At 47.4% G+C, this 71,292-nt stretch overlaps 1 protein-coding gene across 1 annotated transcript; it reads left to right on the forward strand.

The window, feature by feature from the left end:
* On the forward strand, positions 46,226–57,039 carry LOC102177758 (chloride intracellular channel protein 6). The gene is made up of 4 exons (XM_013966520.2): positions 46,226–46,317; positions 46,930–47,033; positions 48,485–48,666; positions 56,711–57,039. The coding sequence occupies exons 1-4, from the start codon at positions 46,241–46,243 to the stop codon at positions 56,870–56,872; spliced, it is 525 nt and encodes a 174-aa protein (XP_013821974.1). The 5' UTR covers positions 46,226–46,240; the 3' UTR covers positions 56,873–57,039.

Consider the following 71,292-nt stretch of genomic DNA (forward strand, 5'->3'; position numbering starts at 1 on the left):
CCTCCTGAGGGCTGAGAGTCACACACAGCTCAAAGTGCTGGCTTGGAGGTCATTTTTCAGTGGCAATGGCCCCAGTGGGAGGGCTCCCAGTGTCCCAGGGAAAGTTAAAGCAAGGTCCAAATGGCTATTCCGTCACCTTTCCTCTGCGGGAGAGAGCTCGTGAACCTGGGTCTGTCTGGAATGTTCTCAGATCCTGCAGGGGAAACACCCTGTGCGCCCACTTGGATACTGGGTCTAGGGGCCAAATTTTTCTTCCGAGGAGCCTGAACACAAGGCGACCCAGCAACTGCTTGAAATGCATCCTGTTGGTGTTTTCTTCCTTCTGACAGAGAGAGCTTTGCTCCCCTCCATGGATTTCTGAAGCCAGGGGGCAGCCCACCACTCTTTGCCTGGGGCCTATTGGAGGTGCAAGGTGCCCTCGACCAGGTGACTCCAGCATGGCACCGGCACCCTCAGACACTCCAGCAGCCTGCATCCCCTTGGGCAGGACTGCACTGTCCTAGGAATATGTTCGCAAAGCTCAGAAAGTGCAGGGAAACACATGGCCGTGACTCCAGATTTGAGGTCCTCAGAGGAGACCTAGAGGTCTGACGTCTGAGAAGCCAAATGCTTGCTGCAAGATAGAGGCCTGAAAACACACTCTCTGGGTCTGCGTTTCCTTGCTCCAAGGAAGATAACTTTTCCAGACCTCTGCGTGAGGAGAGTCACACACGGCTTGCCAGTGCTTGCTTGGAAGTCATTTTTCAGTGGCAATGGACCTGAGGTCCTGAGCCCAGGAAGGGCTCCCATACTCCCAGAGAAAGTCAAAGCAACCTCCAAATGGCTGTTCCATCACGTTTCCTCTGCAGGAGAGAGCTAGTGAGCTTAAGTCTATCTGGAATGTTCTCGGATCCTGCGGGGAACACCCTGTGCGCCCACCTGGATATCGGGCCTAGGGGCCAAAATTTGTGTTTTTCTCCTGGGGAGCACGAACATGGTACAGCCCCAAAACTGCTTGAAAATCCATCCCATGGCTGTTTTCTTCCTTCTGACAGAGCTAGCTTTGCTCCCTAATTGGCATTTCTGAAGCAAGGGGGTGGCCCCCCACTCCTTGCCTGGGGCCCATTGGTGGTGCAAGGTGCCCTTGACCATGTGACCCCGAGCGGGGCACCCGGCCCCCTCAGACACACTCCCGCAGCCTGCTTCCTCATGGGCAGGAATGCGCTGACCTAGGAATATGTTTACAAGGCTCGGATAGTGCAGGGAGACACATGGCCCTGACTGGAATTTAGACCCTTGGAGCATGCCTGGAGGTCTCTCATCTTAGAAGCGAAACAGTTTCTTCAAGATAGAGGCCTGAAAACACACTCTTTGTGCGTGTCTTTCCCTCCTCATAGGAAGATAGTTTTCCCAGCTTTCTGCGTGCTGTGAGTCACACACTTCTTGAAAGTGCTTGCTTGGATGTCATTTTTCAGTGGCAAGGTCCCGAGGTCCTGAAAGTTGGGAGGGTTCCCACATTCACAGGGAAAGTCAAAGCATCTGTTGCATCACGTTTTCTCTGTAGGAGAGATATAGTGAGCCTAGGTCTGTCTGTAACATTCTTGCATCCTGCGGGGACACACTCTGTGTATCAACCTGGATAATGGGCCTTGGCAGCAAAATTCATTTTACGCTCATGGGGCTCTAAAGCCGTGTGGTCTAGCAACTGCTTGAAAATCCTTCCAGTTGCGTTTTTCTTACCTCTGACATAGCTTGCTTTACTCCACCCTTTGGGATTTATGAAGCAAGCAGGCAGATCGCATCTCCTCTCCTCGGGCCCATTTACAGTGGAATGTCACCTCAAAGAGGTGATCACAGTATGGCACCCAGCACTCTTATACACACTCTGGCAGCCTGCTTCCTCATGGGCAGTACCGCTATAACCCAGGAATGTGTGTGTAAGGCTCAGAAAGTGCAGGGAGATAAAAGGCCCTGACTCTGGAATTTAGGCTCTTGGAGTAGGCAAAGAATTGATGCTTTTGAACTGTGGTGTTGGAGAAGACTCTTGAGAGTCCCTTGGACTGCGAGGAGATCTAACCAGTCCATTCTGAAGGAGATCAGCCCTGGGATTTCTTTGGAAGGAATGATGCTAAAGCTGAAACTCCAGTACTTTGGCCACCTCATGCAAAGAGTTGACTCATTGGAAAAGACTCTGATGCTGGGAGGGATTGGGGGCAGGAGGAGAAGGGGACGACAGAGGATGAGATGGCTGGATGGCATCACTGACTCAATGGAAGTAAGTTTGAGTGAACTCCGGGAGATGGTGATGGATAGGGAGGCCTGGTGTGCTGCAATTCATGGGGTCGCAAAGAGTCGGACACGACTGAGTGACTGAACTGAATTGAACTGAGCAGGTCTGGATGTCTCACGTCTTAGAAGAAAACATTTCCTGCAAGATAGAGGCCTGAAAACACACTCTATGAGGATGGCTTTTCTTCCTCAAAGGAAGATAGCTTTCCCAGCATCCTGAGTGCTGAGAGTCATTACACTGATTGAAAGTGCTTGCTTGGAGGTCATTTTTCAGTGGCAAGTTCCCCTGAGTCTGGGACCTTCGGGAGGGGTCCCACACACACAGGGAAAGTCAAAACAACATGTAAAAGTCTATCCATCACATTTTCTCTGTAGGAGAGATCTAGTGAACTTAGGCTTGTTTGGAACATTCTTGGATCCTGTGGGGACACACCTTGTGTGTCAACCTGGATACCGGGCCTGTCAACCAGATACCTGGCCATAAACTGGTGTGGCCGGGCAACTTCTTGAATATCCATCCAATTGCTATTTTCTTACTCCTGAAAGAGTTACATTTGCTCCAACCTTTGGGATTTCTGAAGCAAGCAGGCAGCTCTGAACTCCTTGCATCGAGCCTATTTGCTGTGTAATGTCACTTCGATGAGTGGACCACAGTATGGCACCCAGCACTCTCAGACACACTCTTGCAGCCTGCTTCCTCATGGGCAGTATGACTATGACATAGGAATGTGTTTGTAAGGCTTGGAAAGTGCCCAGAGACACAGGGCCCTGACTCTGAAATTTGGCCCTTGAAGCAGTCCTGGAGGTCTCACATCTTAGAAGTGAAACAATTCCTGTAAGAAAGAGGCCTGAAGACACATTTTCTGTGGATGCCTTTCCTTCCTCGAAGGAAGATAGCTTTCCCAGCATCCTGCACGCTAATATTTACACGCTGCTTGAAATCTCTTACTTGTAGGTCATTTTACAGTGGCAAGGTCCCCTCAGGCCATGAATAACGAGAGGGTGTGCCACACTCACAGGGAAAGTCAAAGCAACATGCAAACATCTGTTCCATCATGTTTTATCTGTAGGAGAGATCTGTGAGCCTAGGACTGTCTGGAATGGTCCTTGATCATGCGGGAACACATGTCAACCTGGATAACGATCCTTGGGGGCAACATTTGAATTTTTCTCTCAGGGGACCCCAAAGAGGAACAGCCTAGTAAGTGCTTGAAAACCCATCCAATTACTATTTTCTTACTTCTGACAGCTAGATTTTCTCCACCCTTTGAGATTTCTGAAGCAAGCGGGGGGCTTGCAACTCCTCGCCTCAGGCCCATTTGCAGTGGGATGTCACCTCATTGAGGTGACCACGGTATAGCACCCAGCACCCTCAGACACACTCCTGCAGCCTGCTTCTCATGGGCAGTGCTTGTATGGCTTAGAAATGTGTTCCCAAGACTTAGAAAGTGCTGGGAGACACACGGCACTGACTGGAATCTGCACCCTCGGAACAGGCCTGGAGGTCTCACGGTTCAGAAACAAAAGATTTCCTGCAAGATAGAGGACTGAAATCACACTCTCTGTGGATGCCTTTCCTTCCTCGAATGAAGATAGCTTCCCCAGCATCCTGTGTGCTGAGAGTCACACACTGCTTGAAAGTGCTTCCTTGGAGGTCATTTTTCAGTGGTAAGGTCACCTGAGGCCATGGACTTTGGGAAGGGCCTCACACTCACAGAGAAAGTCAAAGCAACATCCGAAAGCCTGTTCCATCACGTTTTCTCTGCAGGGGAGATCAGTGAGCCTAGGACTGTCTGAAACATTCCCGGATCCTGTGGGGACACAACCTGTGTGTTAACCTGGACGACGATACTAGGCTCAAAATTCAAAATTTTCTGTCAGAGTACCCAAACGCAGTACAGCCTAGGAAGTGCTTGAAAACCCGTCCAATTACTCTTTTCTTACTTCTGACAGAAATAGATTTCTCCACTCTTTGATATTTCTGAAGTAAGCGGGTGGTTTGCAACTCCTCCCCTCGGGACAATTTGCAGTGAAAGATCACTTCAACGAGGTGACCACAGCATGGTACTCAGAACTCTCTGCCACACTCCCCGATCCTTCTTCCTAACAGGCAGTCCTGTGTGACCTAGGAACGCGTTTGCAGGGCTTATCAAGTGCAGGGAGACACACAGCCTTGACTCTGGAATTTAGGCCCTCAGAACTGGCCTGGCGTTCTCACGTCTTAGAAATGAAACATTTCCTGCAAGATAGAGTCCTGAAAACACACTCTATGTGGATGCCTTTCCTTCCTAGGATGAAGATAGCTTTCCCTGCGTGCTGAGTGTCACGCACTGCTTGAACGCTGTTCCTTGGAGGTCATTTTTCAGTGGCAAGTTCCCCTGAGGCGGTGACCATGGTCCGATTTCCCACACTCACAGGGAAATTAAAAGCAGCATCCAAACGTCTGTTCCATCATGTTTCCTCTGTAGGAGAGATCAAGTGAGCCTAAGTCTGTCTGGAGTATTCTTGGATCCTTCAGGGACAAATCCTGTATATCAACCTGGATGCCAGGCCTAGGGAGCAAAATTCGTAATTTTCTCTCAGGGATTCCTAAAGCTGTTCAGCAAGCAACTGCTTGAAAATCCATTCAATCTCCGTTTTCTTACTTGTGATAGAGCTAGCTTTGCTCCATCCTTTGTGATTTTTGAGGCAAGCAGTCAGCTCGCAACTCCTTGCCTTAGGCCCATTTGCAGTGGAATGTCACCTCGAAAGGCTGACCACAGTATGGCACCCAACACTCTCAGACACACTCCCATAGCCTGCTTCATCATGGGTAGTGGCAGTATGACCTAGGAATGTGTTTGCAAGGCTCAGAAAGTGCAGGGAGACACACGGCAATGACTCTGGTGATTAGGCCCTCAGAACAGAACAGACCAGGCATCTCACCTCTTAGAAGCAAAACAGTTCCTTCAAGATAGAGGCTTGAAAACACACTCTGAGTGTATGCTTTTCCTTCCTGAGAGGAAGTTAGCTTTCTCAGCATCCTGCATGATGAGTCACAGACTGCTTAAAAATCTATCCAATTTCTGTTTTCTTCTGACCCAGCTAGCTTTGTTCCACCCTTTGGGATTTCTGAAGTAAGCAGGCGGCTCACAACTCCTTGTTTTGGGCCCATTTGCACTGAAATGTCACATTAACGAGGTGACCACACAATGGCACCCAGCACTCTCAGACACACTCCTGCGCAGCCTACTTCCTCTGGGGCATTACTGGTAGGAACAAAGAATGTATTTGAAAGTCTCAGAAAGTGCAGGGAGTCACACGAACCTGACTCTGGAATTTAGGCCCTTGGAGCAGGCCTAGAAGTTTCACGTTTTTTAAGCGATACAGTTCCTGCAAGATAGAGGCCTAAAAACATATTCTCACTGGATGTCTTTCCTTCCACAATGGAAGATAGCTTTCCAGGCATCCTACATGCTTAGAGTCACACACTGCTTGAAAGTGCTTGCTTGTAGGTCATTTTTCAGTGGCAAGTTCCCTTGAGTCCATGACCATCGGGAGGGTTCCCACACTCACAGGCAAATTCAAAGCAGCATCCAAACATCTGTTCCATCATGTTTTCTCTGTAGGAGAGATCTAGTGATCCTAGGTCTGTCTGGAACATTCTTGGATCCTGGGGGACACATCTTGTGTGTCAACCTGCATACTGAGACTAGGGGGCAAAATTCACATTTTTCTCTTGGAGGGCCCTAAGTTGGTGTGGCCTAGCAACTGCTTGAAAATCCTTCCAATTGCTGTTTGTTTTTTTTTTTTTTTTTTCTTCTGACAGAGCTAGATTTGTCCTACCCTTTAGGATTCCTGAGGCAAGTGGGCAGATCGCAAATCCTCACCTTGAGCCCATAAAAAGTTTAATGTCATCTCAAGATGTGACCACAGTATGGCACCCAGAACTCTCAGACACTCTCCTGCAGCCTGAATCTTCATGAGTAGTACTGGTATGATCTTGGAATGTGTTTGAAAGGCTCAGAAAGTGCAGAGAGACACACAGCCCTGACTCTGGAATTTAGGCCCTCAGTCCAGCCCTGGTGTTCTCACATCTTAGAACTGAAACAATTCCTGCAAGTAGGGGCCTGAAAACACACTCCTCATGTCCTTTCCTTTCTCAAAGGAAGATATCTTTCCTAGTGTTCTGCATGCTGAGAGTCACACACTGCTTGAAAGCACTTGCTTTGAGGTCATCTTTCAGGAGCAATGTCCCCTGAGGCTATGAACCATGGTAGGGATCCCACACTCAGATGGATAATCAAAGCAACATCCAAATGTCTGTTCCATCACGTTTTCTTTGTAGGAGAGATCTAGTGAGGTCTGTCTGGAACATTCTTGGATCCTGCAGGGACACAAACTGTGTGTCAACCTGGATACTGTACCTAAGGGGCAAAATTTGCGTTTTTCTTTCTGGGGGCCCTAAAGCAGTGTGGCCTAGCAATTGCTTGAAAATACATCCAGTTGCTGATGTCTTACTTCTGACAGAGTTATCTTTCCTCCACCCTTTGGTAATTCTGAAGCAAGCAGGCAGATCACAACACCTCGTCATGGGCACATTAGCAGGAAATGTCACGTCGATGCAGTGACCACACAATGGTGCCCAACACTCTCAGACACACTCCCGTGGCCTGCTTCCTCTTGAGCAGTACCGGTATGATCAAGAAATGTGTTTGCAAGTCTCGGAAAGTGCAGGGAGTCACACAAACCTGACTCTGGAATTTAGGCCTTTGGAGCAGGCCTGGAAGTTTCACATCTTTTAAGTGAAACAGTTCCTGCAAGATAGAGGCCTGAAAACATACTCTCTCTGAATGCATTTCCATCCTTGAAGGAAGATAGCTTTACCAGCCTCCTGTGTGCTGAGTCACACACTGTTTGAAAGCGCCTGCTTGGATGCCATTTTTCAGTGGCAAGGTCCTATGACTCCGTGACCATCAGGAGGATTCCCACATTCACAGGTAAATTCAAAGTAGCATATAGACACCTATTCTATCATGTTTTCTTTTTAGGACAGATCTAGTGAACCTATGTCTGTCTGGAACATTCTTGGATTCCGGGGAGACACACCCTGTGTGTCAACCTGGATACCAGGCCTAGGGGGCAAAATTCACATTTGTCTTTCGGGGGGCACAAAAGCGGTGTGGCCTAGCAACTGCTTGAAAATCCATCCAATTGCTGTTTTCTTACTTCTGAAAGAACTGCTTTGCTCCACCCTTTGGGATTTCTGAAGCAACCTGGTGACTAGCAACTCCTCACCTTGATCCCATAAGAAGTTTAATGTGACTTCGATGAGGTGACAACAGTATGCCACCCAGCACTCTCAGACACATTCCGCAGCCTAAATCTTTGTGGGCAGTACCGGTATGAACAAGGAATGTGTTTGGAAGGACAGAAAGTGAAGGGAGACATATATGACCCTGATTCTGGATTTTAGGACCTCGGTGCCGGCCTGGTGGTCTTACGTCTTAGAATTGAAACAGTTCCTGCAAGTAGAGGTCTGAAAACACACTCAGTCTGGATGCCTTTCCTTCCTCAAGGGAAGATATCTTTCCCAGCATCCTGCGGGCTGAGAGTCACACACAGGTTCAAAACACTGGCTTGAAGGTCATTTTTCAGGAGCAAAGTCCCCAGAGCCCGTGACCGTAGGGACAGGTCCCACACTCACAGGCAGAGTCAAAGCAACATCCAAACATTTGTTCCATCACATTTCCTCTGTTGGAGAGGTCTAGTGGACCTAGGTCTGTCTGGAGCATTCTTGGGTCCTGTGGTGATACTCCCTGTGTGTGAACCTGAATACCGGAACTAGAGGGAAAATATCAAATTTTACTCTGGGGACCAAGCACAATACAGCCTAGCAACTGCTTGAAAACCCATCCAGTTGCTGTTTTCTTACTTCTGACAGAGCTAGCTTTGCTCCACCCTATGCGATTTCTGAAGCAAGTGGGTGGCTCTCACCTCCTCACCTCAGGCCCATTCGCCGTAGAATATCACCTCAATGAGGTGACCGCAGTGTGGCACCCAGCACTCTCAGACATACTCCCGCACCTGCTTCCTCATGGGAAGTACCGGTATGACCTAGGAATGTCTTTGCAAGGATCAGAAAGTGCAGGGAGACACAGGGCCCTGACTCTGGAATTTAGTTGTCATATGGGGCTTCCTCTTTTGTTCTGGTAGAGGTCTCCTCTCGAATTGTGGTGGCGTATGCTCCCCTTGGGAATCCTGTGGAGTTGCATCAGGGGAATTTGGCCGCCTCCTGAGTTGCAGTGGGGAACTATGTGTTCCTCTCGAGTTGTGACAGGAGACTCGGCATTCCTCTCGAGTTGTGATGGGAAACTTGCTATTCATCTAATGTTGCTGTAGGGGAATCGGGCCTTATCTAGAGTGGAGGCAGGTAACTCAGGGTTCCTCTTGTGTTGTGGTGGGAAATTCTGTGTTCCTCTTGAGGTGCGATGGGGATCTAGGCTTTCCTCTTGAGTTGCAACAGGTTAGTCCAGTCCCCTCTCTAGTTGAGTTGGGAACTCAGGTATCCTCTAGAGTTGCCACAGGGCAGGCAAACCTCCTCTTGAGTTGATGTGGGGAACTTGTGTTTCTTCTCGCGTTATCACAGAGGAGTCAGGCTTCCCCCCAACTTGCAGGTGGGAACTTGGCCTACCTCTTGAGTTGCAGCAGGGGAGTCTGGCCCCTTCTCAAGTTGCAGCAGGGAACTCGGGGTTCCTCTCGAGTGGTGGTGGGAAATCAGTCTTCCACTCACGTTGAGATGGGGATCTCGGGCTTTACCATGAGTTACAACAATGGAGAAGGGCCTCCTCTCAAACTGCGAGATTGAATTCCATATTCCTCCCGAGTTGCAACAGGAGAGTCTGGCCTCCACTGGAGTTGCAGTGGGAAACTTGGGGTTCCTCTCTAGTTGTGGTGGGAAACTCAGGGTTCTCTTCGAATTTCAAGAGGGGACTCAGAGCTCCTCTTGAATTTCAGTGGAATCTCAGTATTCCCTTCGAGTTGTAGGACAGGACTCAGGGTTTGACTCTAGACGTGGTGGGGAACTCAGGGTTCCTCTTGAGGTGGGAAACTTGAGGTTCCTCTCGAGTTGCAAGGGGTCCTCTGGGTTCCTCTAGAGTGACCTCAGGTGAATTGGGCCTCATATAGAGTAGAGAAGGGAAACTTGGTCTTCCTCTCAAGAGGCGACAGGGATCTCGGGTTTCCTCTACAGTTGCAAGAGGGGAGTCAGGCCTCTTCTCGGGTTGAGGCAGAGAACGTGGTGTTCTTCTTGAGTTGCAGAGGGAAAGTTGCTGTTCCTCTCCAGTTGCAACAGGGAACTCAGGTTTCCTCTCGAGTTGCCCCAGGGGAGTAGGGTCTTCTCTGAAGTTGCAGGTGGGAACTCGGGGCTCCTCTGGCATTGCAACAGGGCAGTCAGGCCTCCTCTCAAGCTGTGGCGGGAACCTCGGGCTTCCTCTCAAGAGGCAATGGGGATCTAGTGGATCCTCTCAAGTTGCAACAGGGGTGTCGGGCCTTGTCTTGAGTTTTCTTGGGACGACTCATCTCTAGCAGAGATGTGCATAGTAGCTCCTGTCTTGTTGCAATGTCTGGAGGCTACTTACTAGTTTTGGCATGTGATTTCTCTAACGCTATGGTAGGATTCAACACTGTAGTTGTGGGGTGTTTGTTTCTCTCTAGTGGTGGTATGCAATCTCCTTTCTACTTGTCATGTGAGGTTCATCTCTAAAGCAGCAGAGGGGCTCTTCTTAATGTTTGATGTCTGGTGGGCTCCTCTGGAGTTGAGGTGGAGGGCTACTCTCGAAGGGCAGGGCCGCATCCTCTCTGGTTGGGGTATGAGTGGCTTTATGGGGGAGGTCCTTTCTACTTTTGGCACTAGCAGTTCCTCACTAAAATTTGTGGTATTGCTTCTCTCTAGTAATGAGGGACTCCACTCGACTTACTGCAGGGAGACTGTCTCTGTGTGTGGCAGAAGGGCTCCTCTCTAGTGATATCCTAGGGGCCTCCACTCTAGTTGTGCCTGGGGAATCCGTTTCAGTTTTGGCTGGCATGCCACTCTGTCATTTTGGCCAGTGGTGCCTTTTCTTCTTACAGCCTAGGGCTCCTGTCAGATTGCAGCGGTGAGCTCAGGGTGCCTCTTAACTTGCAGCAGGTAACAGGGTTTCTTTAGAGTTGTTATGGAGCCTCCTCTCAAGCTGTAATTGGGCAGACCCTCTGTAGTGGCGATCTGCAGGTTGCCCCTGTCTAGTTGCAATGTGCAGGAGGCTACTCTCTAGTTGCAGCATGGGGCTCCACTCTAATTGCAGTGAGGGTCCACTCTTTATTTTTCGTGCGTTGGCTCCCCTCTAGTTGTCATTTGCAGACTCCTCTCTAGCTGTGGCAATGGTGCTCCTCTTTACTTGTGGTAGATCGGTTCCTCTCCAGTTGGGTTAGGTTGCTCTTCTCAAATTGTGATGGTGTGTCTGGTTGTGATGAGAAGGGGTGCTTTTTCTAGTGGTGATGTGCAGGAGGACACTCTCTAGTTGTGGAATGGGGGCCTCCTCTTTAGTTGTGGTATGGGGTTTCTTCTTTTGTTGTGGTAGAGTTCTCTCAGATTGTGCTAGGGGAGTCTCCTCTTGGGAATCCTCTTTAGTTGCATCAGAGGGCTTGTGGCTCACCTCTTGTTTCAGTGGGGAACTTGGAGTTCTCGAATTGCAGCGGGAAATCTGGTCTTCCTCTCTAATTAAAACAGGGGAGTCAGGCCTCCTCTCCAGTTGCATTGGGAAACTTGGGGGTCCTCTTGAGATGCTACAGGGGAATCGTGTCTCATTTGGTGTTGCAGCGTGGAACTCGGTGTTTCATGATGTGGCAGAAAACACAGACTTTCTTTCAAGCTGTGGTGGGAACCTCTGGGTTCCTCTTGAGTTGCAACAGGGAAGTCAGGATTCATCTCATGTTGCTGCAGGGGAATCAAGCCTCATCCAAACGGAGGTGGGAAAATCGGGGTTATTCTTGAGCTGTGGCGGGAAACTCAGAGTTTCTCTGCTGTTGCGACGGGGACCTAGGTGTTCCTCTCAAGTTGCAACAGGGTCGTCAGGCCTCCTCTCAAGTTGAGGTAGGGAACTTGGGTTTCCTCTCTGTTTGCCACAGGGGAGTTGGGCCTCCTTCTAGTTGCAGGGAGTAAATTGAGGTTCCTCTCGAGTAGCAGCAGGGGAATCGGGCCTCCTCTCAAGTTGCAGCAGGGAAGTCAAAGTTCCTCTAGAGTTGGGGCAGGAAACTGGGACCCTCTCAAGTTGCCACAGGGATATCTGTCTTTCTCTCAATTTGCAACAGGAGAGTCAGGCCTCCTCTCTAGTTGCGGACGGAAACTTGGCTTTCCTCTCAAGAGGTGACAGGTATCTTGGGTCTCTGACTGACTTGCAACAGATGAGTTGAGCCTCCTCTCAAGTTTCGAGGGGGACCTTGATGTTTCTCTTGAGTGGCTGCAGGGGGATCGGGCCTCATCTCGAAATGAGGTGGAGACACCGTGTTTTTCTCAAATTGGGGCGGGAAGCTCAGGATTCCTCTCGAGTTGCGACTTGGAACTCGGGATTCATCTCATGTTGCTCGAGGGGAATCAGGCCTCATCTAGAGTTAAGGAGGGAAACTCAGGGTTCTTTTCGTGTTGCGACGGGAAGCTTAGTGTGTCTCTCAAGTTGCGATGGGGATCTAGGGTTTCCTCTCGAGTTGCAACAGAGTAGTTGGGCCTCTTATTGATTTGAGTTGGGGAACTTGGGTTTCCTCTCGATTTGCAACAGGGGAGTCGGGCCTCCTCTCAAGATACAGGTGGGAACTCGGGGTTCCTCTCGAGTTGCAGCAGGTAAGTCGGGCTTCCTCTTGAGTTGCAGTGGGGAACTTAGGATTCTTCTCGAGTTGTGGCTGGAAACTCGGGCTTCCACACTAGTTGCCATGGGGATTTCAGGGTTCCTCTCGAGTTGGGGTGGTACCCAGTGTTCTTCTGGACTTGTGGTGGGGCCTCCTCTTGAGTTGTCTTGGGGCGACTCGTCTCTAGCAGGGATGTGCAGGGTGTCTCCTGTCTTGTTGCAATGTTGCGAGGCTACTCACTCCTTTGGGCAAGGGGCTTCTCTATCTTTTGGTCGGATTCAACTCTGTAGTTGTGGTGGGTTCGATTCTCTCTAGTGGTGGTGTGCAATCTAGTCTGTCCTTGTGATGTGAGGTTCATCTCTGTTAGCAGCAGAGCATCTTCTCTCTATGTGTGATGTCTAGTGGGGTCCTCTCAAGTTGTGGTGGAGAATTCTTCTCGAAGTGCAGGGTGTTGGAGATTACGAGTGAAATGACATAAAACAAGACACACACAAAAGACAGACACACACTCCGGCCGGAGGAACAGAACTGGGCAAAAAACCAATTGCCGTTTATTACAAAAGCCCCCTAGGCAGAATTCCAGACTGCATGAATAAGCCTTTTCAGCACAGCACAGGTGCATACATGTTATCGTATAGCAAAGGGGAGTGAAATCCCTGTCTACTGCAGAGTCTGCCCAAAGCCCTCATCTCCTTCTTATCTCAAGAAGGAAATGCTCCCTTGTTTGCAAGGGACCATTAAACTCAAGGCTGTGTCCAGACTCTTTGGCAGAACGCCTCGTTTGCAAGAATGCTCAGCCCGAGCAGAGAGACCCGTTTGCAGGCACATCTCTGCTACCCTATTAACCCTTCACAGGGCTGTGTCCTCTCAGGTTGGGGTGTGGGTGGTTCTATGGCAGAGGTCCTCTCTACTTTTGGCGCTAAGAGTTCCTCACTAATATCAGAGGGATTGCTTCTCTCTAGTTGTGAGGGCCTCCACATGACTTACTTCAGGGAGCTCGTCTCTATTTGTGGGTGAAGGGCTTTTCTCTAGGTGTAATATCTTGGGGGCCTCCACTTTCACTGTGCCTGGGGAATCCATTTCAGTTTTGGCTGAAGAACCTCTCTGTCATTTTGTCCACTGAAGCCTAGTGCTCCTGTCAAATTGTAGTGGCAAACTCATGGTGCCTCTTGAGTTGCAGCAGGTGAGTTGGGGTTTCTTTAGAACTGTTGTGGAGCCTCCTCTCTAGCTGCAGTGGGGAAGATCCTCTATAGTAGCGACCTGCAGGCTGACCCTGTCTTGTTGCAATGTGCGAGAGGCTTCTCTCTAGTTGCAGCATGGGGCTCCACTCTAATTGCACTGAGGGACCACTCTTTATTTGCTGTAGGTGTGCTCCCAGCTAGTTGTCCTTTGCAGACTCCTCTCTAGATGTGGTAGTGGGGCTCCACTTTACTTGTGCTCATGGCCTCCTCTTTAGTTGTGGTAGATTGCTCTTCTCAAATTGTGATGGGCATGATGCCTCTCTGGTTTTGATGAGAATGCACACTTTTCCTAGCTGTGACATGCAGGAGAATACTCTCCAGTTGTGGAAAGCAGGGCCTCCTCTTTAGTTATGGTATGGGACTTCCACTCTTGTTGTGGTAGAGTTCTCTCGAATTGTTGTGAGGTATGCATTGGAGAAGGAAATGGCAACCCACTTCAGTGTTCTTGCCTGGAGAATCCCAGGGATGGGGGAGCCTGGTGGGCTGCCGTCTAGGGGGATCACACAGAGTCAGACATGACTGAAGCGACTTAGCAGCAGCAGCAGCATGCTTCTCCTGGGAATCCTTTGGAATTGCATCAGGGGGCTTGGGGCTCTTCTTGACTTTCAACGGGGTTCCTCTCGAATCACTGCATGTGAATCAGACCTCATCCCTAGTTGAGGCAGGGAACCTGGGGGTGCTTCTAGAGTTTTGGTGGGGAACTCATGGTTCATCTCAAGTTGCGACAGGGATCTTGGTGTTCCTCTCTAGTTGTAACAGGGGAGTCAGGCCTTCTCTCAAGTTGTGATGGGTAACTCGGGCTTCCTCTCAGGAGATGAGGATCTTGGGTTCCCTCTCGAGTTGCGACAGGGGAATCGGCCTTCCTTTCATGTTGTGAGTGGGACCTTGGGGCTCCTCTCAACTGGCTGCAGGGGAAACAGGCATCATCTTGAGTTGAGGCAGAGAACTCCGTGTTTCTCTCAAGTTGCAGCAGGGAACTTGGGGTTCCTCTCGAGTTGTGACAGGGAACTCAGGATACCTCTCAATTTTCTGCAGGCAAATTGCACCTCATGTATAGTTGAGACAGGGATTTAGGGTTTCCTCTTGAGTTTCCACAGGGGAGTCGGGCCTCCTCTTGAGTTGCAGGTGGGAACTCATAGTTCCTCTTGAGTTGCAGCGGGAAACACAGAATTTCTCTTGATTTGCGGCAGGGGACTCAAAGCTCCTATTGAATTGCAGCAGAAACTCAGTGTTCTCCTCGAGATGCAGTGTGGGACTCAGGGTTACACTCGAGCCATAGTGGGAAACTTGGGGTTCCTGTAGAGTTGTGACAGGGAACTCAAGGGTCCTCTCAAGTCGCTGCATGCAAATAGGGCCTCATCTCGAGTTGAGGCAGGAAACCTGGGTTTATTCTAAAGTTGCAGTGGGAAACTTGGGGCTCCTCTCGAGTTGCACCAGTAATCTCAGTGTTCCTCTTGAGTTGCTACAGGGTAGTAGGGCCTCCTCTGATGGTGCGAGGGGGAACTTGGAGTGCTTCTCAAGTTACAGCTGATGAGTTATATCTCCTCCCGACTTGCAGCAGGCAACTCAGGGTTCCTCTCGAGTTATGACAGGGATTACGGGGTTCCTCTCGAGTTGAAAGAGGTGAGTCAGGCCTTCTATCATGTAGTGGCAGGGGTTCCTCTCGAATGCATTGGGGATATTGGGGTTCCTCTTGAGTTGAAACAAGGGAATTGGGCCTCCTCTAGAGTTGTGAGGGGGAACTCGGGGGTCCTCCCAAGACACTACAGGGGAATTGGGCCTCTTCTCGAGTTGCAGCATGAAACTCGGGGTTTCTCTCATGATGCAGCAGGAAACGGGTCTCTTTCAAGATGCGATGGGAAACCTAGTGTTCCTCTTGAATTGCGATGGGTAACTCAGAGTTCCTCTTGAGTTGTGATGGGGAACTCTGGATTCATCTCATGTTGCTGCAGGGGAATCAGGCCATTCTAGAATGGAGGCAGGAAAATCGAGATTTTCTCTAGTTGTGTTGGGAAAATCAGTGTTCCTCTTGAGTTGCGACAGGGGTCTAGGTATTCCTCTCAAGTTGCAACAGGGTTGTCAGGCCTCCTCTTGAGTTGAGATAGGGAATTCGGGTTTCCTCTGGAGTTGCCAAAGGGGAGTTGGGCCTCCTTTGAGTCGAAGAGGGTAAATCGGGTCCCTCTAGAGTTGTGGTGGGAAACTCGGTGTTCCTGTCAAGTTTAGGTGGGAAACTCAGGTTTCCTCTCGAGTTGCAACAGGGGAGGAGGGCTTCCTCTGATGTTCCAAGGGGGAACTTGGGGTTCCTCTCGATTTGCAACAGGGAAGCTGGGCCACCTCTCTAGTTTCAGCAGGCAACTTGTGGTTCCTCTAGAGTACCAACGGGAATCTCAATGTTCCTCTTGAGTTGCAACAGGGGAGTCAGTCCTCCTCTCAAGTTGAGGTGGGGAACTCGGATTTCCTCCTTGGTTTCAACAGGGGAGTCAAGCCTCCTCTCGAGTTGGGAGGTTACACTCTGAGTTCCTGTCGAGTTGCAACAGGAGAGTCAGGCCTCAGCTCGAGTTGCAGTGGGGAACTTGGGGTTCTTCTTGAGTTGAGATGTGGAACTCCCAGTTCTTCTCGAGTTGTGGCAGGAAAGTCGGGGTTCCTCTCAATTTGCAATGGGAACTCAGGATACATCTCAAATCTCTGTAGGCAAAATGGGCCTCATCTAGAGTTGAGATGGGATATCCAGGGATTGCTCTTGAGCTGCAACAGGGGAGTTAGGACTCCTCTCTAGTTGAGGTGGGGAACTTGTGTTTCCTGTCGGGTAGCAACAGGGGAGTCAGGCCTCCTCTCTAGTTGTAGGTGGGAACTTGGGGTTCACCTTGAGTTGCAGTGGGAAACACAGGAATACTTTTGATTTGCAGCAGGGGACTCAGAGTTCTTATCAAGGTGCAGCAGGAATTCAGTGTTCCCCTCAAGTTGCAGCTTGAGATTCAGGGTTATACCCGAGGCGTGGCAGGAACCTTGGGGTTCCTGTCGAGTTGTGATGGGGAGCTCAAGGTTCCTCTTGAGTCACTGCATGTGAATTGGGGCTAATCTTGAGTTGAGACAGGGAACCTGGGTTTATTCTAAAGTTGCAGTGCAAAACTCGGGTTTCATCTCGAGTTGTGCCGGAGATCTCAGTATTCCTCTTGAGTTGCCACAGAGTATCAGGGCGTCCTCTGATGGTGCTAGGGGGAACTTGGAGTGCCTCTCGAGTTGCAGCTGGTGAGTTGTATCTCCTCTCAACTTGCAGCAGGCAACTCGGAGTTCTCTTGTTGCGGCGGGAAACTTGATGTTCCTCTCGAGTTTTGATGGGGATCTCAGGATTCCTCTTGAGTTGCAACAGGTGAATCAGGCCTTCTCTTGAGTGGCGGGGGAGACTCGGGGCTCCTCTCTAACTGTGATGGGAATCTCAGGATTCCTCTCGAGTTGCAACAGGGGAGTCAGACTTCCTCTTGAGTTGTGAAGGGGAAGTTGGGGGTCTTCTCAAGACAATACAGGGGAATGGAACCTCAACTCGAGTTACAATGGGGAACTTGGTGTTTCTCTTGAGATGCAGTAGAAAACTTAAGGTTTCTTGCAAGTTGTGGTGGAAAACTCAGGGTTCCTCTTGAGTTGTGAAGGGAAACTTGGGTTTCCTCTTGAGTTGCAATGGGGAACTCAGGATTCATCTCATGTCGCTGCAAGGGAATCAGGCCTCATCTAGAATGGAGGTGAGAAAATCGGGGTTATTCTTGAGTAGCGGCGGGAAACTTGGTGTTCCTCTCAAGTAGCAATGGGGATCTAGGTGTTCCTCTCGAGTTGCAACAGGGTAGTCAGGCCTCCTATCGAGTTGAGGTGAGAAACTAGGGTTTCCTCTCAATTTGCATCGGGGGAGTTGATCCTTCTCTCAACTTGCAGGTGGGAACTCAGGGCCCCTCTTGAGTTGCAGCAGGGAAGTTGGGTGTCTCTCGAGTTGCATCAGGGAACTCTGGCTCCTCTCGAGTTGCAGCCAGGAACTCGGGCTTCCACGCTAGTTGCTATGGGGATCTCGGGTTTCCACTCAAGTTGGGGTGGTACTCAGGGTTCTTCTCGACTTGCAGTGGGGCCTCCTCTCATGTTGCCTTGGGGCAACTCATCTCTAGCAGGGATGTTCAGGGTGGCTCCTGTCTTGTTGCAATGTTGCGAGGCTACTCACTTTTTTGGGCATGGGACTTCTCAATCTTCATGGTTGGATTCAACACTGTAGTTATGGTGGGTTAGATTCTCTAGTGGTGGTGTGAAACCTCCTCTCTCCTTGTGGTGTGAGGCTCGTCTCTGTTAGCAGCAGAGCATCTCCTCTCTATGTGTGATATCCAGCAGGCTCCAATTGAGTTGTGGTGGAGGGCTCTTCTCAAGGTGTGGGGCTGTGTCCTCTCAGCTTGGGGTGTGTGTGGTTCTATGGCAGAGGTCCTCTCTACTTTTGGCTCTAGGAGTTCCTCAATAATATCAGAGGGATTGCTTCTCCCTAGTTGTGAGGGACTCCACTCGACTTACTTCAGGGAGCTTGTCTGTATTTGTGGCAGAAGGGCTTCTCATTAGGTGTGATATCCTGGCAACTCCACTGTAGTTGTGCCTGGGGAATCCACTTTGGTTTTGGCCGGGGAGCCTCTCCATCATTTTGTCCATTGGCATCTTCTCTTGTTACAGCCTAGGGTTCCTGTCAAATTGCAGCGGTGAACTCTAGAGTTGCCACAGGTGACTCAGGGTTTCTTTAGAGTTGTTATGGAGCCTCCACTTGAGCCTCAATGGGGCAGACCCTCTATAGTGGTGATCTTCAGGCTGCCCTTGTTTAGTTGCAACGTGCAGGAGGCTACTCTCTAGTTGCAACATGGGACTCCACTCTAATTGCAGTGAGGGTCCACTATTTATTTGTCATGGGTTGGCTCCCCTCTAGTTGTCATTTGCAGACTCCTTTCTAGCTGTGACAATGGGGCTCCTGTTTACTTGTGGTAGATGGGTTCCTCTTTAGTTGGGTTAGAGTGTTCTACTCAAATTGTGATGAGGGTGACTTTTCTCTGATTGTGATGAGAAGGGGGCACTTTTTCTACTTGTGATGAGCTGAAGCACACTCGCTAGTTGTGGAAATGGGGTCCTTTTTAGTTGTGGTATGGGGCTTCCTCTTTTGTTGTGGTAGCGTTCTCCTTTCAAGTGTGGTGAGCGTGTCTCCTCCTGGGAATCCTCTGGAGTTGCACCAGAGGGCTTGTAGCTTTTCACTAGTTTCCGCTGGGAACTCAGGGTTCATCTTGATTTGCAGCGGGAACCTCGGTGTTCCTCTTGAGTTGCAATGGGGATCTAGGGTTTCCTCTCCAGTGGTAATACAGTTGTCAAGTCTCCTGCTTAGTTGTGGTATGAGGCTTCCTCTCTTGTTGCGGTAGTGGGCTCTTCTCCAATTGGGGTGGGGTAGGCTCCTCTTGAGAATGCTCTGCAGTTGCATGAGGGTCTTGGGGCTCGTGTCGAGTTGAGATGGAGGACTCTGGGAAATTCTCAAGCTGCAATAGGTGATACAGGCCTCCTCTTGAGGCGCGAGGGGGAAGTCGGGATTCTTCTCAAGTTGAAGCAGTGGAATCAGCGCTCATCTCGAGATGAGGTAGGAAACATGGGTTCTTCATGAGTTGTGGTGGGGAACTCAGGGTCCGTCTTGAGTTGCGATGGGAACCTTGGGGGAACCTCTTGAGTTGCCAGAATGGAGTCAATCCTCGTTTTGAGTTGAGGGGAACTTGGGATTGATCTTGGGTCGCTGTAGGGGAATTGGGCCTCATCTCAAGTTGAGGTGGGAAACTCGGGGTTCCTCTCGAGTTGCGATGGGGATCTCAGGGAAACAATCGGGTTGCCTCAGGGGAATCAGGCCTCCTTTTGAGTTGTGAGGGGAACCTCAGGATTCCTCTCGAGTCATCCTGAGTTCAGGTGGGGAACTTGGGGTTCCTCTCCAGTTGTGACAGGGGAGTCAGGCCTTATCTCATGTTGAGGCATGGAACTCCGCTTTCCTCTCCAGCTGTGAAAGGGATGTCAGAGCTCCTATCGAATTGAGGCAGGGAACTCGGGAATTTCCTAAAGTTGCAACAGGGGAGTCAGACCTCCCTTCATGTTGTGAGGGGAAACTCGAGGTTCCATTCAAGTTGCTGCAGGGGAATCAGGCCATATCTCAAGTTGAGGGAGAACTTGGGGTCCTTCCGACTTGTGGTGGGAAACATGGGGTTCCTCTCAAGTTGTGATGGAAATCAGGGGATACCTCTTGAGTGGAAACAAGGGAGTCAGCCCTCCTCTTAAGTTGCATCAGAAACTCAGGGTTCTTCTCTATCTGTTGCTGGAAACTTGGGGTTTCCTCGAGAGTTGCCACAGGGGACTGAGAGCTCCTCTTGAAGTGCAGCGAGAAATCAGTGTTCCTCTGGATTTGTAACATGGGATGCAGGATTGCACTGGAATTGTGGCATGGAAGCTGGGGTTCTCCTTGAGCTCTGTTGGGACTCAGAGTTCCTGGCCACTTGCGGTGGGGCCTCCTGTCAACTTATCTTGGGGTAACTCGTCTCTAGCAGAGATGTGCAGGGTCGCTCGTGTCTTGTTGCAATGACGGCTGGCTGCTCACTAGTTTTGGCAAGGAACTACTCTATCATTGTGGTCAGGGTCCATTCTGTAGTTGCGGGGCATTCAAGTCTCTCTAGTCGTGGAGGGCAAGCTCCTCTCTCCTTGTGGTGTGAGGTTCGTCTGTATTAGCAGAATAGGGGCTTCTCTCTGCATGTGATGTGCAGTGGGCTCCTCTCAAGTTGTGGTGGAGGGCTCCTCTTGAGGGGCGAGGCTGTGTCCTTTCTGGTTGGGGTGTATGTGTCTCTACGGGGGAGGTCCTCTCTGCTTTTGGCGCTATGAGTTCCTCACTTCTATTCGTGGGATTGCTGCTGTCTAGTTGTGAGGGCCTCCACTCGACTTTCTTCAGGGAGCTCTTCTCCACTGGAGGCAGAAGACCCTCTCTCTAGGTGTGATATCCTGGGGGACACCTCTTAAGTTGTGCCTGGGGAATCCGCTTCAGTGTTGGCCGGAGAGCCCCTCCGTCATTTGGTGCAGTGGCCCCTTTGCTTGTGCCAGCCTAGGGACCCTGTGAAATTGCAGTGGGGAAATTTGGATGCCTCTTGAGTTGCAGCATATGACTCAGGTTTCCTTTCAAGTTGTGGTGGAGACTCCTGTTGAGCTACAGTGGGGCAGCTCCTCTCTAGCAGCAATGTGCAGACTGGCCCCTCTCTAAGTGCAATGTGTGGGAGGCTACTCTCTAGATGTAACTTGGGGTCCACTCTCATTGCAGTGGGTGTCCACTCTTTATTTGCTGTGGGTTGTCTTGTCTCTAGTTGTCGTTTGCAGCCATCTCTCTCGTTGTGGCAGGGGAACTCCTCTTTAACTGTGCTAGTTGGGATCCTCTCTAGATGCTCTTCTCAAATTGGGAGGTGGGTGACTCTTCTATGTTTGTAATGAAAAGGGGTGCTTTTTCTAGTTGCAAAGTACAGGAAGCTCCTGGCTATTTGTGGCAGAGCAGGCCTCCTGCTTAGTTGCAGTATGAGACTTCCTCTCTGGTTGCGGTAGTGGGCTCTTCTCCACCTGGGGTGGGGTAGGCGCCTTTTGGGAATTTTCTGCAGTTGCATCAGAATCTTGGGGCTTGTGTCGAGTTGGTACGAGGAACTCGGGGTTCCTCTTGAGTCACTGCAGGGGAATCGGGCACATCTCGAATTGAGGCGGGGAACTCGGGGTTCTTCTCGAGTTTTGGCGGGAAACGTGGCGATCCTCTCCAGTTGCAATAGGTGAGACAGGCCTCCTTTTGAGGTGTGAGGGGAAAGTCATGATTCCTCTCGAGTCAAAGCAGAGGAATCGGCTATCATCTCAAGATGAGGTGTGGAACACGGGGCTCTTTTAAGTTGCTGCGGGAAACTCAGGGTTCCTCTCTAGTTGCAACGGGTATTTCGGAGAACCTCTGGAGTTGCATATAGGGAGTCAAGCCTCCTTTCGAGTCGTTAGGAGTAATGCAGGATTGCTTCCGAGTCACTTCAGGTGAATTGGGCCGTATCTCAATTTGAGGGGAAACTTGGTGTCCTTTAGAATTGGGGCAGGAACCTCGGAGTGCCTCTCGAGTTGCAATAGGTGAGACAGGCCTCCTCTTGAGGTGCAAGGGGAAAGTCGGGATTCCTTTCGTGTTGAGGCAGAGTAATTGGACCTTACCTGGAGATGAGGTAGGGAACACGGGGCTCTTCTCAAGTTGCGGTGGGAAACTCAGGGTTCCTCTCAAGTTGTGACAGGTATCTTGGGGAACCTCTGGAGTTGCATAAAGGGAGTCTAGCCTCCTTTCGAGTTGCGAGGTGGAACAAGGGATTACTCACGAGTCACTGCAGGGGAATTGGGCCTCATGTTGCTCTGAGGGGGGAAATCTCGTGGTTTTTCTCAAGTTGCAGCAGGAAGCTTGAGGTTCCTCTAGAGTTGGGACGGGGACCCCAAGGAACCTCTCGTGTTGCCTCAGGGACATCAGGTCTCCTTTGGAGTTGTGAGGGGGCACCTCCGGATTCCTCTCAAGTCACTGCAGGGGAATAGGACCTCATCTCGTGTTGAGGAAGGAAACTTGGGGTTCCTCTCCAGTTGCGACGGGTATCTTGGGAAACCTCTGGAGTTGCATAAAAGGAGTCAAGCCTCCTTTTGGGTTGTGAGAGGGAACACGGGACTGCTCTCAAGTCACTGCAGGTGAATCGGGCCTCATCTCGTGTTGAGGGGGAATCTCATGGGTTTTCTAGAGTTGTGACAGGAAGCTCATGGTTCCTCTTGAGTTGTGACAGACGCCTCAGGGAACCTGTCGTGTTGCCTCAGGGAAGTCAGGCCTCCTTTCCAATTGCAAGGGTCACCTCAGGATTCCTCTCCAGTCGCTACAGGGGAATAGGGCCTCATCTCGTGTTGAGGCCGAGAACTCGGGGTTCCTCTCCATTTGCGACAGGGATCTTGGGGTTCCTATCGAGTTTCAACAGGGGAGTCAGGCCTCATCTCTTGTTGAGGCATGGAATTCCACTTTCCTCTCGAGTTGTAAAAGGTGCCAGGCCTCCTGTTGAGTTGAGGTGGGGAACTTGGGCTTTTTCTAGTGGTGGAACAGGGGAGTCAGAGCTCCCTTCATGTTGTGAGGGGAGACTCGGGGTTCCATTCGAGTCACTGCAGGGGAATCAGGTCTTATCTCAAGTTGAGGGGGAACTCGGTGTTCTTTTGACTTGCAGCAGGAATCTGAGGTTCCTCAGCAGTTGGAAAGATGAGAAAGGTCTCCTCTTGAGGTGTGAGGGGACAGTCGGGATTCCCCTGAGTTAAAGCAGGGGAATTGGTCCTCAGTTTGAAATGAGGTGGGTAACAGGGGGCTCTTCCTGCATTGTGGGTTTTTTTTCAGGGAACCTCTGGAGTTGCTAAAGGGAGTCAAGGCTCATTCAAATTGTGAGGGTAAACACGGGAGTGCTCTCGAGTTACTGCAGGGGAATCAGGTCTCATCTCGCGTAGAGGGGAGAATCTCACGGTTTTTCTTGAGTCGTAGCGGGAAGCTCAGGTTTCCTCTCCAGTTGCGACAGGAACCTCAGGAAACCTCTCATGTTGCCTCAGGGAAGTCAGGCCTCCTTTTGAGTTGTGAGAGGTGCACCTCAGGATTCCTTTTGAGTTGCTGCAGGGGAATAGGGCCTCATCTCGAGCTGATGCAGGAAACTCGGGGTTCCTCTCCACTTGAGACAGGGATCTCGAGGTTCCTATCCAGTTTCAACAGGGGAATCAGGCCTTGTCTCTTGTTGAGGCATGGAACTCCGCTTTCCTCTCGAGTTGTAAAAGAGGTGTCAGGACTCCTTTTGAGTTGAGGTGGGGAACTCGGCTTTTTGTAGAGGTGCAACAGGGGAGTCAGACCTCCCCTCATGTGAGGGAGAACTCGGGGTTCCATTCGAGTCATGCAGGATAATCAGGCTTTATCTTGAGTTGAGGGGGAACTTGGTGTCTTTTCGGCTTGCATGAGGAAACTGGAGTTCCTCTCGAGTTGCAATAGGTGAGAAAGGCCTCCTCTTGGGGCGCGAGGGGACAGTCGGGATTCCTCTAGAGTCGAAACAGGGGAATCAGCCCTCGTCTCTAAATGAGATGGGGAACACGGGGTACTTTTCGAGTTGCAGCAGGAAACTTGGGGTTCCTCTCGAGTCGCTGAAGTGGAATAGGGCCTCATCTCGAGTTGAGGAGGGAAACTCAGGGTACCTCTCCAGTTGTGACAGGGATCTCAGGGTTCCTATCGAGTTTCAACAGAAGAGTCAGGCCTCGTCTTGTCTTGAGGCATGGAACTCTACTTTCCTCTCGAGTTGTAAAAGGGGTATTAGGCCTCCTGTCAAGTTGAGGCAGGGAACTCGAGCTTTTTCTAGAGGTGCAACAGGGGAGTCAGACTTTGTGTTGTGAGGGGAAACTCGGGGTTCCATTTGAGTCTCTGCAGGGGATTTAGGGCCTTATCTCAAGTAGAGGGGGAACTCTGTGTCCTTTCAACTTGTGGCCAGAATCTCGGTGTTCCTTTCGAGTTGCAATAGGTGAGACAAGCCTTCTTTTGAGGACTGAGGGGAATGTTGGGATTCCTCTTGAGTCAAAGCAGGGGAATCGGCCCTCATCTCGAGATGAAGTATGGAACACGAGGCTCTCTCGAGTTGCGGCGGGAAACTCAGGGTTCCTCTCGAGTTGTGACAGATATCTCGGGTATCCTCTGGAGTTGCATAAAGGAAGACAAGCCTCCTTTCAAGTTGTGAGGCAGAATGTAGGATTGGTCTCGAGTCACTGCAGGGGAATCGGGCCTCATCTCGCGTTGAGGAGCTAATCTTGTGGTTTTTCTCTAGTTGCAACGGGATGCTTGGGGTTCCTCTCGAGTTTCCACGAGGACCTCAGGGAACCTCTCGTGTGGCCTCAGGGAAGTCAGGCCTCCTTTGGAGTTGCAAGGGGTACCTTGGGGTTCCTCTTGAGTCACTACAGGGGAATAGGGCCTCATCTTGAGTTGCAGTGGGAAATTTGGGGTTCCTGTCGAGTTGCGACGGGTATCACAGGGAACCTCTGGTGCTACACAAAGGGAGTCAAGCCTCCTTTCAAGTTGGGAGAGTGAACTCAAGATTGCTCTCAAGGCGCTGCAGGGGAATTGGGCCTCATCTCACATTGATGTGGGAATCTTGTGGTTTTTCTCGAGTTGCAGTGCGAAGCTCGGGGTTCTTCTTGAGTGGCGACAGGGACCTCAGGGAACTTCTCGTGTTGCCTCAGGGAAATCCTGAACTGATACTTGGGGATGCATTTAGGGTTCAGATCTCTTTTCAAGTCTTAGAATCTAAACGGTATTCCTTAGACTCTGGGTGTGAAGCGGAATGAAACCTTCCCTGCTTTCTAAGATTATGGAGGAGGGAGGATCATGCTTTAGGATAGAGCACAATCCCCTTGAAGACGTGGATCAAGGACCCTAATGAACACATTTTGCTGATAACAGGCAGCCAGACCACGAGCAAAGCCTTCCCCTCTACTGGGGACAGATGGCTCGAGCCACTGGTTGGGTGTACAGACAAACTCAGCTAGAAAGTGCTATCAACTGTGCAGGCATCTATTTCTTTAAAGAAAAAATTTGTTTCTGGCAGTAGGTATTAGTTGTTGCTGTCCTCACGGTCCTCTTCTGTTGCTCCACTAGAGGGCAGAAAAGGGACGAGAAGGGACCAACGTCCAGGGGGCCAACTGGGTCGTTTCCTGTCTTATTAGCACTCTCTCTGCCCTGCAGAACGTTAAAGAGAAGAAGACCTGTATGGTACAACTGCAACCACTGGTCTTTGACCTGTAAGCAGCAGATAGTTTTTTCATTTTCTTTGGATAAGTAACCAGGAGTGGAATTGCTGGATCCAATGGTAGTTCTATTTTTAATTTTTTGAGGAACTTTAGTACTGTTTCCACAGGGCTGCTCCATCTTGCATTGCGCTAGGGTTCCCTTTGCTCCGCATCCTCTACAACGCTTGTTTTATTTCTGTCGTTTTGATCATGTGACTTACGGGCTCAGTTGCTCAGTGGTGTTTTTGTCGTTTTGATAATGTGACTTATGGGCTCAGTTGCTCAGTGGTGTCCGACTCTTGGCGACCCCTTGGACTGTAGCCTGCCAGGCTCCTCTGTTCATGGACGTTTCCAGGCAAGAATACTGGAGTGGGTTGCTATTTCCTTCTCCAGGGGATCTTCCTGGCCCAGGGATTGAACCTGTGTCTCTTGAGTCTCATGCAATGACAGGTGGATCCTTTACCACTGTGCCACCTGGGAAGCCCTTTTTGATAACAGCTGTTCTAAAACAGGTGAGAGGCGATATCTCGTGGTGGTTTTGATCTTGTGTGTCTCTGATGAAGGATGTTGAGCATCTTTTCATGTGCCTGTTGGCCATCTATATGCCTTCTTTGGAAAAATGTCTGTTCAAAACCTCTGCTCATTTAAAAATCAGATTGTTGGGGGTTTTGCTGTTAGTTTGTACGTGTTGTTTAACGTGTTTTGGATATTAGTCCCTTATCAGATATATGATTAGCAAATATTTTCTGCCATTCAGTAAATTGTTTCTTTATTTTGGTGATGGTTTCCTTCACTGGGCAGAAGCTATTCAGTTTGATGTAATCTTACTTGTTTATTTTTGCATTTATTGCCTTTTGGTGTCAAGTAGAAAAAAGTTGTCACCAAGACTGCTGTCAAGGAGCTCACTGTATACATTTTCTTCTAGGAGTTTTGTAGTTTCAGGTCTTGCATTCAAGTCTTTAATCCATTATGAATTTTTTTTTTTGTATAATGTAATAGTGGTCTGGTTTCATCCTTTTGTATGTTGCTGTCCAGTTTAAGAAACACCATTTATTGAAGAGACTGTCCTTTCCCCCACTGTATATTCTTGGCTCCTCTGTTGTGAGTTAATTGACTATAAATACATGCCTGGGTTTATTTCTGGGCTCTCTATTTGGTTCCATTGATCTATGTGTCTACTTTTATGCCAATACCATACTATTTGATTACTTTATCTTTGTAATGTAGTTTGAAATCAGGAAGCGTGAGCTTCCAATGTTGATCTTCTTTCTCAAGATTGCTTTGGCTATTCGAAGTCTTTGGGATTTAGTTTTATATTTTGAATATCTTTCATCGAGATGATGACCAGCTGTAATAGTTAACGTGGCTTCTCAAAGTGCCTTAAATCTTTTAGAATGAGATCTGACAGGCATACCTTTACAAAAGGAATTTAATGGCTTTGCCACTTCATCAAACACCTGTAAGGTGTAGAAAATGTCACCAAAATGGACCCTTTCATGCTGTGTATAAGCAAATATAGACAAACAGTGTCAGCTTGCGGAAAGATTAGAGGTTTCTGGGACTGGTGTCTTTTCCTGGGTTAGGCCTGGGGAAGATAAGAGTAACCACCACCACTTCTTAACAGACAGTGGCTTTTTCTAGACAATTCTCTGAGATTCAGGCTTTCACAGAAGGCTGGTGTGGGCATTTTTAGACATGAGGATTCTTCCAGGACTCACATATCCTACCATACAAGTGATTCCTCCTTTCTACCTGAAAACATTAAACAGAAAGCCTCTGATTTCTGCCATCTTTAAGCATTAAAGGGAACACATTCTAAAATCTTGGTCACAAAGCATTGGTCACAAGAATTCTCTCAGTAACCTTTAAGATGTTTCTGATTAACTGACTAGTTTCAGTTAGAACAAAAAATGTGAAATTGCCAGTCCCCTCCCTTTCTGACTCCTATCCAAACAACTTCCATAAGTTGGTCATCGAAACTAATGTGTCTTTAAAGCAATAGACTTTCATCTTTGTAAATAGGTAGTTTCAGACCTTTGACCTCTTTAAAACTTACAGACACTACAAAGAAAAATAGAGAGGGAGTTTTTTTTTTTTTTCAGGAGGCTGCGTGTTTCTAAGTTGTTGTGTGGTGGCCAAGTTCTGTCTGACTCTTGTGACCCCATACAACTGTATGTAGCCTACCAGGCTCCTCTGTCCATGGGATTTCCCAGGCAAGAATACTGGAGTGGGTTGCCATTTCCTCCTCCAGGGGGTCTTTGACCCAAGGGTTGAACTTGTGTCTCCTACATTGGCAGGCGGATTCTTTACCATTGAGCCACTGGGGAAGCCCTTGTTTCTAAACAATTATGCAAAAGAGCTAGAGACTTCTGAACAAATTGAATCTGAATCCTTTTAGAGAAAACCAGAATTTCTTTTTCATGATCGGTTCTGCCTAGCACACGGGGTGACCCTACTCTTCCACTCTTCACACTTCCTCTCTCCTAAGTAGTTTTCAAGTCTTCAGTTGCTACTTTCCTATCACGGGCAAAGTGTGCACACGTCAGCTGCTGATCTCAACTTGACAGGCATCAGTAAAGCCACTGCTGTTTGGGCAACAACTGTATTTCAGTCAGTTCAGTTTGGTTCAGTCATCCCCTTCTCCTCCTGCCTTCAATCTTGCCCAGCATCAGGGTCTTTTTCAATGAGTCGGTTCTTTGCATCAGGTGGTCAAAGGATTGGAGTTTCAGCTTCAGCATCAGTCCTTCCAATGAATATTTAGGACTGATTTCCTTTAGGATGGACTGTATGGGTGTGTTGAAAGGGAAGGTGATGAGCCAGAAAGTGCATCTCAGGACCACTAGGGAGCGCCAACTCTCTTGAACACATTCCATGGCTTGAAGCCATAAAGCTCTTTTGAGAAGGCAGATTCTAGAAAAACCACTGGGAGGAAACAAGAATAAAAAGAGCAGAATATCACAGAGGACCTCCTCATTCTCTTGAGAGGATGATCTGGGAATATGCCTTGTTAGGTTTTTGCCAGATGGATCCTCAAGTTGGTTTTACCAGATTAAGAAATTAGAGCAAAGTATATAGCCTGCTGAGTCAAGGAGAAAGTTGTGTGAGAAGCTGGTCTGCTGGACCATGTGGCCCTAAAGGGTGGTGTGAAGGAATGAGCAAGCCTCCCCATATTTCAGGTCAAAGGGGTCATTGTGTCTGCAAGCCCATACAGAGGGCCTGTGGTCTTAGCTTGGCTGTTTGTCAACATTGCAAATGCCTGGCAGTGAGGAGAGGCTCATGCATGAAGTTACCAGAAGTAGGCCACATGCTGCCTGCTTCAGGGTCCTTTTGTGTGACTTGTGTGACTGGTCTTGATCCACCAAAGTGTCTTTGGAAAAGGTTCAGTATTCCCATACGGAATCATTAGCTGTGTTAGTTTCCTATTGCTGCTGTAACAAATGACCACACACTTGGTGGCTTTAACCAACTCAGATATATTATTTAACAGCTCCATTGGCCAAAAGTTTGACACGTGTCTCTCTGGGCTAAAACGAAGGCACTGGTGGTGCCTTCTGGACCTCCTTTCTGGAAGCTCAGGAGAGAATCCACATCTGTACTTTTTCCAGTTTCTGCAGGTCACCTGCCTTCCTCGACTTAGGGCCCCCCCTTCCTCCATCTTCAAAGCCAGCAAGGTTCATCTCTTTGACCACTGTTCCCAAGTCAAGTCTTTCCTGACCGCAGCTGTAAAAGGTTCTCCCTTTTAAGGATGGATGTGATCAGAGTGGGCTGACCTACCTGACAGCTCAGGGTAACCTCCCCATCTCAAATTCATAACCTTGTTGCCATTCACCAGTTCTGAGTGTTAGGGTGTGGACATCCTTGAGGACATCCAGCTTACTGGAGCAGCAAATGGTCTTTAAATTTGTTCTTTCACATTCCATCATTGTCACCACAGAGCGTGGCTGGGATGACTTGTGGTCAAGCATAGACCTACTTGGACTTCCCTTGTGGCTCAGTGGTAAAGAATCCGCCTGCCAATGCAGGAGACATATTCTCAGTCTCTGAACTGGGAAGATCCCCTGGAGAAGCAAATGACAACCCACTCCAGTATTCTTGCCTGGGAAATCCCGTGGACAGAGGAGCCTAGCAAACTACAGTCCATGGGGCTGCAAAAGAGTCAGACTCGATTTTGTGATTAAACAACAATAACAGCAACAGCAAAAGACCTACTTGGAAGGTCAATTGGTGGTTATTTTCCTGCCTTTTTTTGCGATTGCCCACTAGTTCACAACCAGTGCCTTCTTGGAATCTAAAACATGAGAAAGGCAAATCTAAAAAATCCTTTCTCTACAGTAAGCAGTGGTCATGCTTTGTGTTCAACACTTTCTGGTGTGTTTCAGTTCAGTTCAGTCACTCAGTCATGTCCGACTGTTTGCAACCCCATAGACTGCAGCACACCAGGCCTCTCTGTCCATCACCAACTTCTGGAGTTTACCCAAACTCAGTCCATTGAGTCGGTGATGCCATCCAACCATCTCATCCTCTGTTGTCCTCTTCTCCTCCTGCCTTCAGTCTTTCCCAGCATCAGGTTTTTTCCCAGTGAGTCAGTTCTATCCATCAGGTGGCCAAAGTATTGGAGTTTCAACTTCAACATCAGTTCTTCCAGTGAACACTCAGGACTGATCTCCTTTAGGATGGACTAGTGTGTTTACTGAAAGCTATTTATGGCCAAGAATAGGCATTTTGTTTTACTTGCCTTAAAAATCCCAGACCCAAACTCTTTTGGCCACTTGGCATGAAACGTGCTGCAGGGACCATGATGAGTTGGATTAGAGTTGATTCGACGAGGGTCTTTCAAGGAACACCTTGGCTCTGCCTGCCCTGCTGGAAGAAGGGCTTTGCAGCACAGCTTTGCAGGACTTGACTCAGTTTTTGCAGGTCGATGCCAGCCCTGCATGGCTGTATGTGTCCAAGGAAGGAAACCTCTGTCGTTCATCGGGCAGAAAGATGGTTTGCGCTCCACGTGTGGGGCTGGGGGCACGCAGTGTCAAACTCGTTGTCACATTGACTTCTTGCCAAAGTTTCCTAGAGAGGGAACACACGGTACATCACACAGCCAGAGGTTTCTCCTACACCCCAGCCCACTTGGCCACCAAAGTTGTCCCCTCAGGGCTGTCCAGTGTCCCAACACTGTTTGCCCTTTGCACTTTTCACTTGCTTCTGCTGTGTGTTTTAAAATTTTTGTGTGTTTATTTAACCTTCGGCTGTGCTGGGTCTTTGTTGTCGCGCAGGCTTTTTCTCTGGTTGTGGTCCCTGAGCCTCTCATTGCGGTGGCTTCTCTTGTGAAGCACGGGCTCTAGGGCATGAGGGCTTTAGTAATTGCAGCCCCTGGGCTCAGTTGAGGTCCCCTCCTGGGTTCTAGAGCTCGGGCTCAGTTGTGGTGCATGGGCTTAGTTGCCCCGAGGCATGTGGGACCTTCCCAGACCAGGGATCGAATTCCTGCATTGGCAGGCAGGTACCAAGAGCCACCAGGGGAGCCCTCTGCTGTGTGTTTTGGAGGAACCCAAATCACCTTCCTGAAGAGGATGGACTCTAGATGACTTTTGTGTTCAAGGCCTGCTGTGTGACCTTGGACAGGTTAGGCTAACCTCTCCTCTCAGTTTTCACACCAGCAAATGGAGATAGTAATAGTGTATGCATCTAATAGAGTTGCTGTCAGGAGGTATTGAGTTAATATCAGTAGAGAGTTTAGAACTAGAACTTGCAAAGAGTAAGGGCTCTGTGTTAGTTGCTGTCATCATCACGATCACCATCACCACTGTCTTATCACACCACTGTCATCACCATCAACATCATCACAGCTATTTTGTTTGTCGTTGCAAACATTAGTAAAAGACAGATTGGGAATCTGTGATGCTCTTAGGGCCTCGGATGAACTATTTTGAGAAGAAGCCTCTACTTATATGTCTTCTTTTTTACAATGAGAAATGGGAGCTGAATTCCAAGCTTCCACTTACTAATTACACTGATCTTTTCAGCCCCAGGGGCTTCCCTGGTAACTCAGAAGGTAAAGAATCTGCCTGCAATGCAAGAGACCCAGGTTTGATCCCTGGGTCGGAAAGATTCCCTGGAGAAGGGAATACCAACCCACTCCAGTATTTTGCTTGCAGAATCCCCTGGACAGACCAGGGGGTCGCAAAGAGTCAGACACAAGTGAGTGACAAACGTTTCAGCCCCAAATTCCCCAGGGGAGGTGGACACTCAGGTTTGCCAGGGTGTCTTCCAGCTGCTGACTTGGGGGTTACCCAGAAGACTTTCCTGCTTGGGACACAAGTTTTTGCTGTTCTTTTTGACCCAAAGTGTCATATGGAGGATCAAAGCGAAATCGTGGCCTTTGCTGAGCTCAATTTAAGGATGAGCGGGTGATGGTTTCTGGCTCCTCTTTGTGGTGCCCTTTAGTCTGGAGCGTCTATCACACCCAGAGATGGGCTATTCTGGGGTGGGTTTGCCCCCTAAACTGCACCGCCTGTTTGAAATGGTTTTCATTATTTTATTTCTTAGATCTCAGTGATACTCCACCCACTTCCCTCTCTTTGTGCACCTGGTGGTTATGATTGTTAATCTTAAGAAACCACTATGCAAATATACATATATCCGCACTACAGTTTTAAAAAAATCTCAGTTCTTTACTGACGATACTCAAATAAGGTGGATCATCTTATAATAAAAAAGAAAAGAAAAGAAAAGAAATAAGCCCTCAATTAAGCAAGCATATTGAAACTAACTCAAGGTTTTCATCCTTTAATTTAAGAGGAGGGGACAGTACTTAGTCGGTCCAACCTTTTGCTGGTGTCCACTCTCTCAGACCTCCCTCAGTTTTCTTCTTTTTTTTTTTTAGTTCTTCACTAGGTCCAAGACCTGCTGGCACATTTTAAAAAATATTTTTTTTATTATTTTTAGCCCCGTTGAGTGGCATGCACGGTCTTCCTCTCTCAGTCAGGGGTCGAACCCACAACCCCTGAAGCTGAAGCACTGAATCTTAACCATTGGACTACCAGGGAAGTTCCCCTCAGTTTTCTGAACCAAGCGCCATTGGAAGGAAATAGGAGGCTGACACAGAGTAATATGTCACGCTGTGGAAAGGTGAGTCTTAGCATCCCCATGTGGGTATGCTCTGATTTCATTTCAGTTTGCTTATTTCCTCAGTTACCTGGAACTTCAGAGGCTAAACCTGAGAGTCTGGAAGATCTTGACTGAAATGCTGAATGAACGACTCTTCCAGGGGCTGTGGTTTAACTCAGTATCTAGGGTGTCCATGATGCTGGGCAGTTTTATCATTGATCTGTTTATTTAATTACTTTTTAATTTTATTTCTTAAATTTTTAAAAATTAAGACATGATTGACATCCATTATACAGCTTCAGGTGTACAGCATCATGATATGATATTTCTGTATGTTTTGAAGTGATCACCCCAATGAGTGTAGTTAGCATCAATCATTACACACGGTTACAACAGTCTTTTCTTTCTTGTGGTGAGAACTTTTAAGATCTACTCTCTTAACAACTTTCAAATATTCGATACAGTATCATTAGCCATAATTGCCATGCTGTTCATTACATTCCCATGACTTACTTAATACATGGACGTTTGTACCTTTCGACCTCCTTCACCCATTTCACCTCCCTCCCTCCCCATCTCTGGCAACCACCAATCTGTTCTCTGTATCTATGAAGTTTTTCTTTTTTAGAGCCCACGTAGAAATGAGATATTGTGTTTGCCTTCTCGTGTCTTCAAATGGCTCAAGGTCTCTCCTTTGTCTCTAATGGCAAGTGTCTCCATTGTCACTAATGGCAAGATTTCAGTCTTTTTTATAGATTAATAATATTTAATTGTGTGTATATATAGTGGTGGTTTAGTCATTTAGTCGCGTTTGACTCTTGTGACCCCATGGATTGTATATAGCCCACCAGGCTCCTCTGTCCATTGGATTTTCCAGGCAAGAATACTGGAGTGGGTTGCCATTCCCTTCTCTAGATATACATACCTAAAGACACACACACACACACACACACACACACACACACACACACACGCACACACCTGAAGATATATGTAGTTGGAGAAGGGAATGTATCTAGAGTCCATGGGGTTGCAAAGAGTTGGACATGACTGAGCACAATAGATACATATCACATTACTTTATCCATTCATCCACCAATGGACACTTGGTTGTCTCCATATCTTGGTTATGAACATGGGGTGCATATATCTTTTTCTATTAGTGTTTCTGCGCCGATCACATTCAGCGATGGGCAGTTCTGGGGAACATTTCTTATCTGCACTGCACTATTGATTTTTAACTGCTTCTCTTTCCTTAAGGTGGTCTGACAGCCAGGAGGAGGAAGGCCGTTTCTTTAATAGCTGACCCTGAGGAGTTTGCCAGGGTCGTCTTAAATTCCCAGCTCCTTTCCCCACCCCTCATGGACTTCAACCTCTGTTCATCTGTTCTCCCTTCCAGGAACCTATAGTCCTGGCTCCTCAGCTTTCAAGCTACCTAGTCTGATCAGCTGCCTAATCTGATCAATGGGTTATGTTCACCTGTGCTGATGTTTTGATGGTTTGGGAGGAGCAAAGCCCCACTTCTAGGTTACTCACTTCAGTTGTATCTGACTCTTTGCAACCCCATGGGCTGCAGCACACTAGGCTTCCCTTTCCATCACCAACTCCCAGAGCTTGCTCAAACTCATGTCCATCGAGTCAGTGATACCATCCAACCATTTCATCCTCTGTCATCCCTGTCTCCTCCTTTTCCTCCTTCTAGGTTACTCGGAAGTTGTTAATAATGGGTTGTGTTTTTTTTTTTTTTTGACCCTCTCAAAAAAAAAGCTGTTATCTGAGTGGTCAATACGGGGACCAGCCTCCCTAGCATGCCTGAGACTTAGTGAGGGGGGTGATGAGGGATTTCCAACTTTAAAATCATCACAGTCCCAAACAAAGCAGACTACCCAGCCCTTGTCCATTTGGGTGGGAGGAGAAAGGAGCCCCAGGACAGACGGCCTGGGGAGAGAACTGGGCGATGAGGCTGGACTTGCTGATAACCATTTCTGGGGGTGAGACTGGTTCCCCTGTATTTCAAGGACTCCTCATGATAAGGAGCTTCCTAGAACTTCTGAGCACAGTGATCACTGGCTCCTCAACGTGAGTTTTCCTGGAATGGTTCTGTAGCCTGGCTGTGTGTGGGGGGTGGGAAGAACCTGTCCCAGGCACTGTCATTAATCATTGGTTCTGTGGAGTCTGGCATGATTTTCCCTGAAAAGAATGGAGCCAATAGGAAATAATCAAGAAACAGTTTGGTGCAACACCAGGCAGAGCCAAGGACTGTATGGTCAGCGCCTTCAGAAAAGGCAAAAGGAAATGCTGACCAGAGAGTCACAGAAAAGGGTCCAGAGCTGGGGAGAACTTACTGACCTGAGTGGGAGTGAGGTGGTAGTGGGGTGGACAGGAAGGTGATGTGGGATGTTGAAGGACAGCATTCAGGGGGAGTGATTGGCTCTGCTGGCCGGCATCTATTAGACCGTGGAGAGGAGGAGGGAAGAGAGGAGGAAGGTGAAGGAGGAAAGGAGGGAAGACGTAACAGATTATCGGGTGTTTCTTCATGTCCGGCACTGACCTGTGTGTTCTGTATAATATCTCATCATTCTCATCCGACACGGAGGGGCAGGCGCAATTAACCTTCTGTTATAAATGAGCAAAGAGCTGCCCTGGGAGGTCAGGTGCTTTGCCCATGTCACACACTGCTGAGAACAACAGGACTGGAATCTGCCCTTGGGGAACATTCCGGCAGAATGAGCTCACACAGCGGCATTTTATCTGGGTTCTTGTCCAGGATACAGGAAAGATCAGAGGGGCTAGAAATCCCAGAAAGGAGAGACCCAGCTGGAGACTGCTGCAGGAATCTGGGTGGGAGGCTAGGAGACCTGGGTGAAAATGATTTCAAAGGAAAAAGCTATGTTGGGGTCTGAATGATGTTCAGGAAAAGGGTGGTGGTGGGGGGTCTGGTTTCCATCTTGAGGGCTTGGAGAGGAGTTGACATCATTAACTGGATCCAGTTTACAAGAACATGAGTGATCTTTATTTACCTAATCATGTTTGGGTCTTTGGGCAGGTTGTTTATTAGTCCCCCTGTGCCTCAGTTTCTTCATCTGTGAAATGGGTGTAGAAATAGGACATCTTACAGGAGTTTGAGAGGATCTGTTGTTGTTCAGTTGCTCAGTCATGTCTGACTCTTTGTGACCCCACGGACTGCAGCATGACAGGCTTCGTTATCCTTCACCATCTCTTGGAATTTGCTCAAACTCATGTCTATCAAGTCGGTGATGCCATCCAAAATCTCATCCTCTGTCACCCTCTTCTCTTGCCCTCAATCTTTCCCAGCATCAGGGTCTTTTCTAATGAGTCAGCCCTTAGTATCAGGTGGCCAAAGTATGGGAGCTTCAGCTTCACCATCAGTCCTTCCAATGAATAGATTTCCCTTAGCATTGACTGACTTGATCTTGCAGTCCAAGGGACTCTCAAGAGTCTTCTCCAGCACCATAATTGGAAAGCATCAGTGTTTTGGTGCTCAGCCTTCTTTATGGTCCAACATGTACATCCATACATGACTACTGGAAAAACCATAGATTTGACTAGATGGACCTTTGTCCACAGAGTGACATCTCTGCTTTTTAATAAGCTTGTCTAGGTTTGTCATAGCTTTTCTTCCAAGGAGAAAGCACCTTCTAATTTCATGGCTGCAGTCACCATCCACAGTGATTTTAGAGCCCAAGAAAATAAAATCTGTCACTATTTCCATTGAGAGGATTGAAGTCCATGTCTATAAATAGTTTGCAAGGATTTAAAATCAGAATAGGGCTTTAATAAGTGTTACTTTTTAGAGATCAACTTCAAAATTGCTGATTTGGGGAGACGTTTGCTTCCAAAGGGCTTCCCTGGTGGCTCAGATGGTAAAGCATCTGCCTGCAATGCTGGAGACCTGGGTTCAATCCCTGGGTTGGGAAGATCCCCTGGAGGAGGAAATGGCAATCCACTCCAGTATTTTTGCCTGGAAAATCCCATGGACAGAGGAACCTGGTAGGCTACATTCCATGGGGTCACAAAGAGTCAGACATGACTGAGTGACTTTACTTACTTACTTACTTTTTGCTTCCAAAACATTCTAGTTTGACAAGGAAGAGATGGGCTTCCTTGTTTCTCCTCTGCTTGGTTAAAACAGCCTTTCTCCACTTAGATCTGCAGTTCCAGCGTGTTGAACACCAAGTCCTGATGGGACAGGGATTGACTTCTTCCCTTGTTACATGAAACTCACCCTCCCTCAGTTGAAAGTGTTAGTTGCTCAGTTGTGTCCGGCTCTTTGAGACTCATGGACTGTAGCCCACCATGGTTCTTCTGTCCATGGAATTCTCCAGCAAGAATACTGGAGTGGGTTACCATTTCCTTCTCCTGGAGATCTTCCGGACCCAGGGAATCGAACCCAGATCTCCTGCATGGCAGGCTGATTCTTTACCCTCTGAGCCAGCAGGGGAGCCTAGATGATGGTGGACAAATGACAGAGGCCTGCAGCGTAATTTCTTGAAATGGAAGCAGTTTCCCTGGGTTCATCAGCCCTGCTGTCGGTCAGGTGCCTCCAGCTCTCCAGATGCCCTTTCCTCTGGACTTTTTCCTAAGAGGCTGGGGTAACTCCCAGACACAAATGTCAGGCTGGGGCTCTGCCATTTTGCCTCCTGGCTGAGGATCTGTTTGCTTTTGCAATTAAGAAAATGACTTCAGTTGTTAATTTTCACTTGGAATAGATATAGGAGGCGTTAGGCTTTGGGGGCACAAAAAATATCAGTACTTCTTTAAGGCCTATACAGTTTGGCATGAAAATCACACTAATTGAGCCTTGTTAAAAAGTACCCTAAATTCCCTAATTGTCTGTTCTGGGCTGTGCAGATTTAAAAGAGGAATGATGATGCTAATGACATTAATAGCCGCCTTTATTGGGTGCCCAGGAGACTCCAGTGTGTATCACCCAGAGATCCTCCGAGGCATAGGGATTCTCATCCCTGGCTTTTAAATGGAGAAAATGAGGCTTGGGGAGGACAAATGGTTTGCCCGAGGCCACTGGATTAGTAAGGAGTGAGACCCAAATTCATACCGGCACCCCTGGCCTCACACCCGTCCCCCTGGACCACGTTGCCTCTGAGAGAGGCATGTTGCTCAAAACGGAAACTTCAAGGTGTCTGGCAAACAGGAAGAATCGTATATACATTTTTTCAAACGTACAGATTATTCAAAACCAGGAAGTTTCAGATTTAAATTTTGTATTTTAAGTCAAACCCCACATCCAAGAGGCTTTGGGAAGACTATGCTGCCCATGACCTGAGTGCTTCTGATCCCCTCCCACTCCCCTCCACTCTCCTTTGCCTTCCTTCTCCCCAACCCCTCCTGCCTCTTTGTCTCCCCTGCCCCTCCCACCTCACCTTTTCTTCTCTTCCACTCCTGTTGAATGCCGCCGCTCTCCTTGGGTGATCTGTTAGTCATGAGACACTGTGAGCTTCTTTTCCTTTTTTTAGTTTTTATTTCCAGTACATTAAATTTACTCATACAAACATTCTAAAAATGTACAATTTTTCCTTTTTTAATGAAGTATAATAAAACATAACCCCCCAAAAAACAGAATACTTGACATCTACAATTCAAAATCAAACAAGCAGAATATTTGTAATATATGTAAATATATAAATATTTACAAAACTGTGTCTTTTAGGTATATAGAGTTACATGCAATTTTGTAGAATTGACATAAAAGAATGGCTCAAAAATGGGAGAATTTTCCTCCATTCCTAAGAAGAAAATATGTCCCTTAGGAAGCTATGAAAATTCTTGAGAACACTAGGTCTTCCGTTTCAGAGGGTCGTCATCCATTGCTGCCTGGAGCCATGATATTCAGGCCCTTAGCGTTTCACGCATGGAGTGTTTACCATGGGTATGGAACTCTGCCATGTCCTGTGGGACCCTCAGCTGAAGGAAGATGGGTCCCTGACTCCAGACACCGGCTGTATAGATGGTTAGGGAGATCCTGGTGCTCCCACCTGCTTCCCTGGGAGCAAGAAAAGACCTAGGAGGAGCATCTCCCAGCAGGTGGACATGGTGGGTTCAGGTGGGTTCAGGTTCAGATGGGTTCAGGCTGGGGTCTAGGGGTACACTGCAGACACTGCACCCATGTTTCTCTTTACCAGCACCCCGAGCTCACGGTAGTCACCCTCCCACCCTCCTGGGGTTGAGTTTATAGCTCCCACCTTCCAGGAGGGGTGCTCAGCCACCCCTGGCATCAGTCATAAGATGGTGTGTGCATGGGAACCATGGACACAGCAGGGCTGCCTGCCCAGCTCCGAGGTGGGATCTCTGCCCTTGGCCATGCAAGGCGAGTTTGATTGCTGGGCTCCAAAGCACGCGAGGCCATCGGGCTTCCTAGAGGACCCTGGAGGAGTTCATGGGAGTGTGCAGGCAGGTCTTGGGGTGGAGAGTCTGCTCCCATCTGGCTGGCTGCATCCTGTTCCTCTCTGGCTGTGTTGTCTCCAGCCTTCCGGACCAGCCCTTCGACCACATCGTTCTTCTCGAGGAGCACAGTTCTTAGAGGCTGCCCATGGCCTCCCACGTCAAACTGTCTTCTGACTCTTGCCTCCTCAGATCAGCAACTCTTTTTATTCTGCCTGGTGGGCTATAGTCCTCAGGGTCGCAAAGAGTCAGACATGACTGAGCAACTAAATAGCAGCAAGTCCTCCCCAGAATGTTGGAAACACTGCCCATCGTTACTCACTGATTTTCTCTGTATCCCTGGGATGGAGTTGACCACATTAACTGGTTGCCTCCCTCCCCCTCCCCCCCCCAATTCCTCTCGCATTTCTACAGGGACAGGAACACTTTCCTGCACATGGGATGAGAATTCTATTCTTGCCTGGAGAACTCCATGGACAGAGGAACCAGGTAGGCTCTACTGTCCTTGGGGTCACAGAGAGTCGGACATGATCGAGCAACTACCTCTTTTCACTCTCATCTCCTTAGTTGAAAGCCAGTTGTCAGATAGGGGACAGAGTACTTCCAGTTTATTGCCTCTTCCTTTATCTTCCCTCCACCCTCAAACTGTTTTTTTTTTTTTTTTAATAATTAATTTATTTTGGCTGCACGAGGTCTTCGTTGCTGTGTGCAGGCTTTCTCTAGGTACAGTGAGTGGGGGCTATTCTTTGCTGTGGAGCACAGTCCTAGGTGCATGGGCTTTGGTAGCTGCAGCACCTGGGCTCAGTAGTTGTAGCACACGAGCTTACTTGCTCTAAAGCATGTGGAACCTTCCTGGACCAGGGATCAAACCCATGTCCCCAGCACTGGCAGGTGGATTCTCATCCATTGTCCCACTAGGGAAGTCCCCCCTGCCCAATTTTTTTTTTTTTTTCATGACATTTACAAGGAGTAAGGAAAAATGCTTCCTTTGCAGAATGTGTTTACCCTTTAGGCCCTCATGGAATTTTCTAGAAAGAGGATAGAGACCCCAAAGATGGGGATTCAGGTGGTGGGTGCATGACCTGTTCTGGTGGGAGGGTGATCATCTGTTTATCAGGTGGGGCTGGGGATGCAGTCCCTCAAAGGCCATGGGGACTAGGAGTGACTTTAGTGGTAGGTGAGGGTGGGTGGTGCTCCTTATGTGTTCCTCCAGCCCAGCCTTGGAAAGGTCGTTGGCCGGAAGCAAAAAAGCACCGAAAGGAAATTTTAACAAAATGCTCCTCCGCAAATTTTCTAAATGGAGTTAAGTGTGCAAAGAGTAGGTGGGAGTAGGTTCCGGTCTGAAGACCTGCTGACCTTTGTAGTGACATTTGGACCTTTACACCTTGGGCTGTGAGGTGGGAGGTGGGCCCAGGCCAGGACTCAGCAGAATTACCAATGTCCTCCAATGCCGCAGATGGGCTCCGGGGCAGATGAAATTTCTCAGAACATGTCAGAGGCACCAATGCTTTTCTTTTCAGGACCATCCTTGTAGGCACTCAGAAACGTTGCATTTCGAAAGGCGGACCTACGATTCTGGCTTATTCAAGTGCTTGGGTCTTCACTGGAAACGAAAAGACACTCTAATCTCTCAAACTGCCTAATTTGATTTTATCAGAAATTTATACATACAAAAGTTTCCCCGTAGGCTGAGAACTCTGCTGAGAAAATTTAGCCCAGAATGTAATTAGCCTGAGAGAATTATCAGCATCGGAAAATAAAACTGCATATGATAAAACGTCCTAATTATGGCAACGGTGTCAGTTATTCACCCCTAATGCCTGTGTGTTTATCCCATCATCTCATCTGGTAATGACCGTGACCAGGGTGATACTCCCTCGGTGTTGCCCAATAATGGGCGGTGGAGATGGTGTATCTTTGCCTTTATTTTTGCTGGCACATCCTGGCATTGAAGCACATTAAAGTAATAAAATCAGGCAGCAAGGCGTCCTAGTCACTCCCACCATGTTCCCGTAACCCCCCTCATTTACAACAGACCGAGACAGAATAAAAAAAAAATTTTTTAGAGCAATTTAAGATGAGGCAACACTGGATATGTAAATCCTCTTTTATAGGCAGTTGTGGCAGCTGGCTGATTCTTCTTCTAAAATGCCTTGACAGCCTTCAGACCAGTGCCTGAGCTGGGTTGGAACAACTCTGTTTGGGGTGGGAAATGTACAAAGGTGACTTTCATCATTACCTTCTGGGCTGTGGGCGTTGTGCCTTGTGGACCATCATTCCACCTTCCAGGTCCTGTGTTAAGTCCCAGTTCCAGTTCTGGGAAGGAACCTGTTAAGAAGGTGAAGTTCTTACCTGGCTGGATGACACAGGCCATTTTTAGGTTTGAAAAGATGAGTTGCTCCTCCCTTCCTTTTTGTTTGGCCTTAAGAAGGAGCTGCCAGGGTTCAGGAAAAGCTGAGAACAATTTCAAGGGAAAACACTGGCTTGAGATTGAGACCATGAAAGAGACAGAGCAGCGAGGCAGAGACCCGTGAAGGGTAGCTGTTCTCCAGATGCCAAGGAAGAAAGCGGCACGTCCTAGGCACAGGGATCTTGGTCAAAGTGCAACGGCTCTTGCCCCGTTCAGCATAGGGTTATAAGAGGATTCCCAAGGTTAGAGACACAAGAGAGAGGGAGAAACACAATGGCCTGACTCTGCAGAACTTATCTCAGGCTTGACTGAGCTCAGGGTAACAACTATAAAAATAAGAGGTTCAGAAGCTGTGGAACAAGTTGGAACTGGCCAAAATACGTGCCTTTGTGTCCCTGAACTTTCATCTCCTCCTTCGCCCCCTTTTCTGGTGTGACTCTGCCCAAACCTGCAGTGGTTAAGACAGCACCTTGATTTAGGAGGGATCCCCAGCAATAAGCCGCTCAGAGTTTTATGTAACTGAGCTCTGTGCCGAAGCTTGCTCCAGGACAGAGCCAAGAGGAGACTGGGCAGCCTTCAAAATGGCCACAAGGTTACGGGTCCCCCAGGTGGGGTGTGGCCTCAGGCAGCCAGAGAGCCATCTGCAGGGGTCCTAACTGTCACACCCCTAATCTGTCACAGATCCCAGCTTGTTCAGTCGCTCAGTCGTGTCCGACTCTTTGCCACTCCAAGGACTGCAGCACGTCAGGCTTCTGTGTCCTTCACCATCTCCCAGAGTCTGCTCAAACTCATGTCCAGTGATGCCATCCAACCATCTCATCCTCTGACTTCCCCTTCTCCTCCTGCCTTTAATCTTTCCCAGCATCAGAGTCTTTTCCAATGAGTCAGTTCTTCGCCTCAGGTGGCCAAAGTATTGCAGCTGCAGCTCCAGTATTAGTACTTTCAGTGACTATTCAGGGTTGATTTCCTTTAGGATGAACTGATTGGATCTCCTTGCTGTCCAAGGGACTCTCAAGCATCTTCTGTAGCACTACAGTTTGAAAGCATCAATTCTTCGGCACTCAGCCTTCTTTATGGTCCAACTCTCACATCCGTGCATGACTATTGGAAACATCAGCTGGACCTGCTCGTAAATGCTAGAGGGGGGAAGGGAGAACTGGAGGAGTTGGAGGGGGTGAAGCCAGTGCCCTGAGCTTAGGGGACTCTGAAGTCACTTATCTGAGTCTATTGATGCCTCCTCATGTATATTAAGTTTACCCATTATTTTGACACTTATACAGCTGGATTTATCAGCTAGAAGTTCTTGCAAGAACCATCTTATCAACAGATCATCCACTGGGGTGTGGTTCAAACCATTCTGTCTTATGCTGACCATAACACTGGGCTAGGCTTATCCCTTGTTCAAGGTGGGGCTGAAGCCTTGGACTGCCAGCATTATAGTACCTCGGGAAACTTGTTAAAAAATCAGCTCTCTGGACCTCATACAAGACCCACTGAATCTGACTCTATTTTTTAAATTAATACCTTTGCTTCTTCTTTTTTTTTTTTTTAATTGGAGTAAAACATGGAGTAAGGAGTAAAACATTTCTTTTAGGAAACAAACCCTAATTAAGACTTTTTCAAAGTGAATATACCCACCATGTAGCCACTACCCAACTCAAGCTATAGAATATTTCCACCACCCTAAGGGCTCCTTCCACCGTTTCCAGACAATACCCAGCTTCCAAAGGCAACTCTTCTTCTGATTCCCGTCACACAGTTTTCCTGTGTTTGAACTTCACCCACATTGGACTCTCCTAAAGGACTCTTTTGAGTCTGGTTTCTTTCCCTCCACATTACGTGTGTGAGATTCATCCACACTGTGGTTTGTATTAATAGCTATTTTTTCTTTCTACTGTGGTATGAGTATCTGGTGTAGCGTGTGAGTGTATGGTGTAGTGTATGTGGTGTGGTGTGGGGTAGTATATGAGTATGTGTGCTAAGTTGCTTCAGTCGTGTCTGACCCTTTGTGACCCCATGGACTGTAGCCTGCCAGGCTCTTCTGTCCATGGGATTCTCCAGGCAAGAAGACTGGAGTGGGTTGCCGGGCCCTTCTCCAGGGGATCTTCCCCACCCAGGGATGGAAGCCTCATCTCTTAAGTCTCTTGCATTGGTAGGCAGGTTCTTCACCACTAGTGCCGTCTGGGAAGCCCGTATATGAGTATACTACCATTTATTTATTTGTTCTGGGAAGCCCATATATGAATATACTACCATTTATTTATTCGTTCTGGGAAGCCCGTATATGAGTATACTACCATTTATTTATTCATTCTGGGAAGCCCGTATATGAGTATACTACCATTTATTTATTCGTTCTGGGAAGCCCGTATATGAGTACACTACCATCTATTTATTCATTCTACTCTTGGTGGTGTCTGAGTTGTTTCCAGATTTTGGCTGTGACACTAAAGCTAATAAGAATATTCATTTCAGTGCTTTTTGTGCCCCTCACACTCGTTTCTGTTGGGAGTGGAATTGCTATGTCATAGCATAAATGCATGTTTAGTTTGGGTAAATAACTGCCAAACAGTTTTCCAGAGTAGTTGTACCAATTTGCACTCTCACCAGCAGTGGTTGTGGGGTCCGCTGCCCCATGGTCCTGTCCATACTTGATATTGTCTGAGCTTTTCATTTTAGCCATTCTGGTAGGTGTGTAGTCAAAACTATTTGTGGTTGTAAGTTGCATTGCCCTGCTGGCTAATGATGTTAAGAACATTTTCACGTGCTTGTTGGACATCTGGGCTTTGTCTTTGCGAAGAGGCTGATCAAATCTTTTTTAAAACTGAGTTTGGGGTCTCTTAGCAACTCTTCATTTGGAGGAAGAGCTTGTTATGAACAGCCTCTCCAGGTGACTTAAGAACTTCATGCCAGAGAACCACCTCTGAAGAATTTCTCAAGATGTCCAATTTTTTTGAGGCATCTTTTTTCCTTTCTTCAATTGTCAAACCAGCAGTCGACTTTTCCCCTTTCTGTTATTCAGGTTATAGATTCAGTGCTTTCCTCTCAACTCCTTTTGAACTGCAGATGGCAGAAATGGACTTCCTGGGCTAAATACGGCCACTTCTGTCATCGGAGCCTGGCTGAGTTTCCTGGTCCTTCCGGCAGCATTTTGTTAGCAGTATAACCTTGTTGGGAGGAGAAAGATGGGAAGAGAAAGAAGAGACTGGGAACTGCCCCAGGAGGATGAAGTCTACGGCTCCCCTCTCTTCTCTAACATCTGCCTTTCTTTCCTCCTGGAAGCCCTGGTAGGGAGGATGTCTGCTCAGTGTTTTCTGTGCCTCTGTCTGGGGACACACGTGTGGCTGTGACCCGCTCAGGTCATCAGGGAGACATTGTTTCCACCTGTCTTCCTACCTTCCATATCAACTGTGAACACTCTGCTGTCTAAGTACAAATGCTCCCCAATGAAGGAGGGGACCTAAACATTTTATAGTCTTCCAGAGTCCTAGAACTCACAGGAACCAGCTCTCATTCCAGAGATGGAAACAGCAGAGAATGCTGGGGATCATGTCCCCGTGGGAGAGCTTGCTGGTCTTTTTTACAAATGATCATCCTGGCAAGAGAGGTGTGTCTCTTCTACAGAAGATCAAGAGATGGAGGGAGGGGAAGAGAATGTCTTTCTTTTTTGCCTTTAAGGGGGTTCCCTCTGGCTGCTCTTTCCCTCTGAGAACTGCTATTCAGAGGCCCCGAATGGCAGGAAGTGGTGAGGAGATGGAAGGAAGGCAGAAAGCTCAGCGAGTGCGCGTGTCCTCCCTGCCCACACCTCCCACTTGGAGGCTGGGGGAAGGGACCTCAGAAGGCTACTCACAGCGTTGTCACTGTTAACATACATTCACCATGATTTTGTGTGCGTGCAGAGCGGAGTCTGGCCTTTGTAATTGTGAAGCTGGCTCTGATGAAGAGCCCTTCCTTTTGCAGGCTGGCTGTGATGGTAAGAGTATTGGAAATTGCCATTTTCTCAGCGTCTCTTTATGATTCTCTGGCTAAAGGGCGTTATATTTAATGTGACAACAGTGGACTTGAAAAGGTAAGACCCGGTTTCTGCAGTATTGAAATAACCATCCCCAGTTCCCTATACACACAGGCACACAGAGAGACACCCGGGCGGACACAGAGAGACACACAGACACACAGGTGCAGGCACACACACAGAGATGGAGACACGCATCCACTCAGACACACAGACACAGGAGCATACACAGACACGCACACACACACACACACACAGATGGAGACACAGAGACAGACATGCACAGAGGCACCCAGAGACACAGACACATAGGCACGTGCGTGCACACACACATGTGTACACACAGAGATGGAGACACACACACACAGAGACATACAGACACAGGTGCATAGACCCAAATACAGACACAAACACAGACACACACATAGACACACTCAGACAGAGACACATAGAGACAGACACGCACAGAGACACACAGAAACACAGACACACAGGCGTGCACATGCACACACACACACAGACATGGAGACGCACATACACACGGACATACACAAACACAGACACACACACAGACGGAGACACAGAGACAGAAACACAGAGGCACACGCGTGCACACTCCTGGGACCCATGGGCCCTGTCCCGGCCATGTCCACCCTGGCTCATGACCCTGGATTGGAGTGGGCATACGTGGGCCATGACGTCATTACAGGATGGGGTCAGAGGTAACCCAGAAAGAGTAGGGGAACTGGGAGGAGGCTGCCTGCCCATGACTGGTCAGCCGTGACCCTCTGCGGAGCCTGCCTGAGCCCCCTCCTGGCTGATAACACTGGGGAGGGTTAACTTTTCAGCCCCGTCTCCAGATAAAGGGCCACACTTTCCTTGCTAGTAGAACAGTTTGTAAACTCCCAGTTGCCTTTAAAATTCTGAAGGGTGGTTTCTCATCTACTGGTGTGTGTATGTGTGGATGGTGGGGGGCACATGGTTAAGCCTTGGCAATGATCCCAACCCTGGCATTGCCCTTCCTCCCTGCCCAGGAAGCCCACGGACCTGCAGAACTTGGCTCCCAGCACTAACCCACCTTTCATGACTTTTGACGGTAAAGTCAAGACAGACGTGACTAAGATCGAGGAGTTCTTGGAGGAGAAATTGGCTCCCCCAAGGTGAGCCTCGTCAAAACCAGTGCTGGCAACTTGGCTGTCACTTTCCCCTGTTCACAGACAGTTCTAAAGCTCCTGGCACTGTGTGTTGGTTTCCTGTGGCTGTGGCGCTTACCTCCTGAGCTGTACCTGTGGTGTGCCACAGGAAACACAGCGAGATTAGAAGCCCTGAGTCTAGGTGGCTGGGATTTCACTGCTCTGCACCTGCCATTTGGCAATTAGGGTTTGATGGCAGGAAGTGGGGAGGAAGTGGGCCGATGTCACGTGGGTGGCCTGTTTCTGCTGGCCCTTTGGGAGGGTGTGTTACATGCAGCATCGCTGCAGGCTGGGCCTGCAAGGGAACCCTCTAGTTCATCATCTTTATTTCAGGAGGAAGAGAACCAAGACCAGCAAGGCTAGGGGGCCCTCCATCCCAGGATGAGAACAGTCCATCCAGTTCTGTACTCCTGGATGGGGTTGCTCCCAACTTTCAAGATGGAAAGATTAGGAAAACATTTAAGGAGCAGTTTTCATTTTTATATGTGCTCAGAGAAAATAATTTCTTCCCTTCCCGCTTTGTATTCTCCTAAGTCAAACATTGCTGATCTGTGATACTCTCGCTCTGAACTTTTCAAGGTATGAGCTGGGGACCCAGCACCCTGAATCTAACTCTGCCGGAAATGACGTGTTTGCCAAGTTTTCAGCATTTATAAAAAACACCAAGAAGGATGCAAACGAGAGTGAGTCTGTTTTCTCCATGGACCTCCATTCCGCCTCTGGTGTGGCTTCTTATAAGATGTGGGGAATTCTGACTCACTGCACAGCGGGGACAGAGAAGGCAATGGCACCCCACTCCAGTATTCTTGCCTGGAAAATCCCATGGATGGAGGAGCCTGGTAGGCTGCAGTCCATGGGGTCGCTAGGAGTTGGACACAACTGAGTGACTTCACTTTCACTTTTCACTTTCATGCACTGGAGAAGGAAATGGAAACCCACTCATGTTCTTGCCTGGAGAATCTCAGGGGCGGGGGAGCCTGGTGGGCTGCCGTCTATGGGGTCGCACAGAGTTGGACGTGACTGAAGCGACTTAGCAGCAGCAGCAGCAGCACAGCGGGGAGGGACCTGTGTATAGAAATAAGGAAAAAGTACCTCCCACTCTGAGCCTGCACATGGGTTTCAGGGACTGAGTGCTTTTCTAGAGATTGTCCAAACAAGGACATTTTTAGGAGAAAATCACCACTGCCAGTGATTCCTTTCTCTCCCATGGAATTCAGGGTGAATGAACCTTCTGTTGGTGCTCCCTTCACTATGCGATTTCCACAAAGATTTTTTTTTTTAATTTTTAATTTTTTAAAAAATGTTTTGGTCACATTGTGTGGCACGTGGGATCTAAGTTCTCTGAGCCTGCGTTGGAAATGTGAAGTCTTTTTTAGTTTATTTATTTTTAGTTGGAATATAATTGCTTTACCATATTGAGTTGGTTTTTGCCATACATCAACATGAATCAGCCATAGATATATACCCATCCCCTCCCTCTTGAGCCTCCCTCCCACCTCTCACCCCATCCCACCTGGAAAGCACAGAGTCTTAACCATTCAGTTCAGTTCAGCCACTCAGTCACATCTGACACTTTGTGACCCCATGGGCTGCAGCACGCCAGGCCTCCCTGTCCATCACTAACTCCCAGAGTTTACCCAAACTCATGTCCGTTGAGTCGGTGATGCCCACCATGAAAGTCTCTCCATATAGATTTTTGAATAAATGAATAAGTTCTAGAAGCAGCAGTGTTGTGTAGACAGCAGAATTATTTTCCAAGGAGAAGTGAATCTTTTATTTAGATCTCATAAACCCACCTGTCTCCTTCCTGACTCTCTTAACACTCACTGGCCATATCTCAGGATGGAAGGGACAAACTCCTTTATTGGTGGTTTTTTTTTTTTTTGATATCTAGAGAGAGGAGGGCAGGAGGAGAGGGGGATGACAGAGGATGAGATGGTTGGATGGCATCATCGACCCAATGGACATGAGTTTGAGCAAGCTCTGGGAGATGGTGAAGGACAGGGAAGCCTGGCATGCTGCAGTCCATGGGATTGTAAAGAGTCAGACACGACTGAGCAAGTGAACAATAACAAAGACAGGAGACGTGGACTTCCATGGCTCATCGTAGTTGTTTTCTGCCTTCCCATTTTAGTTTATGAAAGGAACCTGTTAAAGGCCCTGAAGAAGCTGGATAGTTATCTGAACAGACCCCTGCCTGATGAGATAGATGCCTACAGCACCGAGGAAGCTGCTGTTTCTGGAAGGAAGTTCCTGGATGGCAATGAGCTCACGCTGGCTGACTGCAACCTCTTACCCAAGCTCCACATTATTAAGGTTTGTCCTTCCTCATACCTCGGGTGCTGAATACATGAATGGGGCTTTGTTTCATTTTGTTTGGACTTGTGTGTGTGTGTGTGTGTGTGTGTGTGTGTGTGTGTGTGTGTGTTTTGCCAAGACAATCTAAAACAGGGTCTCCTGAATTTAAAAATCTAGCTAGTTTCTGTTTGTGGCAGCCAAGCCCCAAGTTTGAGATCTGTGGATGCTATTCTCAGATGTTCCTCGGAGGTTCTCCTCAAGCATCTGAGAGCTTGGCTCTCATGCCTCCATCCTCACAGCTTCTCTTTTCCAGTCTTAACCCCCACAGCCTAAAGACAAGCTACGTGAAAGCATCTTGAGCGAATACATTGATTGTAGCTGGTGTTTCACACTCCAGGCTGGGAGATGGTGTTTGGAATCTGCGAGGATTAAAATGTGAACTCGGGAAATTCCCTGGTGGTGGTCCAGTGGTTGGGACTCAGCACTTTTGCTGGGGTGGCCTGGGTTCAATGCCTGGGTGGGCAACTAAAATCCTGCAAGCTGAGCAGTGCAGTCCAAAAACAAAAACAGCAACCAAAAAAGCTGAGCCAACCTTGGAAATAAAAAATGAACTCAGTCAATTGTTGGTGATGGGAAGAGTAAGCCTAACCCTGGGATAAGGGAGGAGGTTGGCTCTTAACACAGACCCCTTACAGCTGGTGAGCAGCTGACAGCTCCTCGGCTGGACTACGTGTAGCAGCCTGTTTTCCCAGGTGATCGAACATGAAATAAAAGTCACTGGTCATGTATAATTAGGGTTTAAAGATTCCCTAGACCAGTAGTTCTCCAACATTAGTAGGCATAAGAATTGTGCCTACTAACTTAGAAAATGTGCCTGCTAGGGGCTCCAGTCGTCTCTGACTCTTTGCGACCCCATGGACTACAGCTCCCCAGACTCCTCTGTCCATGGGATTTTCCCGACAAGGTTACTGGAGTGAGTTACCATGCCTTCCTCCAGAGTATCTTCCTGACCCAGGGATTGAATCCACATATAAGACAATGCAGATGGCTTCTTTATTGCTGAGCCACCAGGGAAGCCCTGTTAGAAATGTCAACCCCTCAATTCAGCCCCTGATGTATACAATCAGAATTTCTGTGGGTGACTCTGAAATTCAGAAGTAGATGACCCCACTGTTGGACTCCTTAGTTACAGCTCCTCTCTGAAGTGCCCCAGTCTGGCTGTCACTCACAGCTGTTAGTTTTTGTATCATTATCACTGTTGGTGTGGCCCTGGTCTTCAGTGTCCCTAGATTCCCCAGGAAGAAGCCCAACCCTTGTTCAGAGGCATCCTTATTATACAGGTCATACTAGGTCCAGAACTAGGTCCTTGGTATAAGGATAGGAAGATGGGAGAGAACACATAGGGAAATACAAGTCAAGGACCTTTTGTTCTAATAACGCATTTATTTGGGATTTTAGTTCAGTTCAGTCACTCAGTTGTGTCCAACTCTTTGTGACCCCACGGTTCTTTGTTTGAAGACAGAGCGTGGAGTGGGCCAAGAGAGGCAGGGACCAGCCCTATGGAGATGAGTGCTCTGTGGGGGCAGAGCTGAAGGTGAAACTGTTCAGAGGTGCCACCTGTGTGTTCTGCCACTGTCCCCTGACCCAAAGGAACAGGGAGGGGAGGTGGAAGGGAGGAGACAAGGAAAGAAGCATTCTGCTTTTTGACTGCTGAGCAGAGAAAAGAAATAAGCTTGGAATCACTCAGAAGAGAGACTGTAGATGACCTCAGCGTCACTTTTAGCCATGACGACCTCCTCCTAATCCTCAGAGTGGAGGAGGCACTAACCCTGACTTTGACCTTGACCCTCATGTGTCCCTGGAGCGCTGTTTGATGAGCAGGTGAAAAAGTTAACGGGTTAGTCGCTCAGTTGTGTCTGACTCTGTGACCTGTGTACTCTAGCCTGCCAGGCTCCTCCATCCACGGAATTCCCCAGGCAAGAATACTAGAGTGGGCTGTCATTTCCTTCTCCAGGGGATCTTCCTGACCAGGGGTTGAGCCTGGGTCTTTTGCATTGCAGGAAGATTCTTTACCATTTGAGCCACCAGGGAAGCCCCTTGATGAGCAGGTGTTTGAGAATAAATATCCAAATTGGTCTGCCTGCTGCCTGGCCTTACTCCCAATGCTCTCCACCTTGTTTTTAGGCAAATAGTAGGTCCAACGGGTCTGCCCATTAAAAGATGTTTAGTAACCAAAAGGAATCCAAGTGGGACCTCTATGTGGATAGAGATGATGACAAAGAAGAAGGGGAAGGGTTAAATAGAACAAAAGAGAAAAAGGCAGATGAGAAACACCTCTCTGGTTAAGATTGGTCCAGTAAACCAAAGAACTTTTCAGACAGATGCTTCTCTACAGCCTCAAAAAAAGAAAGAAAGAAAGAAAGAGAACATGATTCCTTCCCTGATGGCTTAGTGGGTAAAAAACCCACTTCTGCAAGGCAGAAGACGCAGGAGACATGGGTTTGATCCCTTGTTGGGAAGATGACCTGAAGTAGGAAATAGCAACCCACTCCAGTATTCTTGGGTGAAAAAGCCCATGGACAGAGGATCCTGGTGTGCTACAGTCCATGAGATCTCAAAAGAGTTGGACATGACTGAGCTACTCAGCCTAGCAAACAAACCTTTGGAGAAAGGGCTCAGAGACAAGTCACAACGTGTCAAAAAATATAATCTCACAAAGAGGATGAAAATGAAACTGGTAGAACTGGAAAAAAAAAAAACCTTAAAAACAAAGCAATTTCAGAAATTGTTTAGAAGTTGTATTAGGAGTAGCAAGAGGTGGAATATGACTTTGCAGAAATTCATCAAGGATTTTTAGGACAGCCTGAGGAAATTCTCTCAAATTGAATGGAGAAGAAGCAAGAGGTAAAGGTGATTAGAGAGAATCCAGGTGCACATAATCAGGAACAAGAGAACCAGAAAGGAAAAAAAAGAGGAAAGAGCAGACTCAAAGGTAAAGAGTTTTGAACTAAAGGATTACCTGAACATTTACTTTAAATAGCAATCCATGTTTAGAAAAATACTGTCCTGAACTGTCAACACACTATGTATGATATAACTGATAAATTACTGAACTTTGACAATAAAAAAGAACCTTTTGGGTGCCCAGATGATAATGATAATAGTAATAATAGTAAAAGGTAAGGCCACCTACACAACAGAGAAATTCAGACTAGCCACATATGTCTCTAAAGTGAGGTGGAAGTGTTGCTTGCTCAGTCATGTTTGACTCTTTGCCACCCCATGGACTGTAGCTTTCCAGGCTCCCTGTCCATGGAATTCTCCAGGCAAGAATACTGGTGTGGTGATGACATAAATCAAAGCAAGATCCTCTATGACCCACCTCCTAGAGTATCAGAAATAAAAACAAAAGTAAACAAGTGGGACCTGATTACACTTAAAAGCTTTTGCACAGCAAAGGAAACTAAAAGCAAGGTGAAAAGACAGCCCTCAGAATGGGAGAAAATAATAAATAGTAAATGAAACAACTGACAAAGGATTAATTTCCAAAATATACAAGCAGCTCATACAACTCAATACCAGAAAAACAAACAACCCAGTCAAAAAGTGGGGGAAAGACCTAAACAGACATTTCTCCAAAGAAGACATACAGATGGCTAACAAACAAACACATGAAAAGATTGCTCATCATTAGAGAAATGCAAATCAAAACCACAATGAGATATCACCTCACACCAGTCAGAATGGCCCTCACCAAAGAGTCTACAAACAATAAATGCTGGAGAGGGTATGGACAAAAGGGAACACTCTTGCACTGTTGGTGAGAATTCAAATTGATACAGCCACTATGGAAGATGGTAAGGAGATTCCTTAAAAAACTAGGAGTAAAACCACCATCTGACCCAGCAATCCCACTCTTAGACATATACCTGGAGGAAAACAAAATTTAAAAAGACACATGCATCCCATTGTTCATTGCAGCACTAGTTACAATAGCTAGAACATGGAAGCAACCTAGCTGTCCATCGACAGATGAATGGATAAAGAAGCTGTGGTGCATATACACAATGGAAGATTACTCAGCCATAAAAAGGAACACATTTGAGTCATTCTGATGAGGTGGATGAACCTAGAACCTATTATACAGAGTGAAGTAAGTCAGGAAGAGAGATAAGTATCATATGCAAATGCATATATACAGAATCTAGAAAAATGGTACTGAAGAATTTATTTACAGGACAGCAATGGAGAAACAGATATAGAGAATAGACTTATGAACAAGGGAGAGGGGAGGAGAGGGTGAGATGTATGGAGAGAGTAACATGGAAACTTACATTACTGTATGTAAAATAGATAGCCATTGGGAATTCGCTGTGTGGCTCAGGAAACTCAAACAGGGGCTCTGTATCAACCGAGAGGAGTGGGATGGGGAGGGAGATGGCAGGGAGGTTCAAAAGGGAGGGGATATATGTATACCTGTGGCTGGTTCGTGTTGAGTTTGACTGAAAACAAAATTCTATAAAGCAATTATCCTTCAATTAAAAACAAAAGAATACCGGAATGGGTTGTCATTCCCTTCTCTGCAGGATTCTAGGATCACATTAAAAGCCAGAAAACAGTGTTTTAACAGTTAAAGGGTTGGGGACTTCCCTGGTGGCCCAGTGGTTAAGAATCCACTTTCCAATGCAGGGGACACAGGTTCTATGCCTGGTCGGGGAACTCAGAGCCCACATGCTTTGGGGCAGCTAAGCCCATGCACTGCAGCTAGAGAAACCTGTGTGCCACAGCGAAGACCCAGCACAGCCAATAGTTAAAGGATTAAAGGAAAGGACGTGTGATGTAAGAATTTTATATCCAAGTAAATTGTTGCTTTTACCTAGACTTCTGGTCTTGATGGAATAAACACTCTGAGCCATTTTGTAAAAATAAAATTTCTATATGATGACATAATAAAAAAGGGTAATAAAATAAGAATCCAAGAACAGAGAAGGTGTGTGGCATAAAAGGATTGGTGGTAAATCTGAAACCAGAACTAAAACTCAACAGCAGTAGGAATTATAGCTACAGGACTGAATCAGATGTGCTAAACTTCGATTTTCACACCATTGGAAGGAGGATAATAGGTCAGAAACAAAAAGAAGTATAAGTATACTAATTTCCTTGCTTATTATCAGGAGTAAGTAGAGGCCAATCAAAGAATAGTTGATAAATCAAGAAATAAAGAATTCCTATTATTTAAAGTTATATAGGAAACCACTGGACCCACTCCAGTATTCTTGCCTGGGAAATCCCATAACAGAGGAGCCTGGCAGGTCCATACAGTCACAAAGAGTCAGACACAACTTAGCAACTAAGCAACAACAACCACCGGAAGAGTTAAAACAGAACATAAACCTTCCAAACCACGAGAGAGGGAAACACACACATACATAAATGCAAAAATATTTACAGGAAGTTGGGAAACAAAGTATTACATTAATAAGATATGATATAAAACAAATTTACATTTATGAGAGGCACATATGTAATAAATTTACTCAGAATGTTAGGGTAAAGCAAAAGCAGGCAAACGCAAAGAAAGAAAAACAGGAGTCTTGACATTAATCTCTAGTAAGATTGAATTCAAGTAAAAGATAATTATTTACAAGGCTCTATGAAAAGATTTGTGATCCTGTCTTGCTGCATCATTAGCTCCCAGCTTCCAAAATCTGAGAAATAAGTCCTGAAGATCTTCTAACTGGTGACAGATTCCACACTCATGTTGTCCAAACATTCCAGGAGCCAATATAACGGGAAATACTGTCCTTCCAAGTATTGTTGTTCAGTTGCTCAGTAGTGCCCGACTCTTTGGGACCCCATGGACTGCAGCACGCCAGGCTTCCCTGCCCATCACCATCTCCTGGAGTTTACTCAAACTCATGTCCATTGAGTAGGTGATGCCATCCAGCCATCTCATCCTCTGTCGTCCCCTTCTCCTCCTGCTTTCAATCTTTCCCAGCATCAGGGTCTTGTCCAATGAGTCAGCTCTTTGCATCACTTGGCCAAAGTATTGGAACTTTAGCATCAGTCCTCTCAATGAATTTTCAGGATTGATTTCCTTTAGGATTGCCTGGTTGAATCTCCTTGCAGTCCAAGGGACTCTCAAGAGTCTTCTCCAACACCACAGTTCAAAAGCATCAGTTCTTTGGCACTCAGCTTTCTTTACAGTCCAACTCTCACATCCATACATGACTTATGGAAAAACCATAGCTTTGACTATATGCACATTTGTTGCTAAAGTGATGTCTCTGCTTTTTAGTAAGCTGTCTAGGTTTGTCTTAGCTTTCCAAGTATTTGTCCCCCCAAATTCATATCTAAGTTAGACCCAAGTCCTAACTCCCAATATCTCAAAACTGACCTTATTTGGAAATAGAGTTTTTGCAGATGTAATTAGTTAAGATGAGATCATGTTAATCGATTAGAAGCAGTATAATGGGCCCCTAATCCAACATGACAGATGTTCTTATAAAAGGCAATTTGGATCCAGAGACACCAACACAGGGAAAGTGCCAGGTAGAGACTGGAGCTGTGCTCCCATGAGCCAGAGACAGGGAGAGACCTGGAATGGATCCTTCCCTGGAGGCTTCAAAGGGAGCTCAGCCCTGCTGACACCATGATCTTGGACTCTGGGCCTCCAGGAGTGTGGGAGAAGACATTTCTGTTGTTTCAAGCCACCCACGGTTGTAGTGCTTTGTTAAGGCAACCCCAGGGAACACATATCATCTGCAAGAGGATACACCCTCCTTTGTGGTGAATTCCCAGTGACACCCTCCAGCCAGAGGAGACATCTCACACCACTGTGTTTTCATGATATCCATTCTCAGCTACCCCATCTGTAAGTAAGTAAGTGAAGTCGCTCAGTCGTGTCTGACTCTTTGCGACTCCATGGACTGTAGCCCACCAGGCTCCTCCGTCCATGGGATTCTCCAGGCAAGAATACTGGAGTGGGTTGCTATTTCATTCTCCAGGGGATCTTCCTGACTCAGGGATCGAACCCAGGTCTCCCACATTGTAGGCAGATGCTTTAATCTCTGAGCCACCTGGGAAAACATTCACTGTTTCCTTGAGAATAAGGATTTTTCAGTTCATGAATCTGCCCTCTGCACATGGTAGACCCACAATGAAATGATCCTTTCAGGGGCAGAATGATGGAAATCCACAGGTGTAATATACCCAGGTACTTGGGGTTTCAGAAGGTGAGGTTCAGCAAATAGGAAAAAGAGGGCACTTCAAAGTGATCCTGGCACAATCTAAACTGAAGATCCATCCTGAACCTTTGAAAATGAAAGTGTTAGTCACTTAGTTGTGTCCAAATCTGTGGATCCCATGGATTGTCTCCTCTGCTCATGGGATTCTCTAGGCAAGAATACTGGAGTGAGTTGCCATGTCCTCCAGGGGATCTTCCTGACCCAGGGATCAAACCTAGGTCTCCTGAATTGCAGGCAGACTCTTTACCATCTGAGCCATCTGAATCTTTAGGCACCAAATAACCCAGCAGCAGAACACAGGGAGAGAAAACTACTAGAAAGACAAAGAGAAATCCACCAGGTTACAGAACAAGCTCAGGGCTTCCCTGGTGGCTCAGATGGTAAAGAATCTGCACAGGAGATTCGGGTTCAATCCTTCGGTCAGGAAGATCCCCTGGAGAAGGAAATAGTGGCCCACTCCAGTATTATTGCCAGGGAAATCTCACAGACAGAGGAGCCTGGTGGGCTACAGTCCATGGGGTCACAAAAGAGCTGGACACGACTGAGCAGCTAGACAATAGAGCAAATTCATGCCAGTGGGTCATGAGGACTGTCTGTGATGAATGGGTGGGCATGGTTGTGTAGCACCTCTGTTTTGAGTCCCATACTCAGTATGCCCCCGGAAAACTCATATCTCAACTTGGGCAGCTTGAACGGCTGTAGGACATGGGAACTTGAGAAAGAATATATTACACGCCTCAGAAGAATGGATTGTCTGATGTAACTGCCTACGTTTGTGGGTTTTCCCTTTCTGACTGTTTCCTCTTCATTTTCAGATCGTGGCCAAGAGATACAAAGATTTTGAATTTCCTTCTGAAATGACTGGCATCTGGAGGTACTTGAACAATGCGTATGCTCGGGATGAATACACAAACACATGTCCCGCTGACCAGGAGATTGAACATGCATATTCAGATGTTGCCAAAAGAATGAAGTGAAGCCAGATTGTTTTCTGTCTCGTTTCTCAGTTGTGTGAGCTAGACTATGGAAGGAGTGTCTCCTTTGCCTTTCCCTCCCAGTAACCATCCTTTGCAAAATAATGCTCATACTTCAGCAATGTGGATACCATCGCATGATCCACTCAACAGGAAATTATTCCTAGCCTTGTAATTTGTCAGCTCACTAGTGTATATGAATAATACCAGTTGTTATACACTCCAATTGTCTGATTTATGTTCATTTATATCTTTGGCATTCTGGGACCTTGTAATCCATGCTATTTAGGGCATGAGTTTTGCAGTTTAAGTTTCAAAGCAAATAAGGCTTGAATTCAAGCCTTATCTATTATTAACCTCCTTTATTTTTTAAAAAAGTGTGTTTGTGATAGTTTTCATAATCATTCACAGCCTTCTGCTCTAAAATGGTAGTTTAACCTTTTAAAAACAAAATTATTTTTATAATTACAAAGTGATACTCGCTTGTTTTAATATTTGAAACAAAGTCAGAAGGTATAAAAAAGAAAGAAGTCACCTAGAATTTCACTACACTTAGATAACTGCTGATAATGTGTTGGTGAGTATCTTCCAAGTCTTCAGACTCTTTCACACATACGCATTCAAACCACATAATTTCCTGCCTCTGTGGTATTGTGTTAGTTTATTTTCAAGGACTGGTGAAGGGACCACTCCCCCCCTCCCCCGACCCCCCCCCCCCCCATCTTGGTAATACCTTGTTGGTCAGCCCTAGAGGACTTAAAACAAAAAGATTTGGCACCACAGAGCTCAAGAGTGTGCTTGGAGCCAAGTTTCAGAGGGATGGAGAACTTCAGGGGCCACAGAGACGCAGGGAACTGCGAAGACCAGCAGGACCGGAAGCTGTGGGCGGGCCCCAGCAGGACCGGAAGCTGTGTTCCTGCCTCCATGATGCCTCTGCCCCTGGTTCCAGTGAAGGCACAGAGGAGAGTGCCTCTCTGTGTTTCTCCTTCTGGCTTCCTTTCGGGGGCCTTCTCTTGCTTCCTCCCTCTCAGACACCACGCCTGCAGGAGGACTCTGAACGTCATCTGTGTTGCAGAAACTCCCTGCCCCCTGTTGCAGCGCAGACCAAGCACATCTTGATTCTTCAGATGGCGTCACACCCACCTCTTCCGCCATGCCATGATGTCGCGTTGGGCTAGCCTGAGTCCTGCTGTTTCTCTGCCCTCTCTAGCGTCATTTTGAGGTCAGGCAGGGAAAATCCAGGGAGATTAAATTCTTGGTGACTCCTCTTGGGCAGTTCTGGTAAATAGGCAAGCTGGGGAGGAAGTGGAAAGTACTGAGTCAAAAAAGAGTGTTCTGGTTCATCTGACTTCCCCTCCCCCACTCCTGAGCCAGCCTCGCAGCAGCAGCTGCGTGTGGGGCGGGGGGGGGGGGGGGGGGGGGAGGGGGCTGGGTTCCTACTCAAGGCTTGGAGGACAGAATGGGAGACTCCTTCCACGCTCATCTAGACTCCCGGGGTTCCAGCGTCATCAGCCAGGTGGTGTTCTTTTGACATTGGCACACACCTTCCAGAAAACTCACTTGTGGAGTTGGAGGCAGCATGTGATTGATGTTAAAAACTCATTAGGAAAAAAAGTATACACCTGCTCACCCAGCAATTCATTTGGAAAAAAAGGAAGACGCATTAACATTCTGAGATTTCTGGGATTTAGAAAAAGATGTCTGCTAAGAGGAACAAAGCCCTTCAAAGGGTGGCCACTTTCTCTTTCCTCGTACTGGATGCTATGGTTTAACCAGGGGCAGCGAAACCCCAGCCCTCCACTTGCTTAGTTTAGCCATTTATTTTAAGAAGTTGTGTCTGGCATGTGTCGCCGTGATTCCTGTTTCACATCAGTTTAGGGGCCAGATTCCGAAGATGAGTTTTACCATGTTACATTTAAACTTAGTAAATGAATTGACTACCTTAGTGCCAAGTTTGTATTTTTAGAGGTTAAAGCAATCTACATAAAGCCTTTGTGCCTTACAAATTAAATGCATTATGAAAACATTTATCTGGAGCCAAAATCTTTAATTTTTCTTTATTTTACTTTGCATCTTCCACTGAGACTGTGTGTGTGTGTGTGTGTGTGTGTGTGTGTGTGTGTGTGTGTGTGTGTATCACTTCACCCAATCCTTTGCCTGATGGGAAAAGATGGGGAGTAAGTCACAGGATGTGATTTTCTCCAGGACACACACCACTAACATGACCCTGACCCACATCATTCTATGGATAACCCTACATTACACTTCTCTTTAAAATAAAAAGGTAGGATGGGATTTCCCTGCTGGTCCAGGGGTTAAGAGTCTGCCTTCCAATAGAGGGGACATGGGTTTGATCCTTGGTTGGGAAGCTAAGATCCCACAAGTTGCCAGGCAACTAGACCCACTCACCACAACTACTGAACCTGAGTGACACAACTGTAGAAGCCCATGCACCTCAACAAGGACACAGCACAGCCAAAGTAATAATAATAAAATGGAATAGGAGTCAATACTTACAGAACTTTAGAAGGGGGAACCCGCACCGAGAAAGTGAATGGAAATGGGCTTCCTTTAAAATGATGAGAGTGGGTTTTCCCTGATGGTCCAGTGATTAACATTCTGTGCTTTCACTGCAGGGAGTGCAGATTCCATCCCTGGTTGGGGAACTGGCATCCTACAGGCAGTGCGGTCAAAGAAATAATAATAGTAAAATTGCAAGAGCAACTTTGAACTAGAAATTAGTGCTGTTGCTCAATCACTAACTCATGTCTGAATCTATGACCCCACAGACTGCAGTACGCCAGGCTCCCCTGTCCATCAACTCCCAGAGCTTGCCCAAGCTTATGTCCACTGAGTTGATGATGCCATCCAACCATCTCATCCTCTGTTGTCCCCTCCTTCTCCTGCCTCAGTCTTTCCCAGCGTCAGGGTCTTTTCCAATGAGTCAGGTCTTCGAATCAGGTGGCCAAAATATTGGAGCTTCAGCATCAGTCCTTCCAATGAATGTTCAGGGTTGACTTCCTTTAGGATTGACTGGTTATCAGTAGTTAAATTAGAAATTATCTGTATTAGAATTGTGACCCATAAAGACATTTTAACGGAGCATTAAAGAGGTCTGAAAAAATACAAGTGACCTGTCCTTGCCCAGGTGGCTGAAATACAGGCCTTGCAGATGGCTCCATTTTTAAAAATAAGTTTATTTATTTTAATTGGAGGCTAATTACTTTACAATATTGTATTGGTTTTGCCATATATCAACATGAATCTGCCACAGGTACACACGTGTTCCCCATCCTGAACCCCCCTCCCTCCTCCCTCCCCATACCATCCCTCTGGGTCATCCCAGTGCACCAGCCCCAAGCATTTAGTATCATGCATCGAACCTGGACTGGCAATTCATTTCATATATGATATTATACATGTTTCAATGCCATTCTCCCAAATCATCCCACCCTCTCCCTCTCCCACAGAGTCCAAAAGACTGTTCTATACATCTGTGTCTCTTTTGCTATCTCACATACAGGGTTATCATTACCATCTTTCTAAATTCCATATATATGTGTTAGTATACTATATTGGTGTTTTTCTTTCTGGCTTTCTTCACTCTGTACAATAGGCTCCAGTTTCATCCACCTCATTAAAACTGATTCAAACATATTCTTTTTAATGGCTGAGTAATACTCCATTGTGTATATGTACCACAGCTTTCTTATCCATTCATCTGCTGATGGACATCTAGGTTTGCTTCCATGTCCTGGCTATTATAAACAGTGCTATGATGAACACTGGGGTACACATGTCTCTTTCAATTTTGGTTTCCTTGGTGTGTGTGCCCAGCAGTGGGACTGCTGGGTCATAAGACAATTCTATTTCCAGTTTTTTAAGGAATCTCCATAATGTTCTCCATAGTGACTGTACTAGTTTGCATTCCCACCAACAGTGTAAGAGGTTTCCCTTTTCTCCACACCCTCTCCAGCATTTATTGCTTGTAGACTTTTGGATCGCTGCCATTCTGACTGGCATGAAATGGTACCACATTGTGGTTTTGATTTGCATTTCTCTGATAATGAGTGATGTTGAGCATCTTTTCATGTGTTTGTTAGCCATCTGTATGTCTTCTTTGGAGAAATGTCTATTTAGTTCTTTGACCCATTTTTTGATTGGGTCATTTATTTTTCTGGAATTGAGCTGCAGGAGTTGCTTGTATATTTTTGAGGTTAGTTGTTTGTCCGTTGCTTCATTTGCTATTATTTTCTCCCATTCTGAAGGCTGTCTTTTCACCTTGCTTATAGTTTCCTTTGTTGTGCAGAAGCTTTTAAGTTTAATTAGGTCTCATTTGTTTATTTTTGCTTTTATTTCCAATATTCTGGGAGGTGGGTCATAGAGGATCCTGCTGTGATTTATGTTGGAGAGTGTTTTGCCTATGTTCTCCTCTAGGCATTTTATAGTTTCTGGTCTTGACGTTTAGATCTTTAATCCATTTCCATTTTGAAGTGTAGTTGTAGGAAATCTGGCTCCTGGCACTCTCCCCTCTCAGGGACCCCACCCCCACACACCCTTCGCAGGCCCCTCAAAAGCTGTTCAGGTGCAGGCAGGTGAGGAATATTCCAGGGTTGTTCACCTGCCTTAAAGTCTTCTCCAGCATGTTGTTTTTTAAAAAAACAAAATGCATTTGTTCTTCCAAACATACCATATGTGTGTGCTAGTTGCTCAGTCATGTCCAACTCTGTGACCCCATGGACTATAGGCTGCCAGGCTCCTCTGTCCATGGAATTCTCCAGGCAAGAATACTGGAGTGGGTTGCAATTCCCTTCTCCAGGGGATCTTCCCCACCCAAGGGTCAAACACAGGTCTTCTGCATCGCAGGCAGACTCTTTACCATCTGAGTCACCAGGGATCCAAATACAAGTCGTGAGAACAGCCCTCCTTTGAGGGTAATCCTGGGAAGGTTCTTGGGCTAAGGAGATTCTTTTCTTGCTTTTAGTTCCCCTAGAGGCTGGACAGTTCAGAAAAAATTAGCTTTACTTCTGAACACAGAATCTCCAAGTGTAGGCTGAAAAAGAATATGAGTGCCACAAAGATGTACTTTCTGAGCATGGTTCCGCAAACAGAGATGCAACGATAGCATTTAGCCCAGGAATGAACCTTCTGAGACTAGAGGTCTCAACAGGTTACCTGTGAACTATGGGACTATCTCCAGAAATTGAGTGTATGCCCAAGCTCTGACAGACAGACACAAATACACGTTCTACATACATGCACACTTAGGTACATACACACTCACATACATTCACACACACTGACAGCATGATCACAGAACTCTTTCACACATGTTCAAATGTTAGGAGAAGCACTGACTGAAACCGCTCACCGTGGCCAGATACCACAGTAACCATCTGCTTGAGATATTTTATCACAGGAGGTCCTGGTGAGGAACACAGAACTAATAAGCCACCACCAATCAGAAGAATTCAGGCAAGGTCAAAAGGAGACACCACATGTCTGACCACCTCCCAGAATCCTTCTCGCTGGCATCCATCTCGGCTGAACAATGTGTGCACCACGAGGAAGGACTCTGAGTCAGAATGATTGGCCAAAGACAACCCGGAAACTAATCCTATCACCAAAAAGTCCAAGACTGTGAGCCGTGTGGCAGAGCAGTTTTCCTGGGTCCCCCACCCTGTTGCTCTCCTCCGGAGCACCCCTTCCCAATAAAATCTTGTGCTTAGTCAGCACATGTGTTCTCTTTGGACAATTCATTTCTGAGTGTTAGACTCAGAAATGCAAACAAGAGCCCACTCTCAGGCCCTGGAAGGGATCCTCCATCCTGCAACACAAACACACTAACACATTCACACACATCCCCATAGACACACACAAGCATACTCATTCAATACAGTCACACACACTCACCCACTCATGTACCCAGATATGTGTACGTGCACACACACACAACCTGTAAGGTGAGGTCCAGGCTCCTTCCTTTCCTCCTTCAATCACTGACCAGAAACACACTCTTGGCAACATTCCACTCATTTCTCCTTCCCCACCTCCAGTGGTTCACTATTAGGCTTTGGGAAAAAAAAAAAAATCTTTTACAGTTAAGAGAACCAAGGTGTGCATCGTCCTAAGAACATGGTTACACAAAACCCTGGCTACTTAAGGTGGATCAGTTAGAGGATGTTTGTTCACGTTATAGTCCTGAATTCTTTCTGGAAGCCCACAAAACTGACACAAAAACTGAGTTTAGCTGCAGCTAGCACTTCCCTGGTAGCTCAGACTGTAAAGAATCTGCCTGCAATGCAGGAGACTGGGTTTGATGCCTGGGTTGGAATGATCCCCTGGAGAAGGGAATGACTACCCACTCTAATATTCTGGCCTGGAGAATTCCATGGACAGAGGAGCCTGACAGGCTACAATCCATGGGGTCACAAAGAGTCAGACATGACAGCGAATTTCACACACACAAAATGCCCGGGGTTGGGATTTGTGACCTTGGGGAGAGGCCCAGAGCCCAGACCTGCTGCTGAGCCCTGGACAGTGTTGTCCGATCCGGCTGTTTCTGATCGTGTGCACGTGTGCTAAGTTGATTCAGCTGTGTCCAACTCTGTGCGACCCTAGGACTGCAGCTTGCCAGGCTCCTCTGTCTATGGAATTCTCCAGGCAAGGATACTGGAGTGGGTTGCCATGCTCTCCTCCAAGGGATCTTCCCAACCCTGGGATCAAACCTGCATCTCTTACGCCTCCTGCGTTGGCAGGCAGGTTCTTTACCACTCGCGCCACCTGGGAAGCCCTGTTTCTGGTCATATCATATGCCAAAGTATTTGAAAGGTACATAGGAGTCTCTGAAACACTTGCACATAATTTTCCTACAGTGTGGACTATACCTAAAAGAAGCAAAAGAATCACACAAGTTATTCTACCAAGGTTATTTGCTTCTTGTTTTTTAAACCTTTGACAAGGCGGAGGTGTAGAGGCCTGCATGTGGGGTTCCTTTTCCTACTGATCTTGGGCTCTCTCAAGATTGGAGCCAAGAGGAAAGAGAAATGGATTAGGGAGGCGCCTAGAATTCTAGGAGAGACAGAGCAGCAGGATCTGTCTTGCCTCCATCATAACTGTTCAACTTTTATTTGTTTGCAGCTCACTGGTCCCCAAAGAGAGTGCTGTTTGAAATAAAATCTTAGGGTTATTTGCTGGTGGTTCAGGTGTTGAGCAGGCCATTTTGGTGCATATTTTGGCAAATTTTGTTTTTTCTGACTAAAGCAAGGGAAAAAAGAATTTGTTGTATTGGGTGTGATACCAGAATACACAAAATTTAAAAAGAAGTAAGAAAAAATGTGTCTTGCATTTATAAACTGTGCAGTGATAATGAAAAAATAGAACAGCACCAGAAAGATGCCTAAGAACACGTGTAATAGGAACCAAATGGGTGAGTGGGCAAAGTGCACACTTTTCCCAGGTTCCTGAGGCGATGCTACCACGAATGATGTAAGAGAGTGACCAAGCGCATTTGGGTAGCACTTTACAAAGCCTGGCCAGTTTGTGGTTCCATAGGTCATGGGTGTGCATCGGAAATTGAGGAGGAAATGGTGACCACAGCGAGGTGGCTTCCATCTTGCCTCATGGTCCTTGAGGGGCTTTACTGCCTTCTCCTCCAGGTGGCGCTAGTGGTAAAGAACCCACCTGCCAACACAGAAGACAAAGGAGATGTGAGCTCAATTCCTGGTTTGGGAAGATCCCTTGGAGGAGGGCATGGCAACCCACTCCAGTATTCTTGCTGGAGAATTCCATGGACAGAGGAGTCTGGCGGGCTATAGTCCATAGGGTCGCAAAGAGTCTGACACAACTGAAGAGACTTAGCATGCACACACGCACTCTCATGAGTGGGGCATGCTGGTCCCCATGGGGACGTTGTTCTGTCAACTCTGAGGGCCTTGTACCATCTGGATAGAGCGAGACATTCCAGTCAGAGAATCAGAAGCTGGGCGGTAGCAATGAATGGATGGGAATGGGAAGCAGGGGGGAGTGGCTAACGTTTGTCTGCCTCAAGTTTCTCATCTGAAAACCAAGTGGTGGGCTTGACTGGTAGGTTTCAACCTTGACTGCATTTTAGAATCAACTGAGTAGCCTTGATCATTATAAATGCCCAAAGCCTGCCTCAGATCAACCGAATCAGAATCTCTGGGTTTGGGCTTGGACATTGGTGTTTTCAAAACTCTACTGGGAAGATTCTCTTATGCAACAGGGATTAACAGCCACGGGTCAGATGCTCTCTGAAGTTATTTCCAGCATTAATTGTCAATGTTTGGGTCCTGGGTTACACAGTCCTAGGAGGGGGTGGTGAGGGGTAGAAGAAATGGAGGGGGTTGTCCATACTCAATATAGTGTATGCTCTACACTCAGGGCAGTTGGCTGAGCCAGCCACATGAAAAGTGAACCTGAAAGTCGTCCAATGGTGTCCGACTCTTTACAACCCCATGGACTATACAATCCATGGAATTCTCCAGGCCAGAATACTGGAGTGGGTAGCCTTTCTCTTCTCCAGGGGATCTTCCCAACCCAGAAATTGAACCCAGGTCTCCTGCATTGCAGGTGGATTCTTTACCAGCTGAACTACAAGGGAAGCCCAGTGTACTGTTCACCCAGTGGTTAAATGGTGACCTCTCCAAACTGGTCCACTCAGGGTCTCAGAACTCGAACTTACTTGGAAATAGATTCCCTGTAGATGTAATTACTTACATTATGATGAGGTCATATTGGATTAGGAAGGGCCCTAAAACCAAAGTGGCTAATGTTATTTTAAGAGGAGAAGAAGATGCAGAGACATGCACCAAGAGAAGAGGCCATGTGAAGATGGAGGAAGATGCTGTAGAGGGTTTGCAACAAGCTGGGGGACGTCAAAGATGGCTGGAGACCCCCAGAAGCCAGAAGAGGCAAGGAAGTGTCTCCCCATAAAACCTTCAGAGGGAGCATGGCTCTGCCCACACCTTGATCTCAGATTTTCAGCCTCCAGAGCAGTAAGAGTAAATTTCCATCTGCTCTTCTAAGTCACCCACTGGGCAGTACTCTGACTGCAGCCACAGGAAACCTATCCACCTGGTGAGTTTTGGATCTCAGAATGGCTGAGCCATGTTGTCATGGCTTAGCGACTCTAGAGCTGATGGCACAGCTAAGCAGAGAGGCAGCTGGGCTTCTCAGGATAGCTGATGTCACTTTCCCAGCCGAGGGAGTGAGCCAGGCACAGACAGTGCAGTGCAGTTCAGCCGTTCAGTCGTGTCCGACTCTTTGCGACCCCATGGGCTGCAGCACTCCAGGCTTCTCTGTCCATCACCAACTCCTGGAGCTTGCTCACATTCATGTCCATCAAGTCGATGATGCCACTCAATCTCAGCTTCTGTCGTCCCCTTCTCCTTTGGCCTTCAGTTTTTTCCAGGGTCTTTTCCAATGAGTCAGCTCTTTGCATCATAGGGCCAAAGTATTGGAGCTTCAGCTTCAGCATCAGTCCTTCCAATGAATATTCAGGACTGATTTCCTTTAGGATTCACTGGTTTGCTCTTCTTGCAGTCCAAGGGACTCTCAAGAGTCTTCTCCAACACCACAGTTCAAAAGCATCAATTCTTTGGCGCTCAGCTTTCTTTATGGTCCAACTCTCACATCCATACATGACTATTGGAAAAACCATAGCTTTGACTAAATGGACCTTTGTGCAGACAGAGCTGGGTCTATTTGAGAGAGATGGTGATTTAACCAACAGGCAACACCATGGTCGTTTTGCTCTATAGCAGATGTGACAAGATGGGAAATTGTTGAAAGTTCTGCGTTTTGGTCCTGCCCCTGCTGCTTCTGGATGCGGGACTTTGGGAAGGGCATTTAACCTCCCCGCACCTCTGTTTCCTCATCTGTCAAAGGCAGGTATTGGACGACAGAATCTTCCAGGTCTTTTCCAACTATTGAGTTGTAAGCCCTGAGCCAGGAAGGCAGTTAAGAACCAGTCATAATACTTGGGAACTGCCCCCCAGCTCAGACCAGTGTCATGCTCCCTACAGCCTTTGCTCCAAATCTGGGTTTCAAGTTCAGATCCATTTAGCTTCTTGCTTTATAGGGATTTTTGGTGAACAATTGCTTTATGGTGGATCCATTCCCCAAATTTAAGATATCTGTGTGGTCTGACATTTGGCCTCCCAAATAGCTCAGCTGGTAAAGAATCTGCCTGAAATGCAGGAGATGTGGGTTCAATTCCTGGGTCAGGAAGATCCCCTACAGGAGAAAATGGCCATCTGCTCCAGTATTGTTGCCTGGAAAATCCCATGGACAGAGGAGCCTGGCAGGCTACAGTTCATGGGGTCGCAAAGAGTTGCACATGACTGAGAGACTGAACACGGCAATTGCAAGTATCTATTAGCAATCAGGGTTCCCTTGTGGCTCAGAAGGTAAAGCGTCTGGGAGACCTGGGTTCGATCCTTGAATCGTGAAGATCCCCTGGATAAGGAAATGGCAACCTGCTCCAGTGTTCTTGCCTGGAGAATTCCTATGGAGAGAGGAGCCTCGTGGGCAACAATCCGTAGGGTCACAAAGAGTTGGACATGACTGAGCAACTTCATTTTTTTTTTTTTAAGCAATCATATGCTCCTATAATATGAAGGAAAGATTAATCCCCACAAGGGGTCTGATAAGTTTCCTCTTCTCAGAATGCCTTCCATATGGTGCAGCAGACCTCCAATAACCCAGACAGCCAGGTATAGAGACTGAAGGAGCACTCTCCAGCCCCCTCCCCGCCCCCAACATGCCTCACTCTGCTTTGTTCGCATGTAAAACAAGCCCTGAATTTGAACACTCACCTTGACAGGGGAAAGTGGGAACAGGAAACATGGAAATGGAGGAATGATGGTGGAAACGTGAGTACAGGTTCTCTCTGCAGTTCCTTGGATGATATATACCCATCTTTTGGTATCTACAGGTGGGGCAGGGGATGGGTTCCAGAAACCCCACAGTTATGGAAATCTCAGATGTTCAAGTTCCTTATATAAAAAGGTATTGTAGAGTTGTCCCTCCATATCTGAAAGTTTCACATCGGTAGATTCAACCAACCATGGATTGAACCCATGGATGTGGAGGGCCTGCTATATTAGTCTTTTGGCAACCTAACAATTAGCACAGTCTTCAGGGCTTAACTGATGGCTCAGTGGGTAGAGAAGCTGCCTATAAGGCAGGAGACACAGGAGATGTGGGTTCAATCCTTGGACTGGGAAGATCCCCTAGAGAAGGAAAACGGCAACCCATTCCAGCATTCTTGCTTGAAAAATCCCATGGACAGAGGAGTCTGGTGGGCTATAGCTCAAAGTGTTGTAAAGAGTCGGACATGACTGAGCAACTAAGCACAGATACACAAGGGGTTTAACACAGCACACATTTATCATCTCATTGGTTCCACGGATCAAGGATCCAGGCAAAGCATAGCTGGATTCTTGGCTCAGGGTTTCACAGGTTGCAATCCAGGTGTCAGCTGGGGTTATGATTCTTCTCTGAGGCTCAGGGATCATGTCTAAGCTACTGACTGTTGGCAGAATTTGGTTCCTTGCAGTCACCAGAGTGAGTCCTTCAGTCACAATGCCCTCCCTTAAGGTGCCAGTCTGCCCCACTGCCAACAGAAGAATGTCTCTGCTGTTTCATGTCTCTCTGACATCTTCCATCCCTGACCTCCAGTCCCTTTTTAAAAGGCTCATCTGATTAGGTCAGGCCCACCCAGAATACTCTCCTTTGGAATTACAATCAACTGATGAAGTCAGGCCCACAGAGGATATGTCCCTGGTTAAAATGACCAGAAGCTCCAATGAAACATGCAAAATCCTTTTTTCATTGCCTTATAATGTAACCCAACCACAGGGGTGATATTCCATCATATCACAGGTCCTGTGCAGCCCTGGAGACCAGGGGGTTACATTGGGCAGGGACACCAATGTCTGGGGATCTTTGGGGCCATCTTTGGATTCTCAGTTCCAGATGAGTTTGGGGCCATCTGTAATGGCCATTGCATAGGAAGTCTGCCTTACCATACAAAACCCACGGGCTGAGGTCAGCTGAGACGGCCGGTATGGGTGTCACACCATAGCATCTGCTGCCTGTGTTCTTGGCAGGCTGCCCTGAGACACTTTCACTTCTAATTGTTAGTCCGGCACCCAGGGAACAAGAAGGTTTGGCATTTCCGTGAAGTGCTCTGACTTGATTCCCAGGTTCCTCTGACAAAGCAGGAGTTTGTTGACTTTCAGTCCTGGCAGCAAATGTGCCTATTTACTGAGGCTCTCGCCAAAGGGTGCGGAGATAGGGTGGAGCAGAAGGAAAAGAGTCCTCTGCTGCTGGTCAATGCAGAGCTTTGTTATGGTTTTGCTCCATGGTGTACAGGTGACCAAGCGCCCCACGTACAAGGTAGAGAGCTTCCCTCCCCACCCCCACCCTGCATTCAGTCCAAAAGCCAGTTGTAAAGATGAAAAATAAGGAGGGGGGAGAAAAGGCCCCTGTCTCTCCTGTGGTAGGAAAAGCTATCTTTAGAAAGAAGCGAAGGGTCTGAGAGAAGCTGCACAGAGTGTGGCAAAGCAGAACAGAAGATGCTCATTCTTCTCTGTTCTCCTGGGGTTCCATTCTGTGTTATTTGTCAGTGACTGCTGGATGGTTTTGCGTCTTGATGCAGGTGTTATTGTCTGTGTGTCTCAGAGATTCTCCAAGACAGGCTAACTTTCCAGTGGCGAGAGATGTGAGGAAATGGTTTGCCTTCTCTTATGCATTTTGTAAGATATTTGGGGTCATGGGCCCATGGACTTGAAGCCCCAGGAAAGTGAAATCTCTGACAAGATAGGAATGCTGAGTTGGGCAGTGAGGTAAAAGTGTAACTCTGGGCTTGTGTGCACACAGAATTAAAGGAGCTCTGCTCGCCCGCTGGAAGGTCACGGGCCAGAGCTAGTGGGGCCAGAACCCTGGTCCTCAGGTCTAGAGAGGAACCCGGCCTCTGTTATCTCCAGGTGCTTTTAGCAGTAAAATGCTCAGATTCTCTACAGCACACAATCGTCATTCGGCCTGTGTAGCTTTGACTTTCATAACAAAGAAAAGTGAAAGTGTTAGTCACTCAGGTGTGTCTGACTCTTTGTGACCCCAGTCTCCTCTGTCCATAGAATTTTCCAGGCAAGAGTACTAGAGTGGGTTGTCATGGCCTTCTACCAAGGGTCTTCCCAACCCAGGGATCGAACTTGGGTCTCCTGCATTCTAAAGAAGCCACTGAATCACGACTATCTCACTGGGAAGAACTGGAAGGTGACAGTTTCCAAGTTTGGGTTAGTTTGTTTGCCCTAGGGGATCGTCTCCTCAGAGAGGTGTCAAATAACGCAGTGTCACAATTAAAAAAAAAAAACAAAACAAATTTAAAAGCTTTTAACTATTCATTCTTGTATTTTCATGTTCTAGGAGCAGAATGATTTTTTTTTTTTTCTTCTTTGGAGAAAGATTCAGTATAAACCATCAAGGCATGTTGATTCTGTTCTCAGCAGTTATCTGATTCAGTCGTATCAAATGAGATAAAAGCAGTTTCCCTGGTAAGAGATGAATATATGGTTTCAACCACAATGTGCCTGCATAGACAAAATGATTTCTATCTTTACTAATAAATGTATCTTTTGAGGGCTCTGGGCTTCCCTGAGAATGTGATCTTTCAGGAGAAACATTTTCCCACTGTGTCGTCAGGACCAGACCCCAGAAAAGCTCTCCATGAACACAGCAGAGATTAGGACTGCGTCAAATGCTTCCAAGAATAACAATCTTTAGAAATGGCAATGATTGCAATGGAGGGGGTGTGAGAGCTCGCCCAGGTGATCTCGACAAAGGAAGCATCTCACCTCTCAAAGACATCTTATGTGGCCCTGTCTGGCAGTGCAGACGGGTTATCACCTATCAAAGTCACCCCAAATTTCAGGGATACAACCTTCCTATTCAAGAGGTTCTACTTGGTATTTCTGAGACGTTTAAAAATCCGTTTCCATTTTTAAAGAGGAGACTTTTTGAAATGTGATGACACAGCTATAATTTGAAGTGCTACCTTGCAGGGACCACTAACTTAATAATACTGATGTAGAGGTCTTTGGGCTTCCCAGGTGGCACTAGTTGTAAAGAACCTGCCTGCCAATGCAGGAGACATAAGAGATGCAAGTTCGATCCCTGGGTTGGGAAGAACTCCTGGAGAAGAAAATGGCAACCCACTCCAATACTCTTGCCTGGAGAATTCCATGGACAGAGGAGCCTGGCAGGCTACCATCCATGGGGTCACTAGGAGTCAGACACCACTGGCGTGACTTAGCACACACGCACCCATTGATATAGATCCATGGGTGCACCCAAGATCACAAAGATGAGGATTTCAGATTCCCCTCTTCATAAGTGAT

Source organism: Capra hircus, chromosome 1 (assembly GCF_001704415.2).
Source record: "Capra hircus breed San Clemente chromosome 1, ASM170441v1, whole genome shotgun sequence".
NCBI lineage: Eukaryota > Metazoa > Chordata > Mammalia > Artiodactyla > Bovidae > Capra > Capra hircus.

Bases quoted from the DNA above. Each gene is read 5' to 3' on its own strand.
- LOC102177758 (XM_013966520.2), top strand. From the start codon at position 46,241: ATGACTTTTGACGGTAAAGTCAAGACAGACGTGACTAAGATCGAGGAG. The intron at 46,318-46,929 runs GTGAGCCTCGTC...GAACTTTTCAAG, and splicing joins GAGAAATTGGCTCCCCCAAG to GTATGAGCTGGGGACCCAGC. The intron at 48,667-56,710 runs GTTTGTCCTTCC...CTTCATTTTCAG, and splicing joins CCAAGCTCCACATTATTAAG to ATCGTGGCCAAGAGATACAA.